Source organism: Cynocephalus volans, chromosome 4 (genome assembly GCF_027409185.1).
Source record: "Cynocephalus volans isolate mCynVol1 chromosome 4, mCynVol1.pri, whole genome shotgun sequence".
Lineage (NCBI taxonomy): Eukaryota > Metazoa > Chordata > Mammalia > Dermoptera > Cynocephalidae > Cynocephalus > Cynocephalus volans.
Genome location: NC_084463.1, coordinates 40,199,148 through 40,271,236, shown reverse-complemented (window position 1 = coordinate 40,271,236; position 72,089 = coordinate 40,199,148). Strand labels below are relative to the sequence as shown.

Here is a 72,089-nt window from a genome sequence, read left to right as displayed (position 1 = left end):
ACCAAGCTCTGTCTCTACTTTCCAGCAAGGCTCCTGAAAGTCTCCATGCTTGGGCAGAATCAAGGAGCACAGCTCCACAGCAGAGTCTCCTGATGGGCTTCTTTGTTTCACCAGGGGTGCAAGGTCACTCATGGAGCCAAGGAGTTCCAAATTCATGTGGCCTGGCACTGAAGTCCCTGCCTCTATTCTTCCTTCCTAGCTTTCCTCAAGTGATCCACCCATGTCAGTTACTTTAGTATTACAGATGAATCCAGAAAGAAGTGAGCCTGTAGGGTAGTGTCCTGAAAAACCAGGGAAGTTAGACATCTTCATTGGTCTCTTTCCTCCTGGGAGAATCACATGCCAAGAACTGTACAGCATGTACACTCCACTACAGTGGCTTTGGGGAAGGGGCTGATGCAGATAAAGTGAAATTGTTTTTGTGGTTATTTTTGTTTGTTTTTTCTCTGCTAGTGAAGCATAACATTTTCTCTGGGTTCCAGGATTCTCACAAGAGTATTCTCAGTCAGGCAGGTGTTTAATCTGTGTTTCTGTGGGGCTGGGTGGACCAAGCCAGGAAACATAAGCTGTCTTTCCATTTGTTAGTGTTATTAACTTCTTTCAGCAAAGTTTTGTAGTTTTCAAAGTAAAAGTCTTTTGTCTCTGTGGTTAAACTTATTCCAAAGCGTTTTATCCATTTTGATGCTACTGTAAATGAAAAAATGTTTATTTCTGGTGTATAGAAATGCAATTTAATTTGACATGTTAATTTTGGATACTGCAACTCTGTAGAATTTGTTTATGGATTCTAGCATTTTTCTCTATATGTGGAATCTTCAGTGTTTTCTACATGGATCATGTCATCTGTGAAGAGATAATTTAACTGCTTCCTTGACAATATAAATGTCTTTTTTTCTTTCCTAATTGCCACGAATAGATCTCCAAGAACAAAGTAAAGTAGAAGTGGAGAAGGCTGGTATCCTGTTCTGACCCTGATCTTAGTGAAAAAACCTTCAGTCTTTTACCATTAAATGTGATGACTTCTGTTGTCCATGCATGGCATGGCACATGTATGGTTTTTCATTCATACATTGTAGTTTCCTTCTTTTCATAGATTTCTGAGTGCTTTTTATCATCAAAGGGTGTTAAATGTGTCAAACGCTTCTTTCTGCATCAATTGAGATGACCATGATTTTTTTTTTCTCATTCTACTACTATGGTGTGTTACATTGTTTGACTTCCATATGTTGAACCATTCTTGCATTCCCAGAATAAATCCCACTTGATCATGGTGTATAACCCTTTTGATATGCTTCTGAATACTGCATGCTAGTACTGTTTGAGGATATTAACATCAAAATCCATAAAGCGTATTTGTCTTTTCTTTCCTTGTAATGCCTTTATCTGGCTTTGGTTTCGGGGTAATGCTGGCCTTATAAAATGTGTTTAGAATAAAATTTCCTTGCCAATTTTTTGGAAGATTTTGAGAAATGGGATTAATTCTTTAAGTGTTTGTTAGGATTAACCTGTGAAGCCATCTGGTCCTGGGTTTTTCTATGTTGGAAGATTTTTGATTATTGCACCAATAACCTTCATAGTTATAGCTCTGTTCAAATTTTCTATTTCTTCATGATTCAGTCTCAGTAGATTGTATATTTTTGACATATCCCTAGAGATTTTTTGAAGAAGTTCTAAGACATGCAGTTCTTTTTAGATGCAGTCCTGTTATCCAGGATCGCTATTGATGTCCTGGTAAAGTGTTAGAAGGGAAAGTATTCTAGAGGCATATGATTTGATCTTGTGAGCCTGTGCTCCTGGGCTGTGACTTTCACAACTGCTTTTCAGTTACCTCCTCAACAACCCTAAGTTGAAGGAGAAAGAGCTGACGGCATTGAAGTTGAGTATTTTCTTGATGCACTTCAACAATGTTGAAGTTAATTCACAGCCTATTTTGTAGAAGCATAAAATCCAATCAGCACCCATGTAACTTTTTATCTTGTATATTATTTTAGTAAGCTTTGGGTTTCCAATTAGGTCACATTGTAAACCTTTGTTTCAGTTTGTATTCTTTTTATGGGGTAGGGGTTGCTTTGATGTTGAGATGAGGAGGGGTAAAAATGTACCTGTGCACCCTACTCATATTTATAAGTTTCTTCCTCTGGAGATCCTCCAGTGTCATCATTGTTACAGACCTCCCACATGGCAATAGTTGCATTATAGGGTTTAAAGACCTTAAGTTTGTGTCTGGTTGAATTAACGCCTTTGTGGTGGCACAGGGGTATCATGGGTAACATTCCCCATTGTGAAGCAGGTTCACTGTGCACTGGTTAACAACTTCTCTGAGTATGAGACAGAACATATTCACATAAAAGTTACATGAAGTGGACTTATTACTTACAGATACAATGCAAAGGAGAACAGAAGTCTAGGATGCAATGTGAGCTGCTCCTGCAAGGCTCAGGAAAGGAGACTACCCAGGAGAGGAGACTACCCAGGAGACTTGACTGCATGTGCCCCTCTTGCACCACAGCAAGGACCACAGAAAAGCAGCCCACCCTGAATTTTATATCCTGAAATAATCTGAGTCACTGGACAAAGTGTTGAAGAACATCTTGCTGTGGGGGAATTGTAACAGAGCCTGGGCTTTTCTGACCACTCTCTCATAATCCCAGGATGTTGCATTCCCAGAGTATTCTACAATTTCCTTAATAATTACAAAAAAGAAAAAGTGGAGAATTGGGTTAGGGCAAGACTACGGAGTGAACTGCCCTGCATCCTTAACACTGACACATCAATATCTGTTGAGACAGAGGCATTGGCAGTAGCAGCAGTATTAGTACAGGTATTTAAGTATCCCTGTGAGCCATTTGCTATTAGGTTTCTAGATTTACACATACCAAATGGCTGCTATTTTCTTTTCTTTCAATGAAAATTATGTAACAATATTTTGCATTTCTACTCACGTGAAGTTGCAAGTTTGATCACTGATAGTGTGGATCACCTGTGTGGTTAAGGAGATGAGTTCAGAAGCCCAACAACCAATATTGGAGGAGACTACCTCAGCTTCCAAGGAGTGCTAAACACCAATTCTGCAATTAGTGTCCACATGCCATAAGGTCATTTTGTCAAGATTATCTAGCGTTGTGATTGCAAGATTAGGCCTTTGGCACATTGGTAAGCAGCAGTGCTAATGAAAACCCACACACTGGCTAGGAGGACTGCATTGGCAGAACAGTTTAGTTACTTCATTCCACACTTGTGGAGAGGCTAAAGCCAAATGCTTCTTTCCCTTTTCCTTCCTCATTAGTGCCTGGACTATGAGAAATCATAGATGTGCATTTCATCAGGACAGTACACATGACAGCAGCAAGAAAAGCAGCAGGAAATGACAAGGCCACTACTCTTGCCTGTACAAAAATAACTCTTATTAGGCAACTGGATAATGGGCTTAACTCTCCTCAGGGTGGGGGTCCCCTTCCTTTCTGCAACTTCACAAAGGACAATCCCTGAGCCTGTCTCAGGGGGTTACAATAATGAACAATGTTCAAATGCCTACACAAATCATTCAGTGATGGTGATCAGACTAGTTGCAGTGACCACAAAGCTATAACCTGACTCTTGGTACTCAGAACTAAAGTGCCAATTGGTTACAGTGTGTTGTTTTTCCTGCCTTCTGATGTGGGTGCCTGGGAAACTACTTGCTAAACACAGTCTGAACCGAATGACAGATCAGGCTGAGGCATAGTCAATGAACCATTTATGTCTAGGGAATGAGAGTGTTTTAGTGTGTGAAGAGATGAAAACACTGGATAAAGACCACAAAATGCTGTGTAGAACAAAGTGAAAGCCCATCACAATTAGTGTTTCTGACACAGGTGACTTTTGATGCATCATGGAACCAGTTAGCCAAGAACAGTTAAAGTTGAGCAGATGTCCTGGGTCATGGTTGGTCCATCCTGTTTGCATTTCCAACTGTTTCAATAGCCTGCCATGAACTGCATTGGTGAGGGGGAAATTAGCACTCTAGGGCTACTGGCAAAGTACAGAACTCAACACCTTCTGCTAGACAGATAAGATTGGCAGCAGTTATTAGTTACAAATGCTCACAGAAAGGGGAGGAGGAGGATACTGCAAGGTATGAAGGCTGACAGCAATCGCACTTTGGAGCAGAAACAAGAAACAGGTAATGTGGGAGGAAAGCTTTGTGGTATCAAGAAGGTGAGATCTTCCTTGGTTCCCACGGGAAGTTTTGACTGGTTTGTTTGAATAAATCTGTGGGCTGTCAGGGAACAGAAACATATACTACAGACTGATAAGACGACTATACCATAGTGTTGCAATATGTTATAAATTACATATTATATTTATAAATACATATACACAAATACACATCCTACATATACAAAATAATGGCATACTATATGAGGCTACACAAATATCTAAATATAGATGCAAAAAGCCTAATAAAATACTGGAAAATTTAACTTACCAGTACAGGTTGAGTACACCTTATCCAAAATGCTTGCAAGCAGAAGTGCTTTGGATTTTTTTTTCAAATTTTGGAATATTTGCAGAATACTTACCAGTTGCATATTGCTAATCTGAAAAATCTAAAATCTTTAATGATCCAGTAAGCATTTCCTTTGAATATCATGTCAGTGTTCAAAAAGTTTCAGATATTGGAAGTTTTGGGATTTCAAATTTTCAGATTAGAGATGCACAACCTGTATATAAAAAGACTTATACTCCATGATGAAGATAAATTTCATCTAGAAACGCAATGCTGTTTCACATCTGAAAGTCAATTGATATAATACGCCATATTAAAGGAAAAAATGTCAAAAACAACAGGATCATTACAATACATGCAGAAAAAAATACTAGAAAATGTTTAGCACCTCTTCAGGATGAATGGTAAATAATGAACAGACAAGAACTTCCTCAACTTGCCTTAAGGCATTTATGAAAAACCCACAGCTAACATGCTTGATGGTGTGAATGAATGTTTTCTCCCTCAGATTAGACACAACAAATGGTCCTATCACAGGATCTCTCATTTCAAAGTGAACTATCCAAAAAAACAGCCTAAAATAATGACAGAGTAAAGAGCAACAAATGAAAATAATAATTCACATGCAACTATAATCTATACTAAAATTTACATACTTAAGAATTGATACCAATTATTTATTAGCAAAGAAAGCAAAAGATACTGCTTTATGCAATAAAGAATAAATTTTCCCATTAGAAAAAAGATTGAATATATATAATGAGGGATATCCAGAACTTTCAATATAAGGCCAGCAACAAATTTTCAACAATTAACAGACTCATTTTGCAATGGCACATTAATCAAAGAGCAATTAAACAAATGTATAAAAATAAAAAATAGTTTACATTCAGTATGAGTGCTTTTATGTTTTTAAACATTAGTGGAAAAACTGAAGGCTTCACACATTTTATATATACATATATGTATATATATACATATATACATATGTGTACATGTATATACGCATATGCATATACGTGTCTATATACACACACACATACATATATATGTATGTGTATATATGTGAGTGTGTGTGTATATATATATATTAGGTTATTGAAAGGAACTAAAATATATGAAGGCATTACCACATTTCTTACAGAGTATTTTTCTCCAGTATGAGTTCTCTCATGTATTCAAAGGTAACTAGAACATCTATACCCTTTACTACATCCTTTATATTCACAGGGGTTTTCTCTAACATGAGTGCTTTGATGTAACCAAAGGGAAATGGAAACACTGAAAGCTTTTACCACATTTTTTATATGCAGAGGACATATTTTTGTCAGTATGAGTTCTTTTATGTTTTCAAAGGCAACTGGAAAGACTAACGTTTTTACAACAACTTTAACATTCATAGAGTTTTTTGTCAATAATAGTTATTGCATGTCTTTGAAAGAAACTGAGAAAACCAAATAATTTACGATATTTTTACATTCAAAGTGTTTTTCTCCAGTAGGAGATTTTTCATAGCAATAAAACACTCCCATATGATACTGAGATGGTGGATATATGATACATGCATTTGTCAAAAATCAAACAACTGTCCAACACAAAGACTGAACCCTGATGTAAAGTATGGACTTTATTTAATGTATTGCTTCATGAGTTTTCATCATCACCAAATATAATATATTGGTTTATCAATTGAAACAAATGCACTACACAAACACAACACATTAAAACATAGGGGAAACTAAGAATTGAGAGAAGAAATTCTCTGTAATATCTGTTTGATTTTTCTGTAAACATAAGACTACTCTGAAAAATAAAGTCTATTAAATAAAAAAGTGAATAAACTACCATTCTGCCGAAGATTTACAACTGCATAAACAAGGAATAATATTACACACAAACAATACCACTTATGCTAATTAAAAAAGTAATAATAGATTATGCTGAGAGGGGTGCATCCACAGGTTATAATACTATAAAGGAAAGCAGGAAAATTATCATATAATTCACAATACTGCCTCCATCAGAAAAGATATGACTCAGAATTCAGAAATCATATCAAGTGGGGTGATAGGTGTGAAGGGTTCTTTCAAGTCTATACCTGGTTGTCATTTCACAGACTTACCTTTTACAATATTTCAGGTGACAGTGCAGTATTTTTTTTTCTACATATGTAAAATTTATTGTAAGTTTCCAGAATGCAAACTCAATATACACACATCTTATTGCATTTTGAATTGCTATCAAAAGTCTGTTGAAATGAATTATTAGAAAATATCATAGCCTACTAAAACTAACTTTCTTGAGGTCCTAAAATGTCTAATCAACGATATAAAATGATTATAATAGAAAATTATACATTAAAATACCTCAAAGCATAATAAAATTAGTTGAAAGACAGCATATGTCCTTAGGAAAGAGACTGGACCTTACCATGATCTAAGCTCTCCCAAACAGTTTGTTTTACTAGATTCCATAAAATTCACAAACAGTTTTGTTTTGTTTATTAGTTAACTTAACAAACAAACAAAACTACCTCTAAAAACTGAAGATGAAGACAAATGATTAAGAATAGCTGGGATGTTGTACAGAGCACTGTTAGGGAGTGCTATGTACTGAATGTTTATGTACCCCTGATAATTCATGTGTTGAAATCTTAAGCCCCAAAGTGATGGTATTAGAAACTGGCATCTATAACAGGTAATAAGGTTAGATGACATTATGAAGAAGTCCTATAAATGTAATTAGAACCCTTATGAAAAGAGACAGGTATTTATCCGTTTCAGAAAAGAAAAGATGTAATTTAATTATTTACATGATAATAAATCCTTCACTATACAAATGCTCATATTTACTACTTCTTAGTGTTGCCATGCTTGTCCCATACGATTGAGCATTAATCTGCCAAATCCAGATAAAAGGATACAGAACAGAGTTATCCACTATCACAAATAGCCAGCCCGCAAAAGAAAAAAACTGTTTTGGTGAATCTTTACAATTCAACAATTTATCTATCTCACTATTTTTGTGGAAAGACATCCATTTTCTGCAGCCACAATAAAAAAGAAAATCTCTCTGTTTCTTTTCCCCAGTAGCATTGTCAAAGCTAAGCCCTCAAATTCTATTTGAAATTGCCCTCAAAAAGGAACAGACCTGAGAAACTTACTACACTCATTCTGAGGGGGGAAAAAAGGTAAATAAGAATTTTTAAGTAAGGGACTATAAGACTAGTTTTTTGTTTGTTTGTTTTTTCTTAAACCCACATTTCTTGAGTCCTTGGAAATATTTTCTTATCTTTCAAGCTCTACTGATGAGATGTATTTTAAAATTAATTAAAATTTGAGGCTCCATTAAGTGAACATGTTTTAAAGGTCACAAACACAGGGAAAGGCAGGTGCTGACTAGAATGTATATATCTGACTGCAGTGTCAAGTAAGGTCATCCTATCACTTGGGACATCCTCCTGCCCCATCCTGCTCACTGAAGTGCTCAATGATCACCTTCATTGAGATACCAGCATGTGATTGGCTGAGCACCCATGTGACTCCAGGGAATGAAAACTGGGGTTGGAGGAAAAAGTGTTAATGTCCCAAGAGGTTAGCTCTTTAGATGAAGGTCCTACCATGACACTTTCCACCTGGCCCACGGCATCCAGCTGCTCCCCTGAGAGGCTCCATCCACCCCCATCCCTCAGGTTGTCCTCTGGGAGATGACCCAGGGGCTGACATTCACTAGACACTCCAAGAAAAATGGCTGCTGTGCGCACCTTGCATCAGGCCCAGACAGTTCTGAAACCCAGGACTAGCAAAAGATAGGAGGGCAGGGAGGTTGAGAATACATCACTCTGTAAAGCTTCCAAAGAGGAAAGCTTAACCCAAGAATATTTTGATAAGATGTCGTGCCTAGAGAAAAGAAAAGGAGGGGAGACACAAATATTCTTTTTACAGAGGAGTGTCAGGCAATTATTCTCTGCTTTCCTCCCATGGGAAATGTTCAAAAGCTATTTTTTAAAGAGCCATCAATTTCTCTGTGAAAAAAAAATGATAAACAATTAAAATACTGTGTTTGAAATGTAGAATAAATGAAAAACAGTTGACAATATTGTTGAGAGGGGAAGCTGGCACTCAGGAATGTGGAGAAGGAACTGGAAAAATAGGATTTTACTGCAAGCCTTAGAAGACTAGGGCTGGGGGGACAGGGTTGTGGATTTGAGATCCAGCTTCACAGATATTTGGAAAAGTCAAGGGAAAACTAGTCCCCTTTGGAGTGTTACAATAATGGAATACGGGGAAATTTGGCTGAAGTAGCTGCAGGGCGCTGAGTTCCTACCTGACAAAAATGAAATCTACTTCAAAGGCATTTCCTGCAATAAAATTTAGGCTTAATAAGCAAGCACAAACCGTCAACCTCTCATTACACAACCAGGAAATTACCACCAGGATAGTCCAAATAAGGTGACTACATAACTGCAACCAATCAATTATTTAATTTGCTTTGCTTCATCATGTACCTTATAAAATGTCTTTCCTTCAAGCCCTTCCAGTGGAAACCAAACCACAAATCATGACTGGGGACTTCTCACGTGATTTGCTTCTTGCTCAAAGAAACCCTTTTAACATTTTAAGGGTGCCTCAGCTTAAATTTTAACAGGAGAAAGAAGTGACTGAGAACCCCACAGAAGAAACTCCTTCCACACATGAACCTCACACACCGGGTAAGGATTCTTCCAATGATCCCTCACCATCCACGCTTGATCTGCGGAGGAGCGAGGCTACAGGTGGGAAGCTGCACATTGAGGGCTCCAGGTTGCCGAAGTCGCCATGCTGAAGTCACCAAAGTGGAAAGGACAGCACTCTTTGGGTCCCAGCTACTGCCCAGCATCCACCCTGCATCTGGAGGGGACAAAGGGCTGAGATGCATCAGCGGCAGACTCGGGGATGCAGATACCCAAGCTGACTGCATGGAGGCCCGTGTCCCACACCAACCGGGTTCCCGCCGGTTCCACACTGCCACCTACCCCATCTCGGGACCCCGGCCCCGCACACTCACCATTTCCCAGCTTCCGGGGTGTCCTGGGACCTCCCTGCAGATCTCCCAGTGTGTGTGGGTGACAGGGCTACAGAGGCTGCGGTGGAGCCACCCCGGCCTCCCAGAGCAGACGACACGGAGCTGTGAAGGCCCACCAAGCTTGGTGGGAACAAGAGACAAAAATCGTGCCAGATTGTGGAAGGACGGCCCCACCTCCCCATCTGCGTGCCTGATTGTAGTTCCCACCCCAGTGCCTGTGATTGGACAGAGCTCCAGGTCCCGTCCCCTCAAGTTGAGTGACAGGAGATGGGAGCAGATACACTGCTGAATGAGGCCAGGATGACAAGTTCTAGGCTGCAGCTCTTTTCAGGCAGGGTATCTTCCTTGCTCTGGGAACTGACCCTGCCACAGGAGACATTTGTGTTTAACCTTGTATATAGGGTTATATTCACTTATGAACTGTATGTACATCAGTATATATATGTGCATATGTTATTCACAAGTGACAACAATATAAGCACAATTATTTTAACATTTTAAGGTTTTATAATCTTCCTGGTCTCTGGTGTTATGAGGGGTGGGGACAGCCTAAGCTTTGAAAAGGGAGACAGTCCTCTAAAGCAGTGACGTCCAGTAGAAATAAAATGTGAACCACATGTATAATTTTAAATTTTCTAGTAGCCACACAAAAAAAATAAAAAGAAACAGGTAAAATTGATGGTGATAATTTACTTAACTCAATATATCCAAAAAATTTTCATCTTAATATGAGCAATATAAAATTATTAATGAAGTATTTCCTTTTTTTGGTACTAAATCTTCAAAATTCTCTGTTTTGTGCATCCAGCACATCTTAATTCAGACCAGCCACATTCCAGGTGTTCAGTGGCCACACATGGACCTTGGCTGCCACATTGCAAATGCAGCTGAGGGTTCTGATGTCCTTGACATAAGGAAGGTGAAGGGCCTGAATCCCCCTTCTCTGTCAGAAGCAAGGGAACACCCCTCCTCACCAACAACTCTCCTCAGGCCCAAGGGTGGGAGAGTTGGTGTAGAGTATGCATAAAGCAAACGTACTTCACAGGGCCTGGTTTTCCAAAGCCTTACAATTTCAAATATTGACCTTGCAAAGGACAGGAAATTTTCCCAAGGATATATAGTCTCTGTTGTAAGATAAAGAATTGTAACACAGCAGCAATGTTGATGGCTCAAAGAAAGACAGGCTACTGATTGATATGTAAAGATGCTGGGAAATTGCTGTAAGAAGAGAATGCTTGCTAAAATCAAGCTTTTGTTAGTGGATCAACTTAACTGCATGTTACCAGCTTCTATTGTTAAACTTGTTAAACTGTACTTAGCAAAAACCCCACCTGTGTTCTCTTAAACTGTACTTAGCAAAAACCCCACCTGTGTTCTCTTCCTGTAACTTCCTGGGGTGGAAAATAAATGCAGAAAGAGAACCCCAATTCATGGTTAATTTCCCAAATGGAAGGAATGCCTCTATCTTGAGGGTTCTGGGAGATTAACCCCTTTCTGGGGCTTCTCACTGCTCAGAAGAGATGGGCTTTGAGTAATCTTCAGTGGCTCCATCACCCAGGGGAAAAGGGGCGACAAATCTGTGGGAGGCAAAGCAACAAGTTGGTGCCTGGAGAGGCAGCAGGAAGCTGCAGGCGGACAGTGACCAAAGATAGACCACTGATTCCCACGTGCCGCTTGGTGTGGGCCCATTTCCCCTTGCTAAAGATCAGACAGCCATGGAAAAAGAAGGGTCCCAGAAGGAAGGAACACCATATCCTAACAACTGTCCACTGCCTTGTCCTACAGTTTGGATTTGGAGGGAAAAGATTAAAGGCAAACTTCTTATCTTGAACTTTGGCCTTGACCTTAGGGGATCACCGAAGTGTTAGTAGAAGAATAAATACCTCAGAATATTAATATTTATCTGATGATGCCATGAGTGAACTTGTTACACTTTAAAACAAAACAAAACTGCTGTTATTTTGAGACACTGAGTTAGAATTTTTGTGCAAATATGTAATATTAAAATTCATATTGATGTATAACATGCATATAAAAATATATGCACTTTCATGTAAAGCTCAATGAATTATTACAAAGCAAATACACTTGTGTAAGCAAGAAGTAGAACCAGCCTCACTCATGCCTCTTGACAATCACTTTCTCCCACGCTTCTCTCCAAAGGGAACCAGGATCTTAAGAGCTAACAATGTAGATCAAACTCATTTTATAGAAGCGCTTTTTACACAGCATTTTAATCATATACAAAAGAAACGAAATAGTACTATGGACCTGCCACCCAGCATTTTTTTTTTTTTTGAAATTTTAATTTTCTTTTTGTTTTCTTTTTTTATTGAAGCATAATTGATTATACATATTTGGGGGTACAGTGTTAACAACAGTCTCCTGTGTACAACATGTGATGATCAAGTAAACATTAGATATTTGTAATTATTCTTTATGCCACTTACCCAATCTCCCCCCAACATCCCCGTATCCCTCATCCCTCCCACCTCTAGTAAACTTGGATTTGTCCTCTCCTTCTGAAAGTTCAACGTGATTCATTCTTTCTTTCTCTTTCTTTCTCTCTCTCTTTCATTTTAACAACTACCAATCATGTGCCATTTTCACTCCATCTATACTGAAACAAATTTCCCCCCCTCACATTATCGTTTTTTAGTTTTTTTTATTTATTTTTTCCTCCTGTGGGCTCAGATGTACATCAATGGCAAGGCACAAATCTTAAATGTACAGTTTTGACAAATAAATACACCCATATAAACTTCATCTTTTTAAACCGATAATATTTTAATCATCAGAAAATTTTCTTGCTCTCCTCACCAGGCAATGTTTTCCTTCCCCAGGGGCAATTTGCTGCCGTGGTACATTTCACCACTGGTTCATTTTCCCTGCAATCATACAACATGTACGAGTGCTGTCTCATTCAGCATGTCTGAGAGTCACTCGAGGTGTGTGCCTTTGTATTGCTGAGCAGTGTTCTGTTCTATGAATGCTCCACAACTTGTACATCCATTTCTCTACTGATGGGCACTTGATATTATTTCCTGCTTTTAGCTATTATGTCTAAAGAAACTATGGAAGTTTTTAAACACATTTTGTATTTAATTTTTATTAGCATTAAATGACACCTCTTCATACTTATAGTTGTTGATCCAGGGATTAAAATATGTATCTTTAACATATCAGAATCTACTTAGAGTCAATATTGTACTGTTTTAATAAATGTAAAATATAAAAGCCTTGTTGCACAACAGTTCCATTTACCTCCTGTCATTTCAGCTACTGTTATAAATTACATATTTACACATTCTGAATCCCCAAATACAGTGTTCATAAAGTTTGAGTTAAACAGCCATAGGCTTTTAAAGAAATTAAGAGAATAAAAAGCATTAATAAATATTTGGAGCTAGATATTTTGAAACTTTGCAAATACACTGTTTCTCCTTAAAGTTTCACCCACAAGTTTTCCATTCACCAGTGAATCTTGCCTATTACTCTGGATGTCTAGTAGTGATTTTATCTTTTGCATTATCCATCTACATTTACTACTTGGAATTCTTCTGTAAGGAAAATTTGTCTGTCTCTCTCCCTCCCTTAATTTGTTTCTTCCTTTCTTTCTCTCTTCCTTTCTTATTTAACCATTTTTGGTATGAGTATCGACAAATGGGTATTTATTTTAATTTCTGAGTTATAATCTAATGCTTCATTATTTATTTTTTCCTCATGTTATTCTAGCTTGGGACATTGGGAGGTTTATTAGGTTGGTTCCTTTTGACATGTCCCTATTCTTGGTTTCTGTGTGTGTGTAATTTTAAAGCACTTTCCTACTTTTCGGCTCTGCAAGATGCTCTAGGCACATCTTGTATTTTCCATTTCCAGCTCTAGTGTTAGCCATTTCTCCAGAAAGCCATGGTTCTTTTTATTAAAAGATGGCATTTAGAAACCAAGATCTGGGTGCTAGATGTTCTCATTTATACTGGGCTGTGACTGCCTCTTGGTCCTCTCAGCAAAGTTTGAAAATGCACATGTGAATATAAATTCAGGTACAAACACATATCTATATCTATCTATTTATTTATCTATCTGGACAGGCAGATGAAAATACACACTAGATTATACTTTCTAACTCCAATCTACCACCAGAGGGTTCACTCTAGCACTTTCCTTAGATTATTTCTAACTTTTTTTTACCTACTGTGAGAAACTATGCACTAATTATCTGACATTTATTCACTTCCATATAGTTTTGTAATTCCTAACCCATATCCTTGTGAGATAAAAAGTCACCATCGAGAGCACAGTGTCTGTGTACAGTTATCGAGTCACACAATATCCAGTCAAAAGACTGTTTTCCAAAGTTACTTAAGTTAGAAACTTAGAGTCATTTAGAATAAGAATAATACACTTGAATGTGTTATGTGTTCAAAAACATTAAACAGAAAAAAGTCAAAATAAATTGGAGACTAAATAATGAATTACAACTCATTCAATGAGAGAATAATGTATTTTAAACAATAATCCAACAAAGCAAAATTGACAAAAATGGACAAACTGTTTGAAACAGAAACAAATGTTGCCTAAAAGTAAAAGTTCTCAAACACACTAGTAATTTGAGAAATGTGATTATATATGGCATTAGAAGTCCATTTAGATAATTTCACCTAATGTAGTAAATTTTTTTATAATGTGTTTGTGAGGGTGTCAATCCAAAGAAAATTTCAAAGCTGGTAATATAAGAGAGAACTGAAGGAGGTCCCAAGGATATGTGAAGACAACACTATGACCCACATCTTTCCCTGAAATAATTTATTAAAACATTAATAAAAATTTTAAAATGTCCCTTGGATGAGATTCGGCTAAATAGAGAAAGAGGACACCAAGGAGGCTCACCTGGATATGAAGAGGAGAAAACAGAAAAATGAGGCCTGTCTTGCAATCTGGGTGTGCCCACATGACCCAGACTTCCAGTGTGACCCACCTTCCCCACATGTCCCCCATGTAACCTCCATAGCAACAGGAGACATTCTGATCAAACATTATACAGTTTGGAGGTTTGTCCCCCAAACCTTTGTCCCCACAAAGCTCATGTGGAAATCTGATCTCCAATGTGGCAGTGTTGGGAACTGTTTAGGTTATGAGGGGTGGATCCTTCATGAATAGATTAATGCCCTCCCTTGGGGGGGTGTTAGTGAGTTCTTGCTCTATTAGTTCCCATTACAGCTGGTTGTTAAGAGCCTGGAACCTCCCCCCTCTCTCTTGCTTTCTCTCACCATGTGATCTCCTTCCACTTTCCACCACGAGTAGAGGAAGCCTGAGACCTGTGCCAGATGCAGATGGCAGCTGTCCCAGAACTGTGAGTCAAATAGGCCTCTTTAAAAAAAAAAATTACACAGTCTCAGGTGTTCTTTTATAGCAACACAGATATGAACTATTACAGAAAGTTGGTACCAAGGAGTCAGACACTGGAAAATATGGAAGCAGCTTTGGAACTGGGCAAAGGTTGGAGGAGTTTGGAGAACTCAGAAGAAGGCTTAAAAAGAGAAGGGAAAGGTTGGAACTTCTTAGAGATCCTTTAATGGTTGTGACCAGAATGCTGATAAAAATGTGGACAATAAAGGCCACGATGATGAGATCTCAGACAGAAATGAGGAACTTATTTGGAACTGGACAAGAGACTACCCTTTCTACATCATAGCAAGAAACTTGGCTGCATTCTTTCCATGCCCTAGGGTTTTGTGGAAGGTGGGACTTAAAAGTTAGGACCCAGCATATTTGGTGGAAAAAATTACTAAGGAGCAAAGTATTCAGACAACTGCATGGCTATTTGAAATTAACTATGCTCAGTTATGGCAGGAAAGGCATGATATAAAGCTGGAATTTGTAATCAAAAGAGAAGCAGAACATAAGGATTTGGAAAATTTGCAGCCTGGCCATCTGGTAGAGAACAAGAGAGCATTTTCAGAAGAATCCAAGGGTGCAGAAGGACTGACTGCTAAAGACATTAGCATGGCTATTAGGCAACCAGGTGCAAATAGAGAAGACAATGAGAGAAAGGCCCTAAAGGCATTTCAGAAGTCTCCCAGTGACACCCCTACAATCACAGGTTGAGGCCTCGGTTCTGCTGCCCTGCTCAGCCTTGGGAAGCTGCTCCCGGCAACCCAATCACTCTGGCTGGAGCAGCCTTGCTTAAAGTGGCCCCATGTGTTGTTCATGCTGCAGCTCTGGAGAATGCACATTGGAAAACTTGGTGATGCCCACATTGTTTTAAGGCTGAAGGTATGCGGAATGCAACAGCCGTGGAGGTACAGCAGCCTCCACCCAGATATCAGAGGTTGTATGGAAAGGGCTGGGAGTTTAGGCAGAGACTTGCTGCAGGGGTGGAGCTACCACACAGAGCATCTACTAGGGCAATGCAGAGCAGAAATGTGGGGTCAGAGCCCCCACAGAGAGCCCCCATTAGAGCAATGTCTAGTAGAGCCAAGGGAGCAGGACCACTTCCAGGACCCAACAACTGTAGGGCCACTAGGAATGTGCAATGCCAGCCTGGAAAAGCCACAGGCACCAGTGTTGCCCAGTGGGCTGCTCCTGGCAAAGCCACAAGGGCAGGTCTGCCCAATGCTTTGGAGACCTGAATCCCCCACTTTGCCCAGGACACTGAACTTGGACTCAAAGGAGATTATTTTGGAGCTTTAAGGTTTAATGTCTGCCCTGCTGGGTTTCAGAGTTGTTAAGGCTGTTTATTCTTTCTTCTGGCCTATTCCTCCCTTTTGGAATGAGAATTTATACTCAATGTCTGTTCCACCATTGTATCTTGGAAGTAGATAAATTTGTTTTTGATTTTTACAAGTTCACAACTGGAAGTTTTGCCTTCAGTCTCAGATGAGACTGCACTTTGAAGTTGGTGGTGGAACAACCTAAGACTTTTGAGACTATTAGAATGGAATGACTGTGTTATGTATTTGAGAGGAACATGAGTTCTGGGGGACAAGGGGTGGAACAATAGAGTTTGGATATGTTTCCCCTCTAAAGTCTGTGTTGAAATCTGATCTCCAGTGTGGCAGTGTTGGAAGCTGTTTGGGTCATGGGGAGGAGATCCCTCATAAATAGATCCATGCCCTCAGGGTGAGTGAGTTCTTGCTCTATTAGTTCCTGCAAGAGATGGTTGTTTAAAGGACTCTGGCACCTCTCCTCCCCCTCTCTCTTGCTTCTCACCAGGTGATCTGTTTTCACCTGCTGCATGCTCTGCCACTTCCCACCATGAGTAGAAGCAGCCTGAGGTTCATACCAGATGCAGCTGACCTAGAATCATTAGCAAAATAAACTTTTTAAAAATATAAACTACCCAGTCTCAGATGTGCTGTTATAGCAACACAAAAACAGACTAATACACTTGCCTTACATGATCTCTCCTGTGGTTCCACTAGAATCACAGTAAGTGTCAAAGTCCAATCAGGTGTCCACAGACCAAACATGATGTGGCCCTATCTCACCTGCCTGAAGCTGAGGCTTGATGAGCTCTCACAAGGCCCTCTTGCTGTCCCTGCAGAGACCCTGAGGACCCTGCTGCTGCACTGCCAGGAGGTGGAGGGTGAGGTACAGAGGTATGAGCTTGCAGCCCAGCCTGACTCTGCCCTGCCCCTTCATTCTGGTAGAGTATGAGAAGCCAAAGGGTGTCTTCCCCATTTGGCCCAACAGCTGGCAGTAGTGTTGAGGGTCACTCTCTTGCTCATGTGATAAAAGTTCATTTACTGCATTATCAATTAAGTTTCTTCAGTCAGTGTTAATTCTGTGATTTTATTCATTGCCACCCAGCTCATCACTGTCTATTCACTCATCTGCCTGCTCATTTAGGCATCCAGCCAACCACCTCTCTATCCTCTCTATTCATCCATTATCTTTCCATCCACCCAACTGCTTGTCTACCCATCTCTCCATCTCTTGAATACTTATCTAGAAACACTTTTAATTCAAAGATACAAAAAGGTTGAAAGTTAAGAGATGGAAAAAGATATTCAATGAAAACAAGCATAAGACAGCTACACTGGCTGGCCATACTAACATGAGACAAAAAATAAATGTTAAGAAAAAAATGCTACTGAGGATAAAAGGGGACATTTTATAATGAAAAGGGACAAGCCATGAGGATATCAATTACAGACATACATGCACATAACAAAGAAGCCCAACATTAAATGAAAACAGGAAAAATTAAAAAAGAAGTCGACTGTTCTACATAAATATTTGGAGACATCAACTGCAACCTTCAAGAACGGATAGAACAGCTAGGCAGAAGACTGACAAGAACAACATCTGGATGACATTTTAAAACAACATGACTTAACAGATATTTATTAAGCTCACACCACCCAACAACAAAATACACATTCTGTTCAGTGCACATGGAACATTTTCCAGAAAAGACCATTTCCTAAGCCCCAAAAGAGCAACAAATTAAAAGACTGAAATAATACAAAATATTTTCTCTGACCACAATATGTTTAAATTAAAAATCAGTAACTGAAGGATATTTGACGAGTTCACAATTATGTAAAAAACAAGCAACATGCTCCCAAATAGCCAGTGAGTCATAGCAAAAGTCACAAGAAAAATTAGAAACACACTGAGATGAATGAAAAGTAAAACACAATATGCCAAAACTAAAAAAAGGACTTAGAAGAACACTGATAGCCGTAAACCTCTGTATATATGTACCTACATAGATTTTTTTAAAAAAGAAATATCTGAAATCAATGAGTTAACCTTTCAACTTAAAAACTAGTAAAAAGGGCAACCCACTTAGCTCAGTTGGTTAGAGATTTGGTGTTACAACACCAAGGTTAAAGGCTCAGATCCCCATACCAGCCAGCCATAAAAAAAAAAAAAAACAAAAAAACACAACAAAAACCAAACTTAGAAAAAGAAGGAAACCTAATCCTCCATCAGGAGGAGGAGGTGAAGAAAATATAGATTAAAGATTAGAGTGGAAAATGATAATGAAATGACAGTGCTGTGCTCTATGCCCACTGTTACCAGAGATTTGGGGACAGAAGAGTGGCAGGTGGAAAGGGACCTCCCTCTCCAGCAAGACCCCCTCTCTCATGAACCCCATTCCATTCCACTAGCTCCTATCTGTTTTTGGAGCTAGGTCTCCACAGGGGCTCTGGGGGTAGTAAGGGGATCACCAAGGACTACAGGAGGCTCCTTCAGTGGAAAGAGGTTCTGGGGACATTGATAGGTCTTCAGGCTGCATGGGTCCTGCAGCTCTCCTCCTGGGACTTCAAGCAGAGCCTGGGCTCTGAAGACCTCCCATGTGTTCTCCACCTTGTAATTCAGGTTATCCAGGGCTGTGGGATATTTGCTGTGCTGTTGGCCAATATTTTCTTGCCTTCATGGAAAACATCAATGAAAGTCAATATTTAGGGCATTCTGCATTGAATGCTACTAGCCTGTTGACTCTGAGGTTTATGTGTTCATTAATTACTTTAATCTGGTTTCACCTCATTCTTATCTCCATTTATTAAACCTTTACGAACCCATGGAAGAGAGTTGACTGTACCTCCAACTATGATCATGAATTTGTCCACTTCTGTAAGTTGACTAGTTTTCAATTTATATATGTTAAGTCTCAGTTGTAAAGTGCACAGACACTAAAAATATTACACCAACCTGACAGACAGAATGTTTTATCAGTATAGATTTTGCTCCATCTCTAGAAATAAGTTTTGCATTACAGTCAACTCCCTGTGGAATATGTATACATACTTTGGCTTTGTTTTGGTTACTTTTTTTTTTATGTACAATACACAAAATGATTTCTCTTCAAATCAGTATTTATACTAATATTTGTGGTCTGCATCTCATGATCAGCATCTGGGGGATGTCCAAGGGGTATGACCATGGCCAATAAAGTTGTTCCCAATGGGCAGAGGTGGAGGTCACCCACCTCTTACCTATAGAAACTTGACCTCTTACCCACAGAAACTTGAGATAGTGTGTACTGTTTCAAATCATTAAGTTGGTGGCTATTCCTTATGCAATATTAGGAACCTAATGTTAGGCATAAATTTCCCCAAAGAGAGCAGCCCCAGATTGGCTATTTCAGTGACCCTTCACATTGTCATTCATGCTGGTTCTATAGTGTTCTGCCTGCCACCCTCAGGCCCCATAACCAAGGACCATATTATGCAACCAGGGGACATGTCCACAAATAGCAATGTCCTTCCATCAACAAACCATCTTTTCCAAGTCTCTTGTTTTTGGAGGAAACTTTCCCAGACATGTCACTAAATCCTCTAGTAAGACACTGGACAGAACTGTGTCACATGCTCAGCCCAAAAGGACCACTCGAGAAAAGAGTAGTCTCAGCTAATTATACAATGCTTAGGAAAAATAAATCCCTGAATAACTCGGTATAGAGGAGGGTAACAAAACCAAACCAAAAATCTGTCCCAAGGTGAAGATGACCTTTTGCTATCCAGTCTGTTGGAGCCTCCTACCAATTTATTATGCAGTAATTTTATAAAGTATGATGATACCTACTGCCACCACAGCTGCAGAGTATATATGGAAGTACTAGAAAAGCTTATGGAGAGATTCATGTTATCTTTTAATCTTATTCTTCCACAAACTTTCTGAAATACTCTCACATTGTTTACCAGGTGCCAGGTAATACCAAAAACACTTTGCTTACTTAATTTACTCTTCACAATGACCATTTGACGCAGGTTCTATTCCTACTTTCTTTTTGAAGAAGAAGAAACAGAAGCACAGAGTGGCTACTAAAATCAGAAGTCATACACAGAGGAGCCAGGAATTATCCTGTTGCCCCCATAAGTCACAAGACACGCACTCAATCACTGCAAACAGAAACATAAGAGATTTCTCAGTTACACAGTACTTGGTACATACTCATCTATGATGCAGTCACATTTAAAGACATGAGAAATAGGAACGGGGGAGAAATCTTTCTTCCAGACACTGCTTTCCACTGAACAGAATACAATGAGTACTGTTGTACACAGCTTTTTAGATTAATTCAGACTTAAGCCGTTAACAGTTATGTGCCTGATTTGTGCACTTGTATGGCAATGTTTTTATTCAGCTCACTGGTTCTGTGTTGGCTTCAACCTTAATCATCTTTTTTACTTTAAAAGGTTTAATAATAATGGTCACACACTAAGAGAGTAAAGAAAAGTGTGTAATATGTAACGCTTTAGACTTAATATATTTAATGACATAAAAAAAGCTAGAATGTCATTTAGTGTGAGAAATCCTATTGAAAGTCACTCTATTATGCTACATGTACATGTTCCCTACCAACAGCTTTGCTGGGTTCCATTAAGTAACATTTCTCTTAACATAACATCCTCATACATAAATGCTAAACATTTGAGGGCACTGTTCTGTGCAGTGTAGGCTGTTCTGCAGGATACTTGGCCTCTACTCAGAAGATGCCAGTATTAGTTCTTATACAATTAAGTATGTTACTTTTCTTTCTTTTTTTTTTTTTTAAGAGGCTAGCTGGTATATGAATTGAACCATGGACGTTGATGTTATCAGCACCACATTCTAAACAACTGAACTGACCACATTCAAATGTTTTTAAAAATACTTTTAAAAACATATTTAACATTTCTATTTAAAAATTTACATCCTTATTACATAAATGATAATTTCCTCTCATTTAAATTTGCTAATATAAAATTCAAAATGTTTTTAAAATGTTTCAGACACATTAAAGATATTTATAAAATTTTACTTTATTTTTACCACCAAAGGACATGTGCCTGATAAAATGCTTGATAAAATTTTCCCTATTTATTGCATTGTTTTTCCCCATAATTTTAGTTTTTCATAAACAGACTTGAAAATAGAAAGTGAGAATACAAATTTCTTTCCTGTGTGAATCTTCTGATATATAAGGACAGGCAACTTTGCTCAGAGAGTTCATAAATTTAATTAGCTACAATGGTCTGTATGGGTCATAAAGCAAACAAAGAAAGCACACATCCAGTGGCTCAACAAAGCAATTATTATTTCTCACTCATGATAAAATCAAAATGGAGATTTGTGGATAGAGGTGGGAAAATCTCTGTGCTAATCAATTTCTTCTGTCTTAAATCATGCTGGCCTTCTCCCACCTTCTCTCTTGGTTGCAAAGGCCACGCTGAGGGTCTTCTGCACTTGAGTCCCAGAGGACATGTTAAATCAGGGAGCACTGCATGGACACTGTCTTGTTGCCAGGCCTAGAAGTAATCGTCAGCACCTGTGTCCATTTGCCCTGCACAGAACTCAGTTACATGGTCCCACACACTGCAATAGAAGGCTGAGAATGCAGGCTACATGTTTAATTTAAAGAAATTCTTATTACAATATACATAGGCAGTATCTGTCAAAAAATAAATTTCTCCCCTGTATGAGTTCTCTGATGATGGCTGCAATACAAGTTCTTTTTTTTTTTTTTTTTTTTTTTTGTCTTTTTCGTGACCGGCACTCAGCCAGTGAGTGCACCAGCCATTCCTATATAGGATCCGAACCCGCAGAGGGAGCATCGCTGTGCTCCCAGCACTGCACTCTCCCAAGTTCGCCACGGGCTCGGCCCTGCAATACAAATTCTGACATTCATTACAATCCACTTTCCACATCTGTGGGTTCCACATCCACTGGTTCATTAAACTGTAAATTAAAACTAGTTGAAAGATAAGCAGTAAAAGCAAATAATGCAACAATACACACAAAAGCAACTACTTACATAGTACTTACATTGTATTCAGTAGTATAAGTAAACAAAACACAATGTAAAATATACATCAGAATGTGCATGGGTAATATGCAAATACTACACAACTTTACATAAGAGACTTCAGCATCCACCAATTTTTGTATCCTTGTGCAGTCCTTGAAAAAATCCCCTGCGGAAAACTTGGGACAAGGGTAAATTAATAGGGTTTATCCTATGTGAGTTCTCTGATGCACCTTGAGGTGTGACTTCAGGCAAAAGTATTTCAACACTCATTTCAATCATAGCATTTTTTCCCTTGTGTATGGGTAATGAGAGCTCAGTTCTGGCAAAACAACTTCCCACAGTTATTACATTAATATGATTTCTCATCTGTGTGAGTTCTCTGAAATACACAGAGATGGGATTTATGGTAGAAAGTTTATCTTCATTCCTTTCGTATGGCTTCTCACCTGTGTGAGTGCCTTGATAGCAGCTGAGGTGTGATAGAATCCCAAGAAAGCTTTTTCCACATTCTTTACATTCATCTGGCTCCTCACCTGTGTGAATTCTCTGAGTCCTGCTGAAGAATTACTTCTGTTAAAAGGTTTTTCCATATTTGTTAAATTCATAAGGTTCCTCACCTATGTGAGCTCTCTCATGTTCCACGAAGGCTGATTCTTGTAGAAAGATTTCCTACACTCATTGCATTTATAGGGTTTCTCACCTGTGTGAGTTCTCTCATGTACAGCAAAGTGTGAATTCTAGCAGAAAGATTTCCTACACTCTTCCATTCATAGTGTTTCTTGCCTGTGTGAGTTCTCTGACGTACACTGAGGTCTGACTTACCATGGAAAGTTTTTCTATATTCTTTACTTTCATATGGTTTCTCAATACTCTGATGCATACTGAGGTATGATTTAAAGTAGAAAATTTTCCTACATTCTTTACATTGATATGGTTTCTCACCTGTGGGAACTGTGGAAAAACCTTTCACTGGAAGTCACTTTGTTGAGAAGTGACTTCCAGTGAAAGGATTTTCCATAATCATTATATCCACAGGGTTTTTCTCTTCTGCGAATTCTCTTATGCACAGTAAGTTCTGAGCTCTGAAAAAAAGTACTTCTCACATTCATTACACACATAGGACTTCTCCCTATATGTGTTCTGATGTGCAGTAATGTATGATTTCTTAATGAAGAATTTCTTCCATTCACTAGATTTGTAGGGATTCTCTCCTGGTTGTGTTTCCTGGTGTTTAGTGGGTTTAGACTTTTTATAGGATGTTTTCCCGTATAAATCACATTGAAAAGTATTCCCTACCTCTGTTATTACTTGAGCAATGACAGCTGATTTATCACAGGCTTTCCCATATTCATTATAATTACAGGTCTCTTCCATATGAACCATCCTATTTGTGTTGGAGGCTTTCTCTTGCCCACTATATTCAAAAGGCTGCTGTCCAGTTTGAATCTTGGGATGATGACTTAGGTACTCATGATTTCTGTGAGATTTCCCAGTTACAATGTGGTCATCAGGTTTCTCTTCCAGCATGCATCTCATCAGGCTCTCCAGAAAGAAATGCAATCTAACAATCATTAAGCTCCCCATGCCTCATTTCTAAATAGTTTCCTCTCTAGTCAGATTTGAAATATAGTTAGAGCTCAAATCAAGTGTGTTTTCCTAACTGAACTCTCTCCTCAATGTATTGCTGTTTGTGATTACAACTTTCCACAAATGTCTACTGTGGCTTTCCTGGTACCTCTCAGTTAGGCCATCGACTATCTGAACATCTGATGGGAGAAAAAGAAAATAACCATATCCATGATCCACAGTAAGCACATCTTATTGAAAGCTCATGTAAGGGAAAAGAAGGGAGAGGTAAAGGTTTCTTCTAATACTAATGGCATCAAAATTTATGAAAATCAATAATGGGTATTGGATTTATGACTAGGTTTTCATATTCTTTCATCTTTAATTCATGTATATTTGGTAAAAAGTTTTATCTACTGCCTAGTCCTAGTTTTCAACAAGTGCTTATCACCTGCTGTTTGTTTACCTTGTTATTTTTCTCTATTTTATTCTAGAACCATAAGTGTCTTATGCTGCCCTTTTCCTCATTTTTGTGCTTTGAGATGGCAAGGTTTGCATGGATCAGCTACTTTCAGGTGCAGGAGCAAGCAAAGTTTCTAGCACATATGCAGGAATGTGGCTGAGGTTAATGACTTTGTACCTGTGTTTCCATAGTTCTCATTCTTCCCTGAAGAATGGGTACAGGCATCTAGAAGTTTTTCAAAAAATAAGATCTCCTTTTCCCGACACTAGATAAAGAATGCCTTCTCAAAAACCTTCATTTAACTAACTTTCTTTACTTCTCAAACCATTATGTTAGGGAGCTCCAGACCAAAACCTTGTGCACCCTCTCCTTGCTGGTCTAAGACATTTTGTTCTGCAATCCAGGCTGTGCCCACCAACTTTGCAAAATGTTTTTGGCGCCTTCTAAATTAAACTTGTATTCTCCCCCAGATTTTTGGCACACACACTCTGTGCTTGACAATTCACTGCTTCTGAAGGCTTTTGTTTTGTGCATCGAAATTTCAACTGTCTTGAGTTTCATAGAAAATGGAATCTCCTGAGAAGAAGGAAATGCTGACGTCAAAAGCCACTGCCAAACGGAAATCGGAGTCCCTAAACATAAAACTCTTGGTTCACTTGCCTTGAGACCCAGAATCTCCAAGTTCTCCTCTAAAGTCCACCTCTTTCCAGGATTCAACCTTAGGTCTTCCTCAACTTCATAATTTCTGATGTGGTGGTACACAGGCTGAGTCCTGGACCTCTTTTCTCATTTTATCAACTTCCGAGGTGTCCTCCTACACAACTTTAAATAACATCTTTAGGACACCAATTTCCAAATTTGCATATCCAATAGTAATGCCCACACTCAAATTTAGAATTTGCATTCATGTACATATTATAGGTCAAAATGTAAAAAGAGTTAGTTTGAACTGAAGCTGTGCCAATGTAAACAATAAACTTCCTAAAATTTTCTTCTCTGAACGTCCTTCCTAAATTCTCACATTCCAATTTTTTCTCTCTCTAATAAAACAGTCCTTGCAATTTTTATTCAACTACTTAACATATACTATTTTCTTGTTTCTCTCTCATCAGAAGGTAAACTCCATAAAAGTAAGACATTATTTAGATTACTGCTGTCATAAATACAACTACAAAATTACCAGTGCTTAAAATCTGTTTGGTGAAGATCATTGAAAGAATAAATAAATTTATGAATAAATATCATGCTGTAGTATGAATGACCCCACAAAACTCATATTGATGCTTAACCCCATCATAACTGTGTTAAGAGGCTTGGAAATCTGGCTATGGTATTTGAAAAGTGGAAATTTTTGGAGGTGAGTGGATAGCAAAGACAATGCCCTGACGAATGAATAAATCCACTCATGGATTTCTGGGTTAATGGCTTAATAAGATATCAGTAAGTAGACAGACGGTTTTATAAAGGCAAAGAGAAAGCATGTTGCCTTGCTTTTGCTGCTCTAACCATGTGATACCCTGAACCACTGTGGGACTTTGCCAAGACTCCCCACCAGGCAGAAGGCCTTGAAAGATGCAACCCCTTCACTGTGGACTTCTCACAGCCTCCAGAACCAAAATAAATATACTTTGTTTCTTCGTAAAATACCTAGTTAGGGGCATTGCTATGAACAACAGAAAACTGACATGGGCAAGACAATGGAGGAAAAGGGGGCAAATCAAAATTGTGAGAAAGTGAATAACAAAGAAAAATATTTAAGAAGAGAAAGGCAGAGAAAGATTTGGGATAAACAAACAAAAAAATTCAGATGAGAGCTCCATTTAAGATGGCAGACTATAGGTGCCCAGCACACAATCCCCCCACAGAAGGGGCCTAGAGGAAGGTGAGGACAGCTGGGATCAGCACAGGAGGAATTCCATGTCCCTTGTGATAAGAAGAGTCTACTCAGCCATGTGCACTTTCAGGTAAACCCCTATTTTTCCTGCTCCCGCTCACCTTATTCCTGCTGAGGTAACCAGCACCATTGTCTGGCACCAGGGCTGGGGTCCATCTTCCCCTGTGGAAGTTCTTCCTGCTCCTCATAGTGGCCACTGGTGCACCCTGCTGCATGACATACCCATGCAATCTGCAGCCGTGGCCCCAACCTCTGGAGCTGCACATGGACATACCCAGCTGTAGCCAGTAAACAGCCCCTGGACCCAGATACTAGAGTACTGCACTGCTTGGTCACAGCTTCTAGAGCCCGATTCCTGAAGGCTTCTACTGTGAGAGCCTTGAGTTGCTCAGTAGTAGCCCCTGGAGCTCCATACCATATGTCTTCCACCATGGGAGCCTTGAGGTCCTCAGCTGCAGCTCCCTAAGCCCCATCACTTGTGGTTTCCACTGAATGAGCCTGGAGCTCCAGGCAGCAACCCCAACAGCCCCACTCCTTTCAGCTTCCACAGCAGGAGCCTTGAACCACTTGGAAGTAATTCCCAGAACCCCACCCCTTGTGGCTTCTAACAAGGGAGAATTGAGCCACAGACAGCAGTCCCCAGAGCCCTTTTTCTTCCAGGTTGCCCACTGGGAGACTTGACCCACAGAACAGTATCCTCTGTAGACCTGCCACTTGTGGCTGCTGCTATAGGAGCCTTGAGCCACCTGGTTGCACCCTCCAGAGCCCCACCTCATGTGATCTCACCACAGGAGACTTGGGCCACAGGCAGCAGCCTCTGTAGCCCTGTCCCGCATGGCATTTGCCCAGACTCACACTCTTTAGTCCTGCCTCATTCAGTTACATGACAGAAACCCTGCACCACTGGAGACCACAGCCTCTGGAGCCCCACCCTTCATAGATCCAAGACCAGAGCATAGCACTGCCAGGCCACAGCCCCAGGAGCACCATTCCACATGGTCCCAGTTGTCCTCAGCCACATCATACCCATCAGTGCCACCAGTCTAATAAGTCTACCTGGAACAACTGAGTCTGCCTGAAATTACTGAAACTAGAGTCTACCTGGAAACCAAACTAAAACATCCAACACAACAGGCAACAAAAAAACAAATCTGCAAGAAGGACTCTCTCCTCAAAAGCACACAAGCAACTGAAGATACAACTGCTGCAACAGATGATCGCAAATCAATCTAGAGATATGACACACCCAAAAGAATACAATAACTCAAATACCAGTCCTAAACCACGAGAAACCCTTGAAATGTGAGAAAAAGACTTTTGAGAAAGAATCTTAAGGAAACTCTATGAGATACAAGAAGAGGTACATAGTAGACTCAATGAAATGAAAAGAAAAAAAAAGCAATCAAATACATAAAGGAAGAAATCTTCAAAGAGATTAATACCCTAAAAAAGGATGTAGAAGAATTCATGGATCTGAAGAACTCATTCAATGAAATAAAACCCACATTTGAGAGCTTAGGCAGCAGGCTAGAACAAGTAGAAGAAAGAATTTCTGATTTCAAAGACAGTGTTTCCTAAGTAAGCCAGCAGACCAAAAAGGGGGGGAAAAAAGAATTTTTATAAAATGAAGAAAATCTTTGAGAGCTATCAGACAACATTAAGGGTACAAAGACCCAAATCATGGGTGTTCCAGAAAGGGAGGAAAAAGAAAAAGGTATTGAAAACCTATTCAATAAAATAATAGCAGAAGACTCCCCAGATATTGGAAGAGAACCAGTTTCAACAGGCTCAAAAATCCCCAAACAGATTTAAACCAAGAAGGTTCTCTCTGAAACGCACTGTAGTCAAACTAGCAAAAGTCAAAGACAAAGAGAATCCTGAAAACAGGAAAAGTGTCAAGTAACCTATAAGGGAGTCCCCATCAGACTAACATCAGACTTCTCAGCTGAAACCCTACAGGTTAGAAGAGAATAGGATAACATATTTAAAGTTCTAAAAGAAAAAGACTGCCAGCTAAGAATACTATACCCAGCAAGGCTATTCTTCAGATATGACAGTAATAGTGTGTTTCCCAGACAAACAAAAACTGTGGGAATTCAGCATCACATGTCCAGCCCTACAAGAAATCCTCAAGTGAATCCTGCACCTGCAATCCAAAAAACAATATTCACCACCAAGAATACACAAGAAACAACAAATTCCACCAGTAAAGCACATACACAAATGAGAAAGAGAAACTATATCACACTACCTCAAAAAAAACAAAAAAACTCTAAAGACAAACAACAATAGGGAAAGAAAGGAATTAAAGATATTTAAAATCACCACATGAAAATAACTAAATGACAGGAGTTAGACGGTATCTTTCAATAGGAACCCTAAATGTAAATGGATCAAACTCCCCACTCAAAAGACACAGAGTGTCCAGACGGATTTAAAAGCTAGACTCAACTGTATGCTGCCCACAATATACCCACTTCATGTATAAAGACTCACACAGACTAATAGTGAAAGGATAGAAAAAGATATACCACATAAATGTAAACCAAAATAGAGCAGGAGTAGCTATTCTTACATCAGATAAAATAAGACTTGAAACCAAAACCTATCAAAAAAGAAAAAGAAGGCCAATATATAATGATAAAATTATTTATCCACCAAGAAGACATAACAAATATAAATATATATGTTCTCAAGATTGGTACAGTCAGACATATGAAGTAAACATTATTATACCTAAGGAGACAGACCTCAATACGATAATAGTTGGGGACCTGAATGCCTCTATCTCAGCATTGGACAGATCCCCTAGGCAACAAATCAACACAAAAACACAGGATTTAAACTATACATTAGACAAAATGGACACTAGAGAATATACATTCTTCTCATCAGCACCTGGAACATTCTCCAAGATAGACTACATATTAAGTCACAAATCAAATATCAAGAAATTTTTGAAAAAACAGATATAATTTCAAGTATCTTCTCAGGCTACAATGGATTAATACTACAAATCAATAACACGTGAAACTTTAGAAACCACAGAAATACATGGAAATTAAACATCATGTTCCTGAATGACTTATGGGTCATAAAACAAATCAAACAGGAAATCAAAACACTTTTTGAAACTAATGACAACAACGACACATCAAACAAAACATATGGGATACTGCAAAAGACATACTAAGTAAACTTTATTGCAATAAATGCTTAACATCAAAAGATTAGAAAGATTTCAGAAAAGGAACCTAATGCTACATACGAAGAACTGGAAAAACAAGAACAATCAAATCCCAAAATTAGTATACAGAAAGAAATAATTAAAATCAGAGTAAAAACAAATAGAGATTAAAAATATGACACAGAGATCAATAGACAAAATGGTGGTTTTCTGAGAAGATAAACACAGTAGACAAATCATTAGCTAGGAAAACTAAGAAGAGAGAAGACCCAAACAACAAAAGTTGGCAATGAAAAAGGAGACATGACCACTGATACCACAGAAATACAAAGAATCTTCAGAGATTACTACGAACAACTATACATGAACAAATTTGAAAACCTAGAGGAAATGGATAAACTTCTGGACGCATACAAACTACCAAGACTGAGTCAAGAAGAAAAAAAAAAAAAACCACCAAAAATGAGCAATGAAATTGAAGCAGTAACCAGAAATCTTCCAACAAACCAAAGGCCAGGATTGAATGGGTTCACTGCTGAATTTTACCAAACCTTTAAAAAGGAATTAATACCAATTCTTTTCAAACTATCCCAAAAAGTTAAAATGGAGGCCATTCTCCCAAACTCACTATGAAGCTAGCATCTCTCTGATAACAAAACCACACAAAGATACAACAAAAAAGAAAACTACAAGCCATTATCCTTGATAAACACAGACATAAAAATCTTCAACAAAATATTAGCGAACAGAATACTGCAGTACATCAAAAGGTTATACATCATGATCAAGCGGGATTCATCCCAGGGATGCAAGGAGGGTTCAACATATGCAAATCAATAAATAAGATACACCACATCAACAAAATCAAGAACGAAAGACATATGATCATATCAATAGATATAAAAAAAGAATTTGACAAAATTCAACATCCCTTCATGATAAAGACTCAACAAATTAGGTATGGAAGGAAGGTATCTCAAAAAAATAAAAGCCATATATGACATATCCACTGCCAATATCATCCTGAATGGGGAAAAGCTGAAAGCTTTCTCCTTTAAGAAAGGAACAAGACAATGATGCCTGTTCTCAGCACTCCTATTTAACCTTATATTGGATGTACTTGCCAGAGAATTTACATAGGAGCAAGAAATAAAGAGCATCCCAGGAGGAAAAGATGAAGTCCGATTGACTCTGTTTGGAGATGACAAGATCCTATACACAGAAAACCTGAGAGTCTGTATCGAAAAATTCTTAGAGCTGACAAAAAAAATTTAGTAATGTTGCAGGATACAAAATCAGTACACAAAAATCAATAGTCTTTTTTACACTCTAACAACAAACTAGCAGAAAAAGAATTCAAGAACGCAACACTATTTACAATAGTTACCAAAAAAACAAAATATCTATGAATCAATTTAAGCAAGGAGGTCAAAGAATGCTACAATGAGAACTACAAATCACTGATGAAAGGAATTAAAGAGGATACCAAAAGATGGAAAGACATTCCCTGTTCATGGATTGGCAGAATCAATGTAGTGAAAATGTCCATACCACCCAAAGCTGTCTAAAGATTCCATGTGATCCCCATCAAAATACCAATGACATTCTTCGGAGAAATAGGATAAACAATCCACACATTCATATGGAACCACAAAAGACCACAATTATCCAAAGAAATCCTGAGAAAAATAAATAAATAAAGCTGGAGGCATTATCCTTCATGACTTTAAAATGTATTAAAAATCTACAGTAACCAAAACAGCACGATACTCACATAAAAACAGATAATCAGACCAATGAAACAGAGCACCCCAAAATCCACCCACATATTTACAAACAACTGATCTTCAACAAGGGCACCAAGAACATACAGTGGGTAAATTAATAGTGTTAAGAAAACTGGATATTCATATGTAGAAGAATAAAACTGGACCTGAAGCCCTTGCCATATACCAAAATCAACTCAAAGGGTTTAATCATATAAGACCTGAAACATTAAAACTTGAAGAAAACACAGGGGAAACTCTCCAGGATAAGTCTTTATGAATAAGACCCCAAATGTACAGGCAACAAAAGAAAAAAAATAAACAAATGGGATTATATCAAACTAACAAGCTTCAACACAGCAAAGAAAATAATCAACACAGCGAACACACAACCTCAGAATGGAAGAAAGGGAGAAAATATCTGCAAACTATGCATCTGACAAGAGACTAATGTCCAGAACATACAAGGAACTCAAAGAACTTTAGAGTAAAATAATAATAATAATAGTAATCCAATTAAAAAATGGGCAAAGTAACTGAATGACATCTCTCAAAGGAGGACATACAAATAGCCAACGGGTACATGAAAAAATGCTCAACATTACTAATCATCATGGAAATACAAATCAAAACCACACTGAGATATCATCTCACCCCAATTAGACTGGCTAATATACAAAAGACAGAATAACAAATACTGGCAAGGATGCAGAGAAAGGGAAATCTCTCAGCACTGTTGTTGGGCCTTTAAACCAGCACATTATGGAGAAAAGGATGGCAGTTACTTAAACAACTACAGACAGAACTACCATATGATCCAGCCATCCCACTACTGGATATATATCCAAAGGAATGATGTATTAATGTGTTTCTGCTGCTTATGGTAAAATACACAGAACTGGGTATTTTGTAAAGAAAATGAAATTTACTGCTTACAGTTTCTGAGGGTAGGAAGTCCGAAGTCCAGGGAATACATCTGGTGAAGGCTTTCTTTGGTGGTGACTTCGGTGACAGCAGAGTATCACACTGCAAAAATGGTGGAGCAGAGACAGTGAGAGAGAGAGACAGACTCTCCCCTCTCTTCTTTTAAAGCCCTCTGAACCATGACCCTCACCACCACTTTTAATCCATTCACTATGGCAGGGTCCTACAATCTAATCACCTCTTCATGGCTCCACCTCTCAATTGCCATATTAGGATTTCCCACCCTCCTAAAGTCACAGTAGGGGCAAGTTTCTAATACATAAAACTTGGGAGACACAATTCAAGCTTCAGTGAGCTTCAATCCACTACAAATGGAAATCATGTCAAAGTGATACCTGCAATCCCATTTTTATTACAGCTCTATTTCCAATAGCAGGGCTATAGAACCAACCTAAATTTCCATCAATCAGTGACTGGATGAGGAAAATGTGGCATGTATACACAATAGAATACTACTCAGCCACACAAAAAAAAGAAATTATGCCTTTTGAAGCAACATGGATGGGCTTGGAGAAAATTGTGACACAACCCGAGTACAGAAAGAAAAATACCACATGTCCTCACTCATAAGTATTAGCTGAATTCATAAATAAACAAGTGAACAATAAGGAAAGAGAGAGAGAGAAAGAAACAGTGATCACAATATGTTGATTTTCTAGAAGAAGAGAACAGAACTGTGGTTACTAGATGAGAAACAGGGAAGAGAGGAGAGAGGGAGGGGGGTTAATGAGAAATGAATGAGAAATTGGTTAATGGACACCGGGAATGGTTACGAATTGTAATGATGAAGAAGCTAACTATCTTGATCTGACCATTACACAATGTACACTACTACTGATAGTCAATTTTTCACCCCACAAATATGTATAATCAACTATGCTTCAATAAAAAATAAATGGAAAAAACATTTTAAAAATGTAAAAAAGAACTATAATGAAACAGAAGAATTAAGAATTTTGATCATAAATTAAAATTATCATGTGACATTTTTATAAATTGATGTTTTAAATCAATGTGAAACAAAAAAAGCCAGTGCACTGTAGGTTGCTGAACTCATGACCACTTTATAAAACTATAACATGTTTGTTTCATAAAAACATGTCTGATGTATAGCTATTGTATGGCCCCTCATTTACACTGGTTTGATTATTGGTTATACTGACTTCTAAAGGTATATAACATGCTCTTGCAAACTTTTAAGTTTTCAGGATGACAGGATATTTAGAGATTAAACTAGTTTCTATCCAATTCCTAATAGAAAAAAAGACTTGAATCTTGGACACCTTTGGGCTTCTAGACCTACAGACTTATGTGATTAACTGTGAGGGACGTGGGAGTGGAAAATAAAGTTAAGACTTCAAGGACAGACAACAGGACCCTTGCAGAAAAATCACAATGAGAAGGCAGGTGGCGCACTTGGCTGCACATACTCAGAAAGAGCCTGGATATGTGGAGGGGGCAGGAAAGCTGTCCCAGATGTGATCTGACTCTCTGGAAGCACCTCTGTGAGAGACTGAGGTGGATATAACCATGTAGCAATAGAGGTAGTAAGAAAACAGAAAAAAATTCCTATGGATTCCATGTGAGGTGTGAGAGAAAATAGAGTCAAATGTAAAGTATTATTTTTCCTGATTCATTACATAGAATGCATGTGTAAAACACAATGCAATAAGATGAAATAAAATGTGAAAACATTTAAAAACTATTTAGGAGAATAAAATGTGGGGGTATACATGTGACAGTCATCCTTGGAGATTATATAATGCATGTGTTTTCTGCAAACAGACAAGCTGTGTTCAGATCTGGGATCTAGGGAAAAAATAGTAGAAACAGCAGAACATGACCAACAAATGCTGGGCTTTCCTCTTCCCTGCCTCGCTGCCCATTATGCGCTGACTAACCTTGTAGGCTCTGGTTGAGGGTTTCTTCTAATGTCCATGACTCTGCTCCCTGCTCCAACTTGCAGATCACCTCACATTTGGGAATGTAGCAGCCTGTTAATAAGAAACAACACAGAACTTTGTAAACCTACTAAGTCAAGTCCTTAGAAGAATGATAAGAGCTTGGCTTCAGAAGCTGTGCAATGAAGGGGCCAGTTAGAGACTGATGACGTTTACATTCTCCACTCACATTCCCCACAAAATGGAATCTTACCTAAATAGAATTCAACCCTATAAGTGGTTCCCATATTTATCAACAAAGAAGAAAGTGGTGCTCCTAGGACTTACTATGGAGTTTCACTCAGCCAACACCACCAGGCTGCTACAGGTCTCCAGCATCACATCCCTGCACAGGCTCCTCTGAGCATCATCCAGGTACTGCCATTCCTCCCAGGTGAAATCCACAGCCAAATCCTCAAACGACACCAATCCCTGTAATGACACATTTCTCCTCAACTCAAATCATCAGCCCTGGATCACATAACAGGAACCTGGGAGGGGCAAACTTCTATGTGTGTGTGTGTGTCATAGGTGTGTTACATAAGATGCAGCTTCTTTGTACTCGACATGGTGGGAGAAAGAAAAATCACAGAAGACACATTCTGCCTTTTAATAATTTATTAATTACTAAAAACATGATTACAAAGCTTACCTTATAGGTCTAGGATCATTCTTGTTGCTAGTGATAAAAGTATGAATAAAGTCCTGCTCCTTTAAGGAGCTTACGATCTGGTATGAACACATAAGTATAAACACATGCCTAAAATCTTATGTTACATGAACTAATTTAAACAAAAGTTCAATACAGACAGGGATAAGAAAGAAGGAGAAAATATTGTTCTGCTTCATATGCAGTTTGCTGTTCACTGAAGTGACAAAAGATGTTTTAGCTCTTCCATGTGAACCATGTGTTCTCACGAATATGAGGTAGTAGCAAGAGTTAAGTCACAACAGCACAAGGAACATACAATGCGCTAATGGAACTACACACAACACCGTGTCTAGGTAAATGATCCTGTGCTGAGATGACAGACAAATGCAATATTGAAGAAAGTGATTATGGAGTGATTCTGCATTTAAATATTTGGCCCAATTTAAACAAGAAAACATTTTATTCACTAATTTTTTTTTAAATTACTTACAAATGAAAAGCACATACAAAGGTATCCCAAAATGTATTTCTTACATGCGAAAGCATTGTTTGTGTCCACCTGCCCAAGACCAGCTCCGCAGGATTCATTGGACCTGAATAGGTGGTGTGGCTTCAGCGAGGAAAGAAAAGACACGGACCACGATGTCTAGTGCATCAGTGGACAACAACCATAAGAATCTTGCTTTATTTATATTTTTTTTACTTAACCTTTTACATGATGATTTATCTTTTAATCAGAACATTTCTTGTTTTGTTTCTATTGAAAAAGAAAGGTCAAAACGTTCCAAGGCACTCATGCTGTGACACAAACATCTACTCATGCATCAACAGTTCACCCCAAATTCTGTGGCTTGTGGCCAGGAAACTATACAATAGCAGCATGCTTGGCTTTAAACAGCATCACACTTTTAGTTTAAACTATAATTCTTAACCTTTTAAACTTACAATTTAACCCTTTTTTAATCTTACACTTACTATACTTGATTTTAATAACATTGATTAGTTATGTTTGACAATTTAATATTGCTTATACTCTATATTGATCATTTTAATTTATAAACAAAATCACAATGTTTATACCTTTTATTTCCCTGCCAATAGACTCCGGGAACAGCACAGGGGACAAAGTGAAAGGTTAAATGATCCTACTCAAACTAACAAAAACACACTTTATTGTTACCAAGGAAAGAACACGTTCTTGGTAAATCAAGTGAAACTGTGGGAGTGGGGAGAAACAAAGAAATCTGTAACTGGTTGATGATCAAATAATTGTAAACACCACAGCACTCAGACCCACCACCTCCCTGTTGGATGTGGATAGAAATCCAACATAGTAACTTCATTCCACACGTACAAGAACATGACCACAGCCACAATGGGTCCATGCACACATCACTAACAAAAAAGATTAACAACAAAATTAAACTGATCAACCCATACCAAGAACATGCATCAAAAACACCTTTAGTAGTGACAATGCCCTTCAAATAAACCAGTTAATTTTGATGTATTTTAACATGTCCTTTGAGAAACTCCAGGGAATTTCCCAAAGCCATACTAAGCCAAAAGGTTAGGCTGTTTAATTCTGGGAAGCCTTGTCAAGCAACCAAAGGTGAACAAACAAGAAATTCCATGGAGCCGTGCCACACACACGGGACCCCCTTGTAGCCTGCAGAACGGCTCTCGACAGCCACTACAAGGTAAACCCTGACACTTTCCAAACCAAGGGTATAAATAATGAGTCACTATAAGAACAGGTAAGTTATATTACTAGATTTGCATTTTAACATTCATCCACTAGAAGGAGAATGGGAAAAGGCAAGGGAGACTCAGAGGGGAAGAAAACAGGGTAAGAGATGACCACATACATCAGGACACAGAGCAGCAAACACAGAGAAGTGGGAAGTAATCCTATAAAAGGGAACAAATAACAAAAAACAAAAAAGCAGAAACAAACAGAATGTGGTAGAAATTTGTTCTGCAGAGGGTATAAAGAGGAGTTTTAGTCCAAGGCTATGGCAGCTACTTAGGTACTGGCACTGTAAAGTGAAATTTGGAAAATAAGAGAAAAATATAATGAGCAGAGTGACACAGATTCAGACACTTTACAATTGAAATCTCTGTGGAAATGTCCAAATAGCAATTGGATATATGATTCCACGGTTCAGGAGATAGATCTGAAGCTAAAGATTTGGAAACCTCAAGATAAAGATTTGGAAAGTATCAGAATTTCAGTGGAACCCGAAGCTGCCATCAGAATGAATGAACCTAAGAGATTGAAAGAAAACACACACACACACGCACACACACACACACACACCAAATAATTCTTTGATTATCAAAGACATCATGAAGGGACTTTTAGAAATATATTTTAGGTTTCTATTTTTCCACATAAGAAGCTTGGAAGTCACCATTCCATCCCAACAACAACTAAAAAGTTGAACAGCCTGAAAAACTAACAACTCTTCTTAGATCTGTGAAAGGGAAGGACACAGGGCAAACCACTGTCCCCGATTAGAGAGGAAGACAGGAAAATATCCATAGTCATGGCTTACAGAAGAAGACTTAGTAGTGGGAACCACCATGAAAACCAGTGCTGGATCAGGACAACCTGAATTGTGAGTGACACATTGCTGGAGGCTCAGTGCAAACTACTCAGAGTTAAAAACTCCAGGGGAACCCAGTCATAAATGGGCCACCAAAATACTGTGCAATTCACCTCCAAGAACTCCACCAAGTTTCTAAAGGAAATAATAAAGAAAATTCCCCTCCTGCTTCCACCTGTGAGAGGGGAAGAGGCAAACTCTTTTGAAATATGCCAGAACACTCTGTTCTTCTTAATAAGGCTTCAAGAAAAACTACTTCATGAGAGCCTAACCTGTTGTACTATTATCAGAGCCTACTCAACCTGGGTAAAGGGAAATAACTAACTCCAGCCCTCTCTAGCCTTCTGCATGGAAGAAGGGAAATACCCAATTCTGGCCCACTCCAGACATCTTGTCCCATGTAAGGAAAAAGAAAAAAACCAATGGAAAAACACTTATAAAGTTGACAGACCAAAGAAAGAGGCTCATTAAGAGAATGAGACAATGGGCCGAGCCTGTGGCGCACTTGGTAGAGTGCTGCGCTGGGAGCGCGGCAACGCTCCCGCCGCGGGTTCGGATCCCATATAGGAATGGCCAGTGCGCTCACTGGCTGAGTGCTGGTCACGAAAAAGACAAAAAAAAAAAAAAAAAGAGAATGAGACAATGATAGAACTATAAAACATTTCTGCTACGGTCTGAATGTATCCCCCCAAAATCGACAGTTTTAAACATTAACATAATTAACATTATTAAACATATTAAACATTGTGTCCCCCCAAAATTAACTTTATAAGTGTTGAAACTTAATCACCAATGCACTGGATTTATGAGGTGGATCCTATGGGAGGAGATTAAGCCATGAGGGCAAAGCCCTCAGAGAGGAATTAGTGATCTGATAAAAAAGACCAAAGAAAGCCTCTTGGCCCCTTTCACCATGGAAGGACATAAAGCAGGTGCCATCCATGAGGAATGGGTCCTCACCACACAGTGAATCTACTACAGCCTAGATCATGAACTTGCCAGCCTCTAAAACTGGAAGCAATATGTTTCTGTTGTTGATATACTGCCCACTCTAAGGTATACTGTTATAGCCTCCAAAACAAGCTAATACAGCTTCCCCTTCTGCACACCTTATGAACACATTACTGAAGATACATTACAGCACTTCCTCTCCATAGCACATCATGTCTGGCTATTTAAAAAAATTACAAGGCATTCTAAAAAATATTACAAGGCATTCTAAAGCACAAGAAGCATAACTTGAAGTGATGCATCAAAACAACACATGGATAAGATGTTGAAATCATCAGGGGATAATATGTTAAGAGCATAAATGGATAAAGCAGACAACATTCAGCAACAGATGTGCAATGTAAGCAGAGAGAAAAAGTCCTAATAAAGAACCAGAAAGAAATACTACAGATCAAAAACACTGTAACGGAAGTAAAAAATGTTTTTCATTGATTTATTAGTAGACTAGACAGAGCTGAGAAAGAAAAAAAAAACCTGGGCTTGAAGACATGTCAAGAGAAAATACAAAAATTGAAAAGCCAAAAACAAACAACAACAACAATAAAACCACTCAAAAAATAAAACAAACAGACAAAAAAAAAAGATGAAAAGAACACAACATAATATTCAAAGACTATGGAACAACTATGAAAGATATAACATATAGTAATGAGAATAACAGAAGAAAGGGAGAAAAAAATATACCTGAAACAATAATGTCTGAGATCTTCCACAAATTAATGTCAGACACTAAACAAAAGATCCAGGGAGGAAAGATAACACCAAACAGGATAAAGGCCAAAAATCTATATCTAGGAATATTATTTTCAAAATACAGAGAATCAAAAACAAAGAAAAATCTGAAGCAAGCCAAAAGGGGGAAAAAATCTTACCCAGAGAGTAACAGAAGAATTACATCCACCATCTCCTCAGAAAGCACGCAAGCAAGAAGAGAGTGGAGTCAAATATTCAGTGATGGGAGAAGAAACACATCAAACTAGATCTGGAAATAGAGTGGGATTTAACCAAACAACTCTAAATAATACATGGGCCCCCAAAAAAATCTCAAGAGAAATTTAAGAGAATTTTTAACTAAATAAAAATGAAAACCCAACTTATCAAAATTTGTGAAATACAAGAAAAGCAGTTCATTAAAAAAGTTTACGGCACTGAATTCATATATTTAAAAAGAAGAAACATCTAAAATTAATAATCTAAGTTTCTACCATTGGAAACTAGAAATAAAAAGAGCAAACTAAATCAAAAGAAAACAGGATAAAATAATTAAGAATTAGAGCAGAAATAAATAATATTGAAAACAGGAAATCAACAGAGAAAACCAACAACAACAAAAAATCTGGTTTTCTAAAAAGATCAGTAAAATTTATAAGGCTATATCCAGGCTAACTAAAAAGATAAGGACACAGTGCAGAAATTACTAACATTAGCAGTACCAGGATATTACTATAGATCCTGTGGACATTAAAGAATAATAACTACTATGAACACCTCTCTGTGCACACATTTGATAACACAGATGAAATGGATCAATTCCTCCAAAGAAACAATTTGTCCAAACCCACACAAGAAATACACATCTGAATAGGCTTACATTATGAAAATTGAGTGAATAAATAATAGCCTTCTAAAGAAAAAGCACGTGGCCCAGATGTTTTCACTGGTGAATTCCACCAAATATTTAAGGAACAAATTACACCAATTTCCTATAATATATTTCAGAGAACAGAAAATGACATACTTCTCAACTTAATCTATGAGGACAGCACTACTGCAATACCAAAACCAGACAAAGATATGACAGGAATAGAAAACTACAAACCATTATCTCTCTCATAAACATACATGCAAAAATCCTCAACAAAATATTAGCAAACCCAAGAATTATGCAACATAACAAAGTGGTATCTATTCCAAACACACAAGGCTGGGTTATATTTAGACATAAGTTAACTTAATCCATCATATCAAAACACTAAAAAGGAAATAATCACAAGGAATTAAGTAATAAGTAATCACAGCAAGACTGCTAGACACAAAGTTAATATACAAAAGTCAATCACTTGCCTATATACAGTAACAACCAACTATAGGGCTATGGCCCTTCTAACACTAAGGACTGTGACCCTACTAGGCTAAAGGTTAAAGCCCTGTGAAATACATGTGTTTTATTAATGCTAGTACCCTCCACAATACATAAACAAAACGTGGTATATACATACAAAGGAATGTTATTCAGCCTTAAACAGAAAGGAAATCTTGTCGTATGCTACAACATGGAAGTTTGAGGACACTATGAAAAGTGACATAAGCCACACACAAAATGACAAATATTTTATGGGTCCACTGATATGAGTAAAATTTTTAGAAAAACAAAGTAGAATGGTGGTTGTCAGGAGCTAAAAGGAGGGGGAAATTGAGAGTCAACATTTAATGGGTATAGAGTTTCAGTTTTCCAGGATAAAAAGTTCCGAATATCTGATGCAAAACAGTATGAGTATACTGAACACCACATAAATGTTATGAAATGGTTAAGATGATAAATTTGATATTATGTGTGTTTACCAAAATTAAAATAAGTTATGTTTTTAAATTATTTTAAGGGTCAATAGATGAACCAAACTAAAATATTAACAAATACTTAATCAACTGAAAATAAGTTAGGGAAGGAAAAGCAGAGGATCAAAAAGCAGATGAGACATACAGAAAATAAGTAGCAAAGTGATCGATCCAAATCAAACCTTATTCTTAATTTGTTAAAATGAAATAGGACTAAACACTTTCCATAAGGCAGACTGTCAGCTTTGATAGGAAAGTAAGATGCAAAAACACACTATCCAGAGAGATACATTTTAAATACAAAGACACAAACAGACTAAAAAAATGGAAAAAGATATGCTCCACAGACACTAATCCAAAAAGCTTAAGTGGAAATATTAGTAGTAGCCAAAGGAAACTTCAAGACAAAATATATTACCAGAAATAAAAAACACTTTCACAATAATCAAAGGATCATATGTAAGGATAACACAACAATTATAAATGTGGCTGTGCCTAAACACAGAGCCTCAAAGTAAAGTCTTGTGTTGCTTAACAACTGAAATATGTTCCAAGAAATGCGTTATTAGGCAATTTTGTCATGGTGTGCACCTCACAAAGTGTACTTACAGAAACCTGGATAATATAAATTACTACACACCTAAGTGGTATGTTATAGAGTACTGTTTTGATCACTGTCATATTTGTGCTCTGCTGTTGACTGAAACACCATTATGTGACACATGACTACCTGAAACAAAAAACAACAGAACTAAAGTGGGAAATTGACAAATTGACAATTATAAATAGAGAATTAATACTCCTCTCAGTAACAGATGGGACAACCAAATAAAAAATAAGAAATTTAGATTAGTTTCTAAATAAATGAATAAAAATAATCTCATATTTTATGTTTTGATACCAAACTACGACTGTGAATTTAAAATGTTTGGTTAAGAAAACACACAGATTCTGTATAAAATTGGGGTTGGCAATAATTGATTCAATATGGTACCAAAAGCTTAAACAACAACAACAACAACAACAACCACAAAAAAGATAAGTTGAACTGAATAAAATTAAAATATTTTCTGCATTAAATGACACTATCTACAGGGTGAAAAGGCAACCCGCTAAGTCTGGGAGAATATTTGCAAAGCATGTATCTCATAAGAGATTAATATCTGGAAAAAAAATGTATATATAAACCCTACAACTCAAAAACAGGAGTAAAAAATTGACAGAAAAAGATACACAAATTGCTGATAAACACATGGAAAGATAGTCAACATCACTAGTCATTAGAGAAATGCATATCAAAATGACAATAAAGTATCACATTACACCTATTACAATGGCCATCACAAAAAAACAACAAAAAACAGCAGGGTTGGCAAGGATGTGGAAATTGCAATCCTGAAGCATTACTGGTGAGAATATAAAGTGTGGAAGATGCTATGGAGATTCCTGAAAAAAACTAAACATAGAATTATCATAGGATCCTTCAACTCCACTGCTAGGCATAACCCAAATTACGTGAAAGCAAGAACTAAAACAAACATTGGTACATGTATGTTCATAGCAACATTATTCATAATGGCCAAAAGGTGGAAGCAACCCAAGTGTCCACTGAAGGAGGAATGGATGAACAAAATGTTCTCAATACAAAGAATAGAATATTATGGAGCTTTAAAAAGTAAAATTAATTTTCATTACAATATGGATGAATCTTGAAGATGTTATATTGCATGAAATAAGTGAGTCACAAGATGACAAACATTGTAAGATGCCACTTTACGTGAGGCTCCTAGAGTAGACAAATTCACAGAGATAGAAAGTGGAATAACGCTTGCCACGTCCCAGAGTTCAGGGGAATAGGAGTTTAGTGTTTGATGAGTAGAGAGTTTCATTGGGGGAAAATGAAAAATATCTGTCGATGGATGGTGGTGATGGTTGCAAATTAATGTGAACATACTTAATGCCACTGAACTGTAACCTTAAAAATGATTAAAGGGTTAAATTTTATGTTATGTATAATTTATCACAAAACAGTCTGTTTTTAGTCAACTATTAACCACAGCTTTAATGCATAATTGATGCAAACATTTATATTACCCTACTAATTTTTAAGTGATTAGCTGAAATAACAGAATTAAATATAATCTTTAGAGTTAGAAAACATGAAAAGCCATTTTTGAGCTAGAAACCTATAATTTTGTCTAAGTACAAACTACTGCTAAAATTACTGAAGTACACAGCAAAAGGTACAAAAGATTAAAACATTTGCTATTTTTATTCTTTGCACGTGTTTCTCTTGACTCTCATTCAAAGGTATCCCAGTAACTCCTATGACTGTCACTTGTCAGTAGCACAGCTCAGGAGGCACAGAATCTCATCACTGAGCAAACACGCCCTTCAGGTTCTGCCAAGAGTGACATTTCTAATGTTAAAAAAGAAAGTTACTGTATCCATTTTTGAGTACCAAAAGTTCCTACCCTTCTATGGGCACTGCATGTAGCCATTAGAATAAACATTTAAAAACACAGAAACAAAGGTAGCAGGATGTGATGCCAGATGAGACTGCAACTGAGAGAGAGGGAGGAGACCAGGAATAATCCCCTGTTGGTGGTTTGGGTCAAGGCTAGCAGGTAGTAATACCATATATGAGGGTGCTTCATAAAGTTCCTCGGAAAATAGAACTAAAAGATAAGAGGAATCTTTCCGTGAAACTTTTGAAGTACCTTTCTTATATGGGAAGAATGGTGCATGTGTTTTCATTGTGGATTTGTTGAACTTGAGATGACGAGCAGCTCAGGTCACACGGTAACTTGGTGGCCCATAGTCAAGCGTTCAGTTTCTACTAAGGCCCAGTAGCAGGCCAAGAGCTGTTTCTCAAAAGGAAAGTAGTTATCTGCGGATGATGGCAGGGCCTTGGTCCAAAATCCTAAGGGTCTCCTCTGTGATTCACCTATAGGGGCCTGCCAAAGGCTCCGTACTGCATCCTTATCTGCCACTGCCACTTCAAGGACCATTGTGTCTGCTGGATCATATGGCCCAAGGGGCAGAGCAGCCTGCACAGCAGCCTGGACCTGTTGCAGACCCTTCTGCTCTGGGCCCCAATCAAAAATAGCAGCCTTTCATGTCACTCGGTAGATGGGCCGGATAACACCCCCAAGTGAGGATGTGTTCTCCCCACCAAAACTCATGTGGAAATTTGATCTTCAATGTGGCAGTGTTTGAAACTGATTGAGTCATGGGGGCAGATCCCTCATGAATGGATTAATGCTCTCCCTGGGAGAAGGGGGATTAATGAGTGAGTTCTTGCTCGATTAGTTCCCCCAAGAGCTCGTCGCTTAAAAAGACGCTGGCACCTTCTCTCTCTCTCTCACTTCCTCTCGACATGTGATCTGCTTGTATCCGCCAGCTGCCTGCCACTTTCTGCCATGAATAGAAGCAGTCTGAGGCCCATGCCAGATGCAGCTGTCCCAGAATCGGAAGCCTAATAAACCTCTCTTCTTTATAAATTGCCCAGTCTCAGGTAATTGTGTTATAGCAACACAAAATGGACTAATACACTAACAAAGAAGTATTTCCAGGAGATCACGGATAGTAATTTCAAATATGGCAGAAGATTCAAATAAAATAAAGCAAATAAGCAGTCTTTGGATTGGACACCTATTTAAGTTACTGGTGAACTTCTGAAGAACTGAACTAAGACTACATTGAGTTGGGCAAAGTGCAAATTAGCAATGAAAATACTCATCAGAAAGTATAACATTTGGAATGGCTGTGGTACAACCTGCATATACAGACCAGCTGAGAGAAATGTATGCAGTTATTTAAGAAACTGTAAAGGGGCTGGCAAGTTAGCTCAGCTAGTTAGAGCTCAGTGTTATAACACCAAGGTCAAGGGTTCGAATCTCCCTATAGTCCTCCCCACCCCCCCCAAAAAACCTGCAGTAGATTCTATCCTCCACACATTCTAGGTTTTATCCACGAAACAGGTGGGGACTTGCAAGGGCTGTTTGGGACCACAGTATTTTACTAATTCCAGAAAAACCTTACTAACTGATTTGTGCTTTAGCACTAGGTAACCATTACCACTGCAGAACCCTATTAATTTCCAGGTCAGCAGTAAAACACTGTCCATTACATCACCTACGTGACCAATAAAGACTTTGCTTCAGACTTCATATCCTATGAGAATTTAGCATGTTCTGTCTTAGTCCGTTTTCACATTGCTATAACAGAATACCTGAGACTGTGTAATACATCAAGAACGGAGATTTGGCTTATGATTCTGGGACAGCTGCATCTGGTACGGTCCTCGGGCTGCTTCTACTCATGGAGGAAAGTGGCAGGCAGCCAGCAGGTACAAGCAGATCACATGGTGAGAGGAAGCAAGAGAGAGAGAGGGGAGGTGCCAGGGTCTTTTAAACAACCAGCTCTCATGGGAATAGAGCGAGATCTCACTCAGGCCCCCCTCCACCAGGAAGAGCATTAATACTTTCTTGAAGGATCAGCCCCCATGACTCAAACAGCTCCCAACACTGCCACATTGGGGATCAGATTTCCACATGAGTTTTGGTGGGGAAAACACGTCCAAACTCTATCATTCTCCTCTTAGGGTCAATTCCAATCATATAATAAATGTGTCTTTTTGCCCTGGTATCAGAAAGACCAGAGACCAATTTACATTTAACTTAGATGGCCGTAAGGCCTTGTAACCTGCCTTTATCAACATGTCAACTTTATCCTGCTTACGTGTATTTCTCTGATGCTGAATTTTGTTTACATTTCTCCATTTTTAATTAAACTCTTATAAAGCTCCTAAAATAAAATGTAAAACAAGCTGAGGAATAAATAAACAACTTACCAGAGATGTACGCATTTTCTTTGCTCTTGAAAACACATAGAGGACTCTGGAATTGTACCTCGAAGAGAAGGTGAATGGAGGCGGTCATGAGAGAAATGGTGACACTTGCTCCTAGAGTCTGCTGTGCAAAGTGCTCTACACAATAGCTGGAAAAAACAAAACGAAATAAGGTTGGCTGTGGGGCAAGAGTCGCTTACACACAAGCAAGGGCAGGAAAGACCTCATCAAAAGAGCACCCACAATTCTATTCATTGGTAGAGATTAAACACACGATTTATCCTTAGGTTAGTGAAAATATTGACTTGCTAGTGATTTGGTAACAATTAATGTTACTGTGAAGAAATAATTTAAAAATTTTAAAGATGGTTGAATAAATTACACTACATCAAAAAAAGGCACATTATGCCCTCATTAAAATTGACTTTATAGAGAAATACTTGGGTGGTATTAACTATGTTCCTATTAATACATATGTACTATATAGGACTCTAACAATAGTATAGCCACTAGAACACCTCTTGCTTTTATAGACCTAAACTTCATGGAAGAAAAGCATCTGCAAACTAACATTTTTGGCCCATGATTTATAGGAAAAAAGTGCACATAATGTATATTAATTGCAGCACACTTTTCCAGTAATGGTTCCCAATGACACGTCACCTTGTATCCACACCTTCATGTAGTTCCCTCCTACAATGACCCCGGGCTTTGCCATTTCACTTGTTTTGGTCAATGGGACACTAGTAAAAGGGATATGATCATAGTTCTGAAAAGTAGTTGCCCAACAGTTTGCCTTCTTGGAATACTGTCATTTGGGGAAGAAGCCCGAGGGCATGCCTGTTGGAAACACATGCCCTATGCAAGAGCCAGCACAAACCACCAGACACGTGAGTGAAGTCTTCCTAAGGAACCAGCCTCAGTCAAGGAACCCGAAGCCTAATGCCTCACTTGTGCTCCCATGTGACACCAGCATAGATACTGCCCAGCTCAGCCAGCCAAAAATGCTGACTCACAGAATCACAAACAGATAAAATGGTTGTTTTTCAAACCAGTAAGTTTTTGTTGATTTGCCCTGCATCAAACTCTGTTACCTGTAATCCCCCAGAACTCAAGACGTTTTTAACGTATTGATGTAGGAGAGAAAGAACGAACTATATGCCAATTACAATCAACAGAACTTCACAATCACATGTAGAAATTTTCATAAACATGATAAATGTCAACCAGATGGACCTTGGCCAGGTTGCTGGCACTAATAAGGCCACGTGACCATCCTTTCTATGGCCGCCGCCCTCCGCATAGGGTCCCCACCATCCCTCTATTCCCCCAACCGTCCCTTCTAGGCCCCACCGTCCCCCAGCTCCCTACCTTGCTCCTTCTGTCCCTTTCCCGGTGCAGGCCTCATCCCACCTCCTTACCCCAGCCCGTGGGACTTTGGGGAGAGGACAGCTCATCACCTCTTCGTCCGGGCGGACCACGCCGAGGCACAGGCGGAAGCGCTTGGGCACAGGACGAGGCCCAGGCGAGAGCCGCCGCCCACCTGAGGAGCTGCAGGAGGCTGCAGGACGGCGAGAAACGGCCGTTTACAGCGGAGAACCGTTTACGCAAAGAACCGGACTCAGCAGATGCGGCCCTGAGCCTGCGCGAAGCCGTGTGAGCGCTCGCGCGCCTGCGCGGGCTGAGGGCACCGGACGCGCGTGCGTGGAGGCTCGGCGAGCCGAGGCTTGGATCCGGCGGGAACAGCGCACTTGGAAGCCGAGGCTTGGATCCGGCGGGAACAGCGCACTTGGGCACCGGTTCAGTACCTGTTCCTTGCGGTTGCCGCTGCGGCCTGAAGCGATTCGCAGGGCTTGGGCATCCGGCCACAAGAATAAAACATGTAGGAAACAGCCAAAATATTTATGGTAAGGATCTCTTCTTCCAAGACAGTACCTTAAGCTTGACATCCCATAGCAAAGACAGAAGACAAAAAAAAGCCGAACACTGTATGAAGAGATCCTTTTATAAAAGTCTTAATACCATTCATAAGGAAAGAAGCCTCATGATCTAATCATCTCCTAAAGGACCCACCTCTTAATGAAATGCACTGAGATAAGTTTCAATATAAAATTTGGAGGGACACATTCAACTCATAATGAAAAAGAAAAATTCACAAATACGTGAAACTAAACAACATGCTCCAGAACAACTCGTAGGTCAAAGTGTAAATCAAAACATAAATAAATAAGTTAATTAATTAATTAACAAACAAACAAATAAAAATATTATGAGAAAAGCAAAAAAGGAGACATGACATATCAGGACAGCAGTTGTAAAGGAAAGTTTGTAGTAATATCTGCATTAAAAAACAACCTCAGAAGAACCACCTAATATTACCACTGGAGGACTAGAAAAGTAAGAATAAACAAAGCCCTAAGTTTGATATTTCCCCAAAGAAGGGGTGAAATATCAAAAATAAACAGAGAAGGAAATAAAATAGAAACTAATAAAACAATAGAGAAGGTCAACAGAACTATGATGTATGTTTGTTTTCTTAAAAGATAAACAAAGTTGATAAAACTTTATCTAGGTTAATAAGAAAGAAATGAAAGGACACAGATAAATAAAATAAAAAGTGAAAGAATACATTACAACTGATGTCAGAGGGAAAACAAAAACTAAGAAACTAGTCTCCTGAAGTTTAGAGCAACAAAATGGATACCTAGAATAAACTATTACATTTTTACACACATACAATTTTCAAGGACTAAATTATGAAGAAATAGATAATCTGAACAGAACAATAACAAGTAAGGAGGTTGAGTAAGTAGTAGTAGTAGTAGTAGTAATAATAATAATTTTAAAATTCTCATTAAATAAAAGCCAAGAACCCAAGGGCTTCAGAGTTAAATTCTACCAACCACTTAAAGAAGAACTAATATCAATTCTTCTCAAATTTTTCCGAAACATTCAGGATGGAACACTTCTGATCTCACATTAGAAAGCCAGTATTACCTTACATAAAGTCAGACAAGAACACTGCAAGAAAAATAATTAAGGCCAATCTCACTCATAAATTCAGATGCAGAATATCCTCAGCAAAATACTAAGAAACTGAATTCAACAGCACAGTAAAAGATTTATTCACCATGAAGAAGTTAGGTTTATTTCTATGAGGTAAACGTGTTTTAATAAATGCAAATCAGTAAATGTGATCTACCACATTAATGGGATAAAATACAAAACTATGTGATCATATAGATACAAAAAACAAAAGCAGTTGACAAAATTGAACATGCTCTCAGCAAATGACAAAAAGCTCAGTAAATTAGGTATTTAAATTAGAAAAACTGTACTTCTACAGAATAAAGGCAATCTATGACAAGGTAATTCTAACATCATACTCAATAGTGAAAACTTGAAAGATTTCCTCCAAGTTCAGAAATAGACAAGAATACCTACTCTTTTCACTTCTATTTACAATAGTACTGGAAGTCCTTGCCAAAAATTTAAGTAAGAAAAAGAAAAAAAAAAGATCCAAGTGAGAAAGAAAGAATACTGAGAAATAAATTTAACCAAGGAGGTGAAATATCTGTGCACAGAAGACTATAAAAAATTGATGAAAGCAATTGAAAAAGACAAAAATAAATGGAAATATTTGGTGTTTATTATTTTGAAGAATTAATATTGCTAAAATATAAATGATGCCTAAAGTGATCTACACATTCAATGCAATCTCTATCAAAATTCTAATGCCATTTTTCACATAAATAGAAAAAAAAATCCCAAAATTTGTATGGAACCACAAAAGACCCCAAATAGATAAACAGATGAGCAAAAAGAACAAAGCTGATGGCATCACCTGACCTGATTTGAAAATATAATGTAAGGATACAGTAATTAAATAGAGCATGGCACTAGCATAGAAAAAGATGTATAGACCAGTGGAAGAGTATAGAGAGCCCCAAATAAATCCATACTTTTATGGTTGATTGATTTTTGACCAAAATGCCATGAACACACAATGGGTAAAGAACAGCTTCTTTAACAGTGTCAGAAACACTGAATATCCACATCCAGAAAAATAAAAATGGGCCATATTTTACCCCATATCTATAATGTTTATAAATATAAACCTAGAATAAATCAAAGAATTTAACCTCAGACCTGAAACTGTACAACTACTAGAAGAAATCACAGGGTAAAAGCTTCATGACATTAGCCTGAGCAAAGATTTTTTGGACATGATCCCTCAAACACAGCCAACTAAGGTAAAAATAGACACATGAGATTTCATAAAACTAAAAAGCTTATGTAAAATGAAGGAGACAATCAACAGAATAAAGAGACAACCTACAGAATAAGAAAAGCATCTGGGAACCGTACATTTTATAAATGGTTAATATCCAAAATATATAAGAAACTGAACTCAACAGCAAGAAAACAAACAACCCAATTAAAAGGAGTGGGGGGAAAAAACCTCTTGAAAATATATTCACAAAACAGGATATATAAAGGATGTCAAGCATATGAAAAAATAACGTTCAACATCACTAGTCATCAGAGAAAGGCAAAGATGCAGCTAATAGATAAGACCTCACAGCTGTTAGCATGGGTATTATTTAAAAAGAAAGAAATAAAACACTTGGAATGGGAATGGAGAAAAGCAGACGCTTGTATACTGTGTGTGGGAATGTAAGTTGGTAAAGGTATCATGAAAATTAGTATGGACATTCCTCAAAAATATTAAAAATAGATGTGGGGAAAATAGAATAGTTTGGTCAGGGCCCTCACCTTGGGTCCAGTTGGGTGTGGTTCAGCATTCTTTGTGAGCAAATTGTGTGTGTGGGTGTGGGTGTAGATGGGTGGGTGGAGTTCGTGCACATGCACACCAGTGTATCTTTTTAGTTTTGTTGCTATTGTGTTCCTCAGGGGGAGGGAGAGAGCAAGAGAGAGAGAAAAGAGAGAGGTGGAGAGAGAGAGAGAGAGTTGAGAGAGAGTTTGAGTAAAGCAGTTAGGTGGGCATCGGCCTTGGGCATCTGCCCGGTGCAGCCATGCTTTTCCAAACCTATGGATGCAAGGAACTTTTGGCTTGTTATCTAGTTCACAGACCTGCATGAAGAGGTCTGGTGACCTGGCCTGGTGTGTGAGGGGTCTGGGAACCCAGTCTGGCATGTGAGAAGGGTTCGTGGCCCAGTCTGTGAATGGGCTTGAGGGGTCTGGGAGCTCCAGACCCAGCCCTAGCTCAACAGTCGGCCCAGTCAGTGCAGGATTACCAGCAGGTAAAAGAGCCCCGCAACTGGTGTGGTGGCCTAGCCAGACAATAGAACTACCATATGATTCAGCAATTTCACACAGGGGTGTGCATCTAAAATAAATGAAATCAGTATGACAAAGAGATATTTGTACTCCTGTGTTTATTGCAGTATTATTCACAATAGCCAAGATATGAGGTTAATCTACATGTCCATCAGGTCTAAATAAACAAAGAAATATGGTATATATAAACAGCAGGATACTTTTCAGCCTTAAAAAAAGAAAAAGAAAATCCTGTCATTTGTAAGAAAGTGGATGAACCTGGGGGCCATTATGCTAAGTGAAATATGCACAGAAAGACTAATACTGCATGATCTCACTTATAAGTGACTCCAAAAGATTCTTACTCACAGAAGCAGAGGACAATGGTGGTTACCTGGGGGAGAGGGGAGGTGGCAGATGGAGACCTGTTGGTCAAAGGATACAATATTTCTGATAGAGAGAAGGAGTAATTTCAGTACATATATGTATATATAGTTGTACAACATGGTGACTATAGTCACCAATAATGTATTCTATACCTGAAAATTTCTAGGAGAGTAGATTATAAAAGCTGTCACCAGAAAACATGATAAATATGTAAGGTAATACATATGTTAATTAGTTTGGATTTTTTTTCTTTCCACAAGTGTACATATTTTAAAACTTTATAAACATGTACAATTTTTGTCAATAAAGCTAATTAGTTAATTTTTAAAAAGAGAAAAAACAATCACATTTACAATAGAATGAAGAAGAGTAAAATGCTTATTAAAAAAAAAACAACCAAGGGGTAGAAATGTGTGCTTGTAGAAAACTACAAAACATTGCCAAAGAAATTAAAGAAACAAATTAATAGACAGGTATCCATGTCCACAGGTTGAAAGAATTAATATTGTTAAAATGTTCATAAAACTTAGAGCAATCTGCAGATTCAAAGCAATCCTTATCAAAATGCCAGTGGTGTTTTCTTTTTAAGAAATAGAGAAAAAAATCCTAAAATGTGCATGGAATATCAAAGGACCCCAAATAATCAAACCACATGTGACAACGAAAAGCAAATCATTGGCTCTCACACTTTCTGATTTCAAAATGTATTACAAAGTTACAGTAATCCAGACAGTGTGAAACTTGCACAAAGACAGACATTTAGACACATGGGATAAAATGGAAAGCTCGGAAATAAAATCTCACACGAGGGTACTTCAAAAATTTGTGGAAAAAATAGAATTAAAAGATAACTGGAGCACCCTCATATATTGTCAAATAAACCTCATCAAAAGGCAAGACTACAAAATCAGGAAAGACTAGTCTCTTCAACAAATGGTGCTGGGAAAACTGGATATTCATGTGCAAAAGAATAAAGTTGGACCCTTATCTGACACCATTTAGAAAATTGACTTAACTGAATTAAAAACCTAAAGGTTCCACACCTTGGTTGCCTGTGATTGTGCTCAAATGCCTCCCTGAAAATCTCCCAGTCACTTGTAGGCTATCGTGGGAATTATCAGACACATCTGCACACGTGGCTGGGGTGGTGAGCAGCAGGTTACAGACATCCCATGAGATTCAGGGAGAAGAAAGCAGAGAGAGAACTCAAGAAAAGCCTCTCAAATGCTTTACAACTGAAGACCCACAGGTGACTCCCAGGGCCCTCTTACCTGTAACAGGAGACAAGGTGGAACAGACACTTCCCACACATGATGGAGGCAGGTGACGTCTCTCGGTGTGGACGACAGGTCGCCTTTGGTGGCAGACGCCTTGCAGACGGCGGAGGGCTGCCGGGAGTGGCAGGTGCTCACTCCGATCGCTTGCTGGTCTGCAGGGTGCTGAGGGGGTGGGGGCGAGAACGGTGAGTGGGAGGGAGTGTGCTGACCTTGTGGGATGGCTGCGCTCAGCTGAGGTCCGCCTGCACCGCCCTTTACCGGCTGCCCTTGAGCACAGTGTCGCCCAGCACGGGGACTGAATGCCGCTGGGGGACATCCCCGGTCGGCGTCGCTAAGGACTGCTTGGCGATGGGCAGCTCGGTCTCCAGCTCCTTCATCCGGTTGTCCTCGAGGTCCAGCTGGGAGCGCAGCACAGTGGCGTGGTCTGGGGCCTCCTTGCAGTGGCGCCGCAGCTCCCACTTCTCCTTGGCCAGGGCTTTGACCGCGTCCTCGCTCTCCTTGAGGTGCTGCTGGTAGCCGCAGATGAAGTCGCCGAGCTGCTCCTCGTGGCTCTCCAGCGCGGCCCACAGCTGCTGCATCTGGCTCACCAGGTCTCTCTTCTCACGCTCTAAGGGCGTTGGATCGTTTTCATGTCCTGCAAGGATTCTTTGCCGCTGGCTGCCTCCTGTTCCTTCTGGGCAGGCTGGATCCTGAGCGCCCAGGCCGAGAGGACCTCAAAGGACGTGCCGCCCTGCGACTCTCCCAGGTCCTCCGCCAGCATCTCCTTGATCTGCCGGAGAAGGCGACCTTCTTCCTGGAGGTGACACTTCTTCCCGCAAGAGCACAAGCTGGCTGCAGACGCACCGCAGGAACCGCAGTCGCCGGGGCGCGGGCCGATCGCAGGGCCCCGCCGCGTGAGCGCACGACTCGGAGGCTGCCGGCCCCGGGGGAGCGCGCGGGACCTGCTCCAGCTGCGCAGGAAGGTGCCCGCTCGCCTTGTGCCCTGAGCTGGCCGATGCGCTCCCAGGTGCCGGAGTCCGCCGCCGGCGTGCCGCGTGCCGGGGAGGGGGACGCTGCCCGCGGCGGTGCGGCAGACAACCATGGTCGGCGCCTGTGACAGTCCCGGGGTCCGCCACAGCCAGGGGGCTCAGGGGAGCACCTGCCCCGCCGCCGGCCCGGCCGCCCTCCGGTGCCGGACCAGGGCTCCCCCGCCCTCCTGACGCTGGGGGATCCGCAGCCGCCCGCCCGCCGCACGAGAGCAATTCGGCTGCGGAGCCTCTCCCGTGGGAACCGCTCCAGGCCTCGGCTCTTCTCCGCTCGCTCTTTCCGGGCTCGCGAGGGCTGGCCGCTCGGCCCGGCCCCGACCCCTGGCTTTTAGCCATTCTCATAGATGTGTAGCCGCAGCTTATGTGGCTTTAAGTTGATTTGTATTATTAAAATTGCTCACATTTTTATCATCCTTAAAGAAATTTTATTGACATTGTGATTATACTATCTATGGGGTACGATCTGATGCTTTGATACGTACATGTTGTGTAATAATCGGGTCACTGTGGTTATGTCTTACTCCTCTCATGCGCTTATCGTTTTGGGTGGTGAAAACATACACGTATCATGTGATGTACAAAACTTAACTGTTAATCATAGTCACCCTACCGTGCCATGGAACATCAGAACTTCTCTCTCCCTTCTTATTGAATTTTTACCCATTGGCCAACCCCTTCCTGTTCCCCTGCACCCAACTTCCCCAGTCACTGGTAACCACTGTTCTATGTTCTGCCTCTATTCTATCAACTTCTTTTTTTAAAGATTCTGCAAAGGAGTGAGGGGTCATATGCTATTTGTCTTTCTGTGTTTGGCTTCCTTCACTTAACATACTGTCCTCCAAGTTCCTCCATATTGCATTGAATGACCAGGTTTCATTCTATTTTTATGGCCGAATAATAATCCATTGTATATAAACACCACATTTTAAAATCTATTGATCCATTGGTGGCACACTTAGGTCGATTCCATATGTTGGTTATTATAAATTGTGCTGTAGTTTACATCGGAGTGCAGATACCTGTTCAACATACCATTTCCTTTTGGTATATACCCACGAGTGGGATTGCTAGAAGAATTGTAGTAATAGTTTTAATATTTTGAGGAGCCCCCATATGGTTTTCCATAGAGGCTGTGTTGGTTTAAACTCCCACCAACAGTGTGCAAGTGTGTGCTTTTCTCCACATCCTCATCAAATCTAGTTTTCTTTTGTCCTTTGTCTTTTCGATACTCGCCATTGTATCAAGAGCAAGGTGATATCTTGTTCTGATTTGCATTTCCCTGACGGTTAGTGATGTTTAGCATTTTTTTTTATATGCCTGTTGGCCACTTGTGTGTCTTCTGAGATGTACTTATTGAGAAATGCCTATTAAGATCCTTTGCCCATTTCTCAGTTGGGTCATTTGGTTTTTTGCTAAGTCCTTATGTATTCTTGATAGTAACCCCTTGTCAGATGTACAGTTTGCAAATATGTTCCCCCATTGTGTAGATTGTCCCCTTACTCTGTTAAAAGTTTCCTTTGGTATGGGAATTCTTTTTCGATTGATATAATCCTACTTGTCTACTTTTGCTTTTATTGCTTGTGCTTTTGAAGACTTATTTTGAAAAATCTCTTGCCCAACTCCATGTCGTTTCCATAGGGGATCATTTTCCCTAGGTTTTCTTCCAGTAGTTTCACCAGTTTGAGTTTTACATGTAAATCTTTAATCCATTTTGATTTGATTTTTGTATATGTTGACAAGTAGGAGTATAGTCTCATTCTTCAGCATTTGGGTATCCAGTTCTCCCAGCACCATTTATTAAAGAGACTTTCTTTTCCTGAATATATATATATATATATTGTATTAGTCCATTTCTGTCACTTATAACAAAATACCTGGAACTGGGTAACTTTTACAAAACCAAAATTTATTGTTTAGAGTTTTATAGTCTGGGAAGCCCATAGGCCATGGAACACTTATGGTGAGGGCCTTCTTTGGGGGTGGCTTTACAGCAACACAGAGGTCTCACTGGCAGAAATGGTGGAGCAGAGAGATAATTCCTCATGCACTTTCTTTTTAGAGCCCTGAGAACCATGCCCATGACTACCATTTTTAATCCACTCACTAGACATGGTCCTACACTCTAATCACTTCTTCAAGTCCCCACATTTTAATTACCATAATAGAATTTCCCTCCCTCAACATTTACACTGGGGTTGAAATCTCATTGATGTTAGTGGAGGGGGGGGGTGGCATTCAATCTACAGCAAATATTCTTGGCACCTTTGTCAAAGATCTGTGGTCTGTAGATGCATAAATTGATTTCTGGGCTCTCTATCCTGTTTCATTAATCTAGGTGTCTGTTTTGGTACCCATATCATGCAGTTTTGGTTACTATAGCTTTGTAACATATTTTAAATTCAAGTAGTATAATGCCTCCATCTTTGTTCATTTTTCTCAGGATTGCGTTGGCTATTTGAGGGCCTTTTCTGTTTCCATATGTTCTTTAGGGTTTTCCCCCCTTTTTTTGTGAGGAATATCATTGGTATTTTGATAGGAATTACATTAAACCTGTGGATCCCTTTGGGTGGAATGGCCATTTTACAAAATGAATTTTTCAAAACCGTGAACGCAGGATATCTTTCCATTTATCTCAGTCCTTTTCAATATTTTCTTCAAAGTTTTATAGTTTTTATTGTAGAAATCTGTCACCTCCTTAGTTAAGTTTATTTTTAAGTATATTTATGGTAGCTATTTTAAAAGGAACTGTTTTCTTAATTTCTTTTTCAGATAGTTCACTACTAGTATATAGAAATGCTACTTTTGTACGTTGTTTGGTATCCTGTAACTTTACTGAATTCGTTTATTAGTTCTTAAATTTTTTTTTGGAGAGTCTCTTAGGGTTTCCTATATATAAGATTATGTCATCGGCAGAAAGAAACAGTTTGGCTTCCTCCTGTCCGTCTTGGGTTCTTTTTATTTCTTTCTCTTGTCTCATTGATCCGACTAGGACTTCCAGTATTGTGTTGAATAGATGTGGAGAAAGTGGGTATCTTTGTCTTGTTCCTGATATAACAGGAAAGGATTTCAGCTTTTCCCCATTCAACATAACATTATCTGTAGATTTTCCATATATGGCCCTTATTGTACTGAGGCACATACCTTCTATGTGTAGTTTAAGAACTGCTGTAGATCGGATGCCCCCCACCCCAACCTCACTGACGCTTAATCCCCATTCTAACTGTTGAGGGTGGGAGATCCTATGATGATAATTGACAGGCGGAGCCTTGAAGAGCTGAATAGATTGTAGGAACACGCCCTAGTGAATGGACTAATAATAGCGGCCAGGGGCATGGTTCTGAGGACTTTAAAAGTAGAGCACATGAGAGGTTAGTCTCTGCTCTGCTCTCTCTGCTTCTACCATATTGCAATGTGTTTTGCTTGACCCTGAGAATTAAACTGACATAAGACAGATGAACAGGAGAAAAGCATGCAAATTTATTCAAGTTTAGTGTAACATAAATAAATTAGGGAGCCCTTCCTAAGGGTATGAGGGCCCAAAGAAGCGTGTTAGAATCAAACACTCGTACATGGAGTTGGACAAAGGAGAAAATTGTGACAAGTGACAAGGCAAAGAGGCTTGGGCTAGGGTAGTTAATTGGGTGAAGAGACGAGGAGGAGAGGGGTTAGTTTAACAAGGTTTGTATAGATTTTTTTCAGCCTCAACTTCCCGCCTTTGATGAGTCAGAGAGAATCTCATGCTGGCTCTTTTTCCTTTTTTAAGGCCTTTAGCTCAAAATAATCCTTATGCCAAAGTGGCATATTTTGGGGTGATGTGTTCTGATCCCCTACACCTCTTAGGTGTGTGTCTGGGGTGGATGTCATTTCAGAGAGCACAGTCCAGATTTGGGTGGGGGTTGAGGGAACCACTGGCCCCAAATCCTGCGGTCCTGTGCATCCCACAGCTGAAGCTGGCAGAGGACATGGAATATCTTCAGGAGGAGATGAAGGTGATGCAGAAGCTCCGGGCCAAGGAGGAGCAGACCTTAGCCAAGTGGCAGGTGAGTGCCGGAGCTGTCCTTCCTGTCACCGCTGCATCTTCCTGAGTTTCCACATCCTGTCCCCATTCAATGCTGCCATAGGATTCCTCCTGTCTCCAACAGGGAGCTTCAGGGGAGGAAAAATGTCTCTTCTGTTGGCCTAAAAGAAACTGAGGCTGAACATATAGAGCATGGGCTTTATCAAGCCAATGTGATGATTGCAACTGGGGAAATGCATAGATCAGGTTGCCCTGAGAAATGCACTCCTAGGGGGACCAGCAAAGAATGGCATTTTATAATCACAAGAAAGGGGGAGAATGAAAGGAGACAAGAGGACAGCCTCCCTTATCATTACATCAGTTTTTCTATTGGCTAGTACACATACGAGGGAACTTCAAAAAGTTCCTGGGCACCTTTTAATTCTAGTTTTCCACAAACTGTTTGAAGTACCATCATATACAGATTTTGGATTGTTACCAGACTATGTCCCACATGCAGGAATCTGGGGTTAGGGTTACAAGAAGCATTCTAGGTTATTTTATTACATTTTGGGTGTCCTTATGTCTGGAAATGGTCTTCTGATAACATTATCCAGGCAATGCACATGTGACTATTGACTTATCCTGGATTTCCCAAAGCATTGCAATTCAGCTGACCTGGTCAGATTTTTTAGTTACTATGTCTATCCTTCTGGGTTTTGTGGCAGGCCTGAGAATTAAACTGAAAAAGACCATTTTTTATGTATGCATATACTGGGTGTGGAGGAGAAACCCACAAAAATCAGACTTGAGGAGACAGCCAGGAGATGGAGGCTTCTGTCCCATTTTAGGTTCCACAAAGGAATAGGGTTTGGGGCCTCTGGGCAGGGAGGCAGGTTTGTAAGAGGAGGAGACTGTGGTGAATAAGGGTGGGGTGTATCCAGATGAAAGTCTCTCGGTCGCTGAGTTATCCTTGTAAGTAGCTCTCTTCTGGTGTGGACACCTTGACTAATAGAGATTTCCTTCTCAAAGGGGGATATTTATACTTTAATTTTTTAGGCATTTAAGGGGAAGTAAAGAGGCTTGCTGGTTCTTGATGGCTTTTAGCTCTACCTAATCCTTATGCCCATCAAAAGACAAAATTATAATAAATTTAGTTTAGACATCGAATTGGCTTTTACTTGGAATTCTGGAGTTGGTCAGTTGTGCTGACTTGAGCAGAGGCAGTGGGCTCTACAGGCAGAAAAAGCTGAAGAAAGCAGAGAAAAAGAGCAAAAATCAGATAGGCCATTTCAAAGTTACTTTCCTTATCGGATTAAAACAGAGGGGACTTTAATATCATGCCGGCTCAGGTAAGCTGGGCCCCCTCTGACTGGTTGCTGTGACCCTCATGGCTTGGTTTGTTTTGGCCACTGGCCAGTCTGGGGATTATGAACCCCTGACCTTGGTGTTACAACACCGTGCTCTAACCAACTGAGCTAACCGGCCCGCTCCATCCTGAGGTGTTTTTTGTTTGTTTGTTTGTCTTTGTTTTTGCTTTTGGTTTTGGTTTTGGTGTTTTGAAAACTGGTCCATTTCAAAGCATAGTTTGATCATATGGCTCTTAGCAAGAGTGACTCCCTTCTGGTTTGGTCTGGTCTGTTGTAGCCTAGTGCAAAATAATGGTCTCCCATACATTTTGTCTAACATGCCCAAGTGGTATGTTTTTGGGTGGTACATTCTGAACCCCTTCAGAGCAAGGGCACATGGATGTTTGGATGTGTGGATGTTACCATTTGGGGCTCAGTGGGGTATGCCACAGTGACAGGAGTAGTTGTTTGAGTTCTTTGTATATTCTAGATATTAATCCCTTATTGGATGTATAGTTTGCAAATATTTTCTCCCATTCCATAGCCTGTTGATTGTTTCCTTTGCTGTGCAGAAGCTTTTTAGTTTGATATAATCCTATTTATTTATTTTTTCTTTTGTTGCTTGTGCTTTTGGGGTCTTGTTCATAAAGTCATTGCTCAGTCCTATTACCTGGAGTGTTTCCCTTATATTTTCCTTTAGTAATTTTATGGTTTCAGGTCTTATGTTTAAGTCTTTAATCCGTTTCAAGTTGATTTTGGTATGTGGTGAGAGGTACAGGTCCAGTTTCATTTTTCTGCATATGGATGTCCAATTTTCCCAGGACCATTTAGGATTTCCCACCCTCTTAACAGTCACAGTGGAGGCCAAGTTTATAATACATAAAATTTGGGGGACAATTCAAGCTTCAGTGAGTTTTGAGGGGACATTATTCAATCCTCTATACCCCGTAATGTTCTTAGCCAAAAATCTTGGTGTAATTTTGAAACCCATTAATTCAAGAGCAAAAATACAGTTAGGTAAAAACAGTTGTACTGGCCCCTTAACAATATTGCTTAAAGATAGAAATAAGTCGCCTGGAATTATTTTCCTAATAAAATACATGATTAGATGTTGATTGCTAGGCTAAAACAGCAGCTGCAATTTAAACAGTTATGACCAATAGTATCAGCTCACTGTATTACCTTCAATATTATAAAATATAGGATAAGCCCTTGAAAAACTAAAGATATTTTAATTTCAAAATTTTGCTTTACAGCTTTGAAGCAAATTTTGTCTTTACTTATATATTGAAAAAATTTAATCTAGGTTGAAATTGTATGTTTAAAAAAATGACAAATCAAAGGTGATTGTGGAATATAATCTTCAATATAAAGAGAGTTCTTTGAAATTATTAATATTGAAGAATTAAAAATGGGTAGGGAACATGAATACAAATTTTAAGAAAGAACACATGGGAAATAAATCAAGATAAAAACACAAATAGTAAATAAACAAAAGAAAAGTCACTCTTTTTTACAATCATATTAATTTGGTTAACATACGATATATTTACTTATGGACTGGCAAAGATTTTTCCTAAGTGATAATAATGCCAGTAAGGATAGAATAATCATAGCAAAGGCCAATGCATTTTCTACCAGGGAGTCATGTTCTTTTCCAAGGGCTTTATATGAAATAATTCTTGTAATCCTCAGAACAGTCCCCTAAGTTAAGCATTATTATTGGAGGCATTCTAACAATATTTTACTAATAAAGAAACTAGGGTCCAAGGTCATATACCTAGTTGGAGGTAGATCTGTTACTTGAACCCTGGCTATCCGGTTCTGCAGTTGTGGCTCCCAACCATTATGCTACTGCTGCAATCATATGGACACATTCATTCTCTGCTGGTTTCACAGAAAACACTGCACATTGTGAGCCAAGGACTGGTAAAGAGGGGCGAAAAATGTTCTCCATTGATTTCCTCTTGATCTTAACCTCTTCCAAGAGAATATGCATCCTCATCCTATGGCCTGTCCTAGATAGATGGTAAATTTTAAGACAACATAACAAAAGTTTTTCCAAGGCTCATAACAACAGTTTCTGGTCAAGTCAGGCTATTACACAAATACATTATTGTTGTTTTCAGGTTTAGAATCAAAAGAGCAATCACAAATTGAAGATACAGATGGGGTTTTTATGTTGATTTTCAGGAAAGGGAAGGGATAAGCATTTATTGAGGTTCTGCCAAGTCCTTAAGAGCTTCGGGTGCATTGACTCATACTGACCTCATAACTCTGTGAGTTGAGTTATTACTTCCACTAGGTAGAAGACATTTCTAAACCAGATCAGCTGAGTTATTTTAACTTAAAAGTTCACACAGCTGTTAATAGCATCGCCTGGTTTTAACTTATTTTCTGATTCCAAGACTCTGTTCTTTCCAGTACACAGCATTAGCTCCTATCTAAGGAGTTATTATCTTAGGCTTAATCTTTAACCAGAGGAAGTGGAATTCTGAAATATCCTGTTGGGAGCATGGGGTGATCCACATCGTGTGGGCCACTCTACATTTATTCAACTGAAACCTGATGAAAATGTACATCAAAAACACCCATAAAAGAGAATGTAGGTCAATACCTGTGTACCAGGTAAAGTCTCAAAGAGGGGAAGGTTGTAGATTCCCAGGACTAGGAAGGACCCCAACATGCAGTGAGAGATGGCAGCGTTAGGAAGCCACACTCGTGGTGGGAAGCTGCCCAGACGGTGCAGCTGACAGACAGAGGGACAGCCAGCAGTGTCAGTGCCAGAGGACCTGTCATGGGCTGATAGGATCCCAGAGTGGGAAGAACTTGGGCCAGGGGAGCAGAACAAGGCCAGGGAGGGGCTAAATGAAGTTCCATTCTGGTTGGTAAAACACACTTCAAACACTTTACCAAACTCTGTCCTTATACAATGATGTGTCTGGACACACCTGGAAATGAGACCAGGAACTCCTTAAAGGAAGATCCACCCTTCAACGTCCAAGCTTCCTTCACTTCTCCAGGCTTCTCCCTTACAATAGGTAAACAGCAATCGGAGCTGGGGGTACAGGGGAGCAACTCCTCAGGAGGCACTTGGGTAAAATGTAGCAATTGGTGTTGCTACCTCTGGAGGCCCATGAGGAGTGTGCTCAGGGCCTTGGAGTTGCTCTAGGGAGGGAGTGTCTGTGCCAATATCACAGCGGCCACCAAGCGCTGGAGGAGAGACGAAAGCGGTGTCTACTTTTTGTTGCTACATGCGAGACCGAGGCTTCCGACATCTTCAACGGCAATGTAGATTCAGAGGGGATGCTTTTGTTTGTTTGTTTGTTTTTTATTTATTTATTCATTTATTTTTATTTTATTTTGTCGATATACAATGTGGTTGATTATTGTGGCCCATCACCGAAACCTCCCTCCCTCCTCCCTCTCCCCCTACCTCCCAACAATGTCCTTTCTGTTTGCTCGTCGTATCAACTTCAAGGAATTTTAATTGTTATGTCTTCTTCTCCCCCTGTTTTTTTTCTTTGGTGTGTGTGTGATGCTTTTTACGTTAACACCTTTCAGTTTCATAGGGCATCATGATCCACTGGGAAGAGTGAGAGGGGGTCCATGGGAGCAGCCTAAGCCAGCAGGCAATGACTGGGGTTTGGGTCAAGCTCCACTCCGGTGCTGACCAGCTCTGAGCTGTCTCCTGACCCTTGTGTTGCTGCTTAGGGATGTGATTTCACTATGCTATGCCTCAGGTTACACGACGGTCTTAACTGCGTGGGAATGATATGATGAGACCTCACAATAAATATGAACAATGCAAAAAGCGCTGTACAAACCCTAATTCATTCTTTTTTTCTTTTCACATTTTGATACTGCCAATGAAAGCCACAGCTTGTTAAGATACCTGCTCAGGAGGGCCACTTGTACTAGATCTAGCATTCGCTATGCTCTGTGTTTCAGCCCACCAGCCTTCTTCCAAATATGCAAAGCTCATAACTAAGAATAACTAAGAATAAGACTTAGTTATCAGTACTTTCTATCTGGCTGCATAATTATGAGTTGATTACAAAGTCTCTTTTTAGCTCATTTGTATCTCCAGGGTAGACACAGAATTAGACGGCTGTAATTTTAGAGGCTGGAGAAACTGTGAAGTTTCGAATTGGTGTACATTAAGTGAAAAGGGGAGAGAAAAAAAAAACCCAAACATGCCCGCTTAAATTAGTGAGTTTTTATTCACTTGTTTCCAATTCTCCATTACAACTCTGGAGGCTCATAAATAAGTTTTCATGTAGTTTACTACTTTTCTCTTTCTCTCCATACATGTATTAATGCATTTTGATATAAGGGTGAACTCTCACAAGCAATATTAATTTCCTAATATGTACTTATTCTGACCCCAATAACTGACTAGGACATTGGAAGATTATTTCTGAGTCACACACTGTGATCGATTTTATATGCAGAGACTGAAATCCTGCAGAAATGAAATCATGATATCTAAAAACCTCTCAAGATGAAGCTGGAAGAACAAAACGGCCCAGGATGCATAGAGTCCTAAGAATATGGCAGAATTTGATCCTATTTTATTCTTGTTCATACTTTGTAGATCAAAATATTTCTTTAACTTGAAATAAACAAATACACGTATCTTTCTTTTTCCTCTTCCCCAAAAAGATAAGAGCAAAATAAAATTATCTTTAGTCTGCAGCTGCTACCAGAACCGTCAGGAGATAGCACCAGTAATTCACGTAGCCACATAAAAAGCTGTGAAGCCCACAGACATGTTCTTCCTCTGCCAGAGGTGGGGGCACAGCTAAGTGAGCAGAGTGAGAAACAGTGAAGCTCGTGACTCCTGGTGACGGTCTCTGTTTCTGTCCACGTCGGAAGGTTCTTTTTGAAACCCGAATCTCATTATTTCAGGTTGTCCTGCTCACAAAGAAATCATTAATTTAACAAATACATAAGAGGGTTTACTCCAAACGAGGTAAGGTGTGTTTTAACAGTAATGTGAGCACAGAGGAAGCAAACGCATCTGGCAGGTGAGTCAGGAAAGGTTTCCTAAAGGAGATGGCATTTCATTTGAGCTGGGTCATCAATGTAACAAATGTGGAAGAATATTCCAGGCAGAAGGAACAACATAAGCAAAGTGTTGAACACATACAAGTGTTGGAAGACTGAAGTAATGGTTAAAAAGTCCCATGTAGCTGGAGCACAGGGTACTTAGTAGGGATGGAGAGGGGACAGGGCTGGAGAAATATATGGGGACAGACTGTAAAAACTCATGTCTGCAGCTACAAAGCTGAACTTTAACTGAAAGCTGTGGAAAACAATTTTGAGGTTTCTGTGCAGAAAAGTGACCTGATCAGAACTGTGGGAGTTTTATTTTTTTGTTGTTGTTTTATAGATTTTATTGAAGTGTAATATAGATATAGAATAAGTGTACAACTTGTTGAATACCCAGGTCAAGAAATACAACATTGCCAGCTCCTCAAAAGACCCCCCTCATATTCCCTTCCTGTCGTTAACCTCCCACCCTGCAAAGGTAACCATTATCTTGATTTCTAATACTGTTGATTAGTTTTGTTGGCTTTGAACTTCATGTGAGTGGAACAATAGGGAATGTGTGCTTTGGTGTTTGGCTTCTTTTGCTCAAGATTGTTTGTGATATTCATCCACGTTGTGGTGTAGAGTTGAATTCATTCATTCTTATTGCAGTATAGTATCCCATTGTGTGGATATACCACAATTTATCAATTCTAATGTTGAGATGAGCTCTTGAGCTATTTCCAGATTTGGGTTATTAATAAGCAATGCTACTACGAGCATCCTATCCCTTACAAGTCTTTTGGTGAATATGTGTATTCACTCCTGTTGAGTATATGTAGTAGGAGTGGATTTGTGGGTCAGAGGGTATGCTGAGGTTCAACTTTAGTAGATACTGATAAACATTTCTCCAAAACCTGTTGTAATTCACACTCCCACCTGCAGTCTATGAAGTTCCAGTCCCTCCACATCTTCACCAACCTTGGTACTATCTTTTCCATTTTAGCCTTTATGAGGGCATATGGTAGTATTCTGCAGTGCATTTTGAAAAGAGTGACAGTGGAGAGAGACTAGAGGTCCAGTTAGGGAACTATGAAAATAATCCAGAAATGAAGATCTGGATCCAGGATGATGCCAGTAAGGCAGCGAGCTTCTGCTAATGTCCTTATTTGTCATAAATCATACATACGCAGTGTAGAAAGGGCACATGCAATAATACTGAAAGCTTATGGTGAAATGTTTCTTATCATTTCAGGCATACTTGCACTTTTCCTTTTCAATGATAAAATAATTTCCATTTATATGGGATCCTTAATCCCAAAGCCCTTTGCAAATGAAGCCAAAGACATGAAGCCCAGTCCATGTCACTCAGCAGAAGAGAGAAAACAAAAGGCCCAGGTGTGCCTGCCACCACCCCCTTGTCAGTGGTGTGTTGCCAGGCTTGGCTCCACCTGCGCTCACCCCTTTCGTGCCTAAGGGAAGCAGGCTGTGCCTGAGTGCCTGGCCCTCAGAGGCGCGGGAGCCCGCAGGGAGCCAGCTTGGCTTGATGAGTTTTCAGCCTGTAAGAGAGCATCTGCTCCCCACTCGAAGAGCTCACTTCACCAGAGCAAGCTGACGAGGACAAGGGAATCAGACAATGAGTGGGAGACCAGCCAAGGCACCTGCGAGCAAGAGAGGGGATCTCAGTTTCCTCTGAATAGGTTGACTAATGATGATCACTTCCTATGAGAGCAAGAAGGCTTTTGTTTGTGAATTTTCAATTGCAGGTGTTTTAAGACAGTTTTCAGAAAGTTGGCAGGCCATTCCATTTAAGGAAGCATTTCTGAGAGGCAGGGTCTACAAGGTGTCAGGGAAGTAGTACCCTGGTGGATTGCACCCTGGGCTCCCAACCTACAGAGAGGCTGCAGCTGTCCCCATGCATTCTACTCCTCCCTTCCTGCCCCACTCTGCGACAAGTGGCTTCTGGGGAACCCGAGGGCCATGCCCCTTATCTACCACACACCAGTGCAGTAGAATTCCTGGGCTACCTTCCTGCACCAAGGGTCATGCAGGTGGGGTTGCTGGGGAGAGTGCCCACCTGGAACAAGACAGTTGGAATTGGGACTGGGAAGGGAGTATATGTATATAGAGGATAGCTTTCCCCACTAGTTTGCCTTATTGAACTGGAGGGTGTTTTCTCTTTAAGGCAAGTAGAGATGAGTTTCTGCTCTATCTCTTTTTCTCTTTGTTAGTTTCCCCTTTCAAATGTATCTCCCAGCCCATCAATAGCTGTTTAACCTTCCTTGTGATTCCTAACTAATTGGACTCTGGAGTCAGCACCTTAAATTCCCTAAGCAAAGTATCTGCTTTCTCAAACCTTCTGCTTCTCCTTTTGGGGTTGCATTTCCTATGTCTGCTAATAGCACCATTTTCACCACCAGGCACTGATTCAGAACCTTCTAGGCATCTTTAAACTCTGCTTCTACCTCCACCACTGCCCACCACACTCCAACGAAGTCCTATCAGTTCTACCTCTCACCCCTCACTGCATTTTAGTTTTCTACTTCCACCACCCTGGTTTGGTCCACTTACCTGGAACCTTAGCAGAACCCAGCCTGAGCTGCTCAGCTCTAGCATCTCTAGTTCGATGTGTCCCACATTGCCCTGAAAGTTCAACATTCTGCATATATATATATATATATATATATATATATATATATATATATATATATATATATATATATATATATATATATATATATATATATATATATATATATTCTTGTATATGAAGCATTTATTTTCAGATGCTGACCAAGTTTTTCCAATGTCTTCAGAATAAAATGCAAACATTAGATAGACATTTAAGGCTTTCTCAGTAGAAGCCTCAATCCATCCAACATCCACCTCGTTAAGTACTTTGCAGTCTGGTCCAGTAGATTTTAAATTCTGTGTTTTGGAACACCAATGTTTCATGAAAATGCTATAGACTCCATCTCAGGGACTAAAGTGAGGGGCATGGGGGATGCTGAGCAGGTGTATTAATCCATTTTTGTTCCTTATCACAAAATACACGGAACTGGGTACTTTGTAAGAAAGTGAAATTTATTGCTTGCAGTTTCAGAGGCTGGAAAGTCCAAAGTCCAGGGAACATATTTGGTGAAGGCCTTGGAGGTGGTAACAGTGACCCAGGGATCTCACGTGGCAGAAAATGGCAGACTAACCTCTCATCTTCTCTTTTTTTAAAGCCCTCAGAACCATGCCCCTGACCACCATTTTAAATCCATTCACTACAGCATGGTCCTAGAATCTAATCGCCTCTTCAAGGCCCCACCTGTCAATTACTATAATAGGATTTCTCATCCTCAACAGTTACAGTGGGAATAAAGCCTTAATGAAGTTGGGGAGCATCCAATCTACAATAGCAGGTAAGCCTTTGCCCCTAATTTTATAACATTATGTATTTATACTATATTTACTACATAAATTTATTATAGTATAATCTTATACACCTAAGTTCTACTGTTTAAAGAATAGTAATGAGTTCTAAGCCTGCTGCTCTTGTAACTGAAAATGTTTCTGAACCCTTGATCTTATGTCCCTATATTTTGCAATTATGGCCTCCAACTGGATGAACTGCTCTTAATTCTCCCCACCCATTTCCACATTCCCATATCCAGGAACTCCTCCAAATCTATCTTAAAATGCATGTCTTCCATCACTAATTCCAGAAGCCCCTTTCTGTCTCCACTCTTGAGCCAAAGTTCTCTCTCTCACCCTGCAGGAGAAGGCTGAAGGGAAGCTGTAAGCACACTGGCAGCGCCTATTGACTGGCAGGCTTCCATTGTGGTGCACATGTGTGTAAGACGCAGGCAGGCTGGAGAACCCCTAAAAGACAAGAAAAGGAAGGACTACTTCCAGGCACTCTGCCTCTCATTAGGGCTTCTTTACTTCTTTAGAGGGAAATTTGTATGTGCTTCCACGGAGGGGCAAAACACCATGGTGAGAAGGCTCACTCATATTGTCATTTAGGAGACAAATTTCCAATCACCCCACAAAGATTTCTGTCTTTCACCTCACCTCAGTACCCCCATACCCATCACCCATTTGGGGGAGCCATTCTTTGAACATGATTCTTGCTTCTATTAAAAACTTCCCCTGTGGGTGCTCTCAACTCTGGCTCCCCCACAAATTTATCCAGGAATCTTTCCCACCTACCTTTCATCTTCCGGGAGCCTACCAAAACCTTTAGTTCAATTATACCCTTTCTTCTCTCTCAGTGTTTTGAGCTTGAAGTCCTCACATTTTACTAAATTAACATCTTTCTTTATTAAGTTCAAAGATGCAGGCATTGTCTGTGTTAGCAAAGATACCTGAGGTTCACATGGGCGACGAGTTAAGGAAGTTCAACAAGACGAGCAGGATTGCACAGGAAACTAAATGAAGGTCTAAGAGGAAATGGGTCAAATCTGAAGTGTTGGACAAAACTGAAGACAAAGCAAGCAAAAAGCCTCAAATCCAGGAGTCAGCTGAGACAGTGGCGTGAAATAGGAAAGAAAAAGACTTGAGCCTCGTGCCAAAGTAGAGGCAGCTCTACCTCAGTCTTTTATAGTTGATCTGGGGATGAGTGGTCTTTACCAACAGACACTAAACGTCGGAGCATTTACCTGTGGTGTGGCCCAAATGTGGTAAGCACAAAAAGTGGATTGACTGGAAGAAAAACAAATTCTCATATGCAGTAAACCACATATAATCCTTTAGCATTTTAGCACAGACATAGCAAAACATAGATAGCAACATGCCCAACACAAATATTTATAATTTGATACATTAGATGAAAAAAATTACAAATAGTATTATATAGCTTGATAGAACAGAAAGTATGTGGCTTTTATAGTAAAATATGGGTTTGAACACAGATTCAGCCACTAACTAGCTTTGTGAGTACGGGGACATTGCTCAACTTCCATGAGACGTTTTTGCCTCTATAGTACCTCCCATGCTAAGATGTTAGAATTGTAGAAATAGTAACATATAATGCATAGCTCTGAATGCATAGGTGCTAAATCATTCATTTGGACATTATTGTCATCATTAGGATTGCGGTATGATGCTGGTGTTTGTGCTCATATCTGAATGAAAGGGGAGGGTCTGTATTGGTCTTGATAGGACAGGACCCCTTTATTCTTTTCTTATCCTGCTCTGTGCCTCCTTTCGTTGAATGGCCCTTTCTCAGTTCTGATCTGACACTGTTGAAAGTTCAGGCTTTACAGTGAAACAATGTTTGACTTGAACCACGCAACTGCATTTCTATCTTATTTCAAAAAATTTAGCCATATGCATATTTTCAAACAAAATCTTAGTAATGCAAGATAGATAAAAGTAGAGGTGTTCTGCTGGAAGTGTCCTCAACGCTGCAGAGATCTATAAGACACAGCCAGAACACTTAGCACTTTTTGAAGTGTGTCCAGTGGTTCTCGGCCAAGGTGGTAGTGACCCTTAGGGTACATTTGAAAATATGTGTGGATCCATAATAGCAGTCACGGTGATAGGTGGGGTCACTCAGAAGGACGCTCCCTCACTTCTGTCACTCCCCAAATGACATTAGTGCCCCCAGTGAAAAAGCTCAGAACTCTATCTGTCCCTCCTTGTTCTTGCACAAGTCTGTGTGTGAGGCAGGTGAGTCATTCTTGCAATGCTGTCTACACAACACCCTCTGCTCAGCTCTGCTTTAGTGTGAGCCAAATACCACCTGTAAGATTCTTCTAACCTCAAACTTGTGAAAATCATAGCAAAGCTGAGCAAAAGTATAAGGCTGAAAAGAACTATGTATCTTTCTCAAGGTCACACATAACACATAGGACCTGGATTTATTAGACTCCAGAGCCCATTTTTCCACAGTCCAACAAACTGCCTTGCAAGCAAGAATACTAATCTCTCTATTATCAGCAGATGCTCCATTTTAGCACTGTGGAAAATCCAAAATAAAATGAAGACGACAGTCTCTGCTCACAGGAAGCTCACAATCTGGTTGGGCTAATGGGACATAGGCCCCAGAAGCACAAATCCCAACCTAGCAAAATTGCTATGTGCCTTATGAAGTTAGAGGCTGGAGATCACTGAGAGCAGGAACCGTTCAGAGTACTACAGGGGAGGCGGTACTTTTTCTGCTACAAAGAAAAGGTCACATTAGGTTCAACAAACTTTTTCTGCAAAGGGCCAAATAGTAAATATTTTAGGCTTTGTGAGACATACAGTCTCGTTGTAACTACTCAGCTCTGCCACTGAGCAGCATTGTAGCATAACAGCCACAAACAACATGTAAACAAAAGGGCATGGCTGTGTTCCAATAAAACTTTATTTATAATAACAGATGGGAGACTGGATTTGACCTGCAGGCTATACTTGGTTGGATTAGACTATAGATTAGTCATAAACCTCTTAGTCTGGTCTTAAAGGCCTTTCCAGTAAGAATGAAATTTACCTTTGCAATCTCTCTATAATTCTCAACAGATAAAGTGCATTAAGGACAGAGCTCTTCTTGCCAAAAGCAGTGGAGGCAAGAATGGGAAGTTCATGTCCTGGGTAGAGAAAAGTCCAGGTAGCTAGAACAGAGGATTGTGTAGAAGAGTAGAAAGAGGCTGTAAACACAGATTTGAGTCTAGCGGCAGAGTGCCTTGGGAGCCAAATATGGGGATTTATACCTGAACATATAGGCAAAGGAGACACCTTAGGCATTTAAAACAGATATTTTTATGAGATTAATATTTTTGAGATCAAGGTTTTTCTTTAAACTTCAGAGTCATTAATACTTACTCTATTTGAGGCGAACATGTAGACATGCCACCCAGATCCCCCTTCAAGGAAGGACTTGCTGTCCACGTGAGGAGAGCAGTCTGCAGCCAGCCTTCAGCCCTCAGTTCCTTCAGGGTCTGCCTCTGCTTCAGAGAGATGCCTCACGTGAGGTGATGACCTCCCCGGGCAGCCTACATTGGATGACTGAGCAAGGCAGGGTGCAAAGGCCCACCACGGCCTGCAGAGGGACTCTCAGGCAGTATTTGCCCCAAAGCTCACCGCCAGATGGCCCAAGGTTTTGTAGAGCCTATGTCACCATCTCACCTCTTCCTCTGCCCAATGCTGCTTCTTCACCCTTTCCCTAAAAGACAGACACCTTGAATTATAAGTTGAATTATGTCCCCTCAAAATTCATATGTTCAAGTCCTAACACCTAATACCTCCAAATATGACCTTATTGGGAAATAAAGTCATTGTAGATGTAGCTAGTTAAGATAAGGTTGTACTGGAATAAGGTAGGCTTTAATCCAATATGACTGGTGGCCTTACGAAAAGGAGAAATTTGGACATAGACACACTCACAAGGAGAATGCCATGTGAAGTAGGAGGCAGAAATTGGGGTGATGCCACCACAAGCCAAGGAATGCCAAAGATTGCCAGTAAATCAGCAGAAGCTATGGGAGAGGCATGGAACAGATCCTTCCCACAGAGCCCTTAAAAGGAACCAATCTTACTACATCTTGATTTCAGATTTAGCCTCCAGAACTATGAGACCATAAATCTCTGTTGTTTAAGACACTCAGTTTATAGTACTTTATTATGGCAGCTTAGGAAATTAATACATACCCCAAACTCTGTCTCGGCGTTTACTGCCAGAGAAGCCAAGTTGTGAAAATATTATTTTAATAAAAAATCAACCTGAAAATATTAAACAATAATGTAGCATGCCCTGAAATATAGAGTTAAAGAAGGTTTCACATAGACCTTTTTTTGGTAACACAGGGAGCCAAACCTTCTACCTTGGTTTTATCAACAACTAACCAACTTAGCTAACTGGACAGCCCTCATATAGGCTTTTACTTTAATACAACAAGTAGAAAACCTTCAAGTTACTTCCATTTACATAATGGAAGATTTGTGTGTGTTTTATTTTTTAAAAAAAAAAAACAAAAACAGAGGCCAGAGAAT

General features: G+C 39.5%; 1 pseudogene; it reads right to left on the bottom strand.

The window, feature by feature from the left end:
* Positions 1–34,395: 34,395 nt before the first annotated feature.
* LOC134376043 (uncharacterized) lies at positions 34,396–54,983 on the bottom strand (annotated as a pseudogene).
* Between the last annotated feature and the right edge of the window lie 17,106 nt (positions 54,984–72,089).